This window comes from Chanos chanos, chromosome 6 (genome assembly GCF_902362185.1).
Source record: "Chanos chanos chromosome 6, fChaCha1.1, whole genome shotgun sequence".
Lineage (NCBI taxonomy): Eukaryota > Metazoa > Chordata > Actinopteri > Gonorynchiformes > Chanidae > Chanos > Chanos chanos.
The window spans coordinates 46,317,572-46,387,696 of NC_044500.1; the positions used below are offsets into that span (position 1 = coordinate 46,317,572).

The 70,125-nt window shown below is 40.1% G+C and overlaps 7 protein-coding genes across 7 annotated transcripts; 1 reads left to right on the forward strand and 6 right to left on the reverse strand.

The window, feature by feature from the left end:
• The first annotated feature begins 18,521 nt into the window (after positions 1-18,521).
• synprb (synaptoporin b) lies at positions 18,522-24,315 on the forward strand. Its single transcript, XM_030777808.1, has 5 exons — positions 18,522-18,545; positions 20,189-20,307; positions 22,399-22,597; positions 23,273-23,464; positions 23,989-24,315. Exons 1-5 carry the CDS (start codon positions 18,522-18,524, stop codon positions 24,313-24,315), a joined length of 861 nt encoding a protein of 286 aa, XP_030633668.1.
• A 7,882-nt stretch (positions 24,316-32,197) lies between these two features.
• LOC115813729 (green-sensitive opsin-3-like) lies at positions 32,198-34,447 on the reverse strand. The gene is made up of 5 exons (XM_030776321.1): positions 34,087-34,447; positions 33,641-33,809; positions 33,111-33,276; positions 32,564-32,803; positions 32,198-32,311 (listed from the first exon to the last, which is right to left on the reverse strand). The coding sequence occupies exons 1-5, from the start codon at positions 34,445-34,447 to the stop codon at positions 32,198-32,200; spliced, it is 1,050 nt and encodes a 349-aa protein (XP_030632181.1).
• A 2,772-nt stretch (positions 34,448-37,219) lies between these two features.
• LOC115814194 (green-sensitive opsin-3-like) lies at positions 37,220-39,073 on the reverse strand. Its single transcript, XM_030776934.1, has 5 exons — positions 38,713-39,073; positions 38,320-38,488; positions 37,906-38,071; positions 37,477-37,716; positions 37,220-37,333 (listed from the first exon to the last, which is right to left on the reverse strand). Exons 1-5 carry the CDS (start codon positions 39,071-39,073, stop codon positions 37,220-37,222), a joined length of 1,050 nt encoding a protein of 349 aa, XP_030632794.1.
• A 1,693-nt stretch (positions 39,074-40,766) lies between these two features.
• LOC115814195 (green-sensitive opsin-3) lies at positions 40,767-42,978 on the reverse strand. The gene is made up of 5 exons (XM_030776935.1): positions 42,618-42,978; positions 42,202-42,370; positions 41,882-42,047; positions 40,997-41,236; positions 40,767-40,880 (listed from the first exon to the last, which is right to left on the reverse strand). Exons 1-5 carry the CDS (start codon positions 42,976-42,978, stop codon positions 40,767-40,769), a joined length of 1,050 nt encoding a protein of 349 aa, XP_030632795.1.
• Positions 42,979-45,984: 3,006 nt separating this feature from the next.
• On the reverse strand, positions 45,985-48,407 carry LOC115814196 (green-sensitive opsin-1-like). Its single transcript, XM_030776937.1, has 5 exons — positions 48,044-48,407; positions 47,780-47,948; positions 46,637-46,802; positions 46,309-46,548; positions 45,985-46,098 (listed from the first exon to the last, which is right to left on the reverse strand). The coding sequence occupies exons 1-5, from the start codon at positions 48,402-48,404 to the stop codon at positions 45,985-45,987; spliced, it is 1,050 nt and encodes a 349-aa protein (XP_030632797.1). The 5' UTR covers positions 48,405-48,407.
• A 2,404-nt stretch (positions 48,408-50,811) lies between these two features.
• Positions 50,812-52,429, reverse strand: LOC115813696 (green-sensitive opsin-1). Its single transcript, XM_030776243.1, has 5 exons — positions 52,069-52,429; positions 51,790-51,958; positions 51,430-51,595; positions 51,102-51,341; positions 50,812-50,925 (listed from the first exon to the last, which is right to left on the reverse strand). The coding sequence occupies exons 1-5, from the start codon at positions 52,427-52,429 to the stop codon at positions 50,812-50,814; spliced, it is 1,050 nt and encodes a 349-aa protein (XP_030632103.1).
• Positions 52,430-54,057: 1,628 nt separating this feature from the next.
• On the reverse strand, positions 54,058-55,786 carry LOC115813692 (green-sensitive opsin-1-like). The gene is made up of 5 exons (XM_030776240.1): positions 55,426-55,786; positions 55,147-55,315; positions 54,663-54,828; positions 54,324-54,563; positions 54,058-54,171 (listed from the first exon to the last, which is right to left on the reverse strand). Exons 1-5 carry the CDS (start codon positions 55,784-55,786, stop codon positions 54,058-54,060), a joined length of 1,050 nt encoding a protein of 349 aa, XP_030632100.1.
• Positions 55,787-70,125: the final 14,339 nt, after the last annotated feature.

A 70,125-nucleotide genomic window follows, 5' to 3' on the forward strand; every position in this document is an offset into this window, starting at 1 on the left:
GCTTTTATGTTATATTTATTTGTTTGTTTGTCTTTTATCAGGGGAAACAGTGTCTTATAAATTGTTAAAATAAACGAAAGTTGTCTGAGGGTGTAATGTGTGTAAGAGGTCCAGTGGAGATTAAAAATGATGCTTTCGACATGAACTGAATTCATCTCAGGAATTAACAATTAAAAATTAATATAACCTTAGCCATTAAACAGATTGTATTAATAGCCAACCATACTCCGTGTCCGTCTCTATCAATGCCAGTCTGTCATTTCAAGTAGTGGGCCTTTCTGCCAGCGTCTGGTGGGTTTCTTCCCGTTCCTTGTGGTCGTAACGGCTTTTACGTCTTAACGTTAAAGAAGGTTATTCAACAAACGTCAATTTGTTAACATAGAGAAGTCTCCTCCTTTTGAAATGCAAATGTTCAGAATAATCAAATTTACCTGTGATTTATGCTAGCTTTGAGATTTTCCGTCATACTATAGGCTCACAAATTGCCTGACCAACCCACCGACTTCTATCGTCCCAAACACCCGTAATGTATAGGCAGGCATATGGAGGTTCGGCGTTTTCTCTGGTCAGAACACTTATTGATTACGCATTTTGTCTGATGGTCGGGGAAACAGTCAAATCAATGCTGTAGATTTGCTTTTGCATTTGATTCAATAGCACTACCTCCCATCCTCAACCACACCGTCCCCAGTCCCCACACTGCACATAGCTACTATTAATCATTGTATTCATCTCTTTACGCATTCGCATTTCTCTGGTTTAAGTCGCATGTAATCAGTACATATTTGCACCAGCGGTTACGTAAGATTCTCATCCTGATTTGATCTGGTTTGTTCAATTTGTACTTTTATCAGTTAAAAATAATTGCAGTGAATGGAATAACTGGTCTGTTCTTTCTGAAAAGTTGTAATTCTCAGTTGTACTAAGAATTACTTACAAAAGTTACAAGTGTTGGAAAGACTCCCAGCAAGAAAACGTTACTGCTTTAAGATTGGAGCTGGGGGCTGTTTTTGTGTGTGAGTGTGTTCAAGTTATTCAGGAGTGCAGGAGTGAGATTACAACCTCATAAAGTTTATTACTAAGGCTGTCATTGTAAACTAAATGGGTGTGTACTATCTTGAGATGTGAATCAATCTCTCAAGGGGTAGTAAATAAATAAACAAACAAATAAATAAATAAAGCCCAACACAAATCAGCTGCCATTACTTTGTAGCCACTTTGTAAGGGCAGGAGAAAGCACACAGAAAATGTAAAAATGAAATACTGAAAGTGTAAAATCGCCACAGTTTTTGGGTTGACTAACAGTAAGCTCAGCCTTGGAGCCGAAATATCAGGACAGGTCTGTCATACGTCTGTCAGAACCGGCGCGGTAAGACGTGCTTCATCAGTGCACAGCCTGTGAGGAGTCTCAGAGGTATCAGGGAAGCATTCGCTCCCGTGCCACAGTGTGTGTTAATAAACGATATTTGCCATCCGGATGCAGCTTTCAGAAGCTCATTCGTTCATTTTTTCTTTCCCCTCCACCTTGTTTCTTACCTCTGTTCGCCAGTGCTGTGGAGTCACTGTGGCTCCGGGCAGAGTGGAGGACTCCACACTTCATGCTATAAATAAGAGAAAGGCCGACGGCTTGGTTTTAGCTGGCAGATGTTCAGTAAAGAGGGAGGCTCGGTAGCATATTAGCATGTTCACACATTTATTTTCAATCTGGTTTAATTTAGACATAGTGCACTCTGAAGGTCTGAGATGGGAGACAGGAGATCACTGGAGGTTGAGTTCTTACACAGCTAAGTGTGAAATGCTTTAATAGAAAATAGCTATCAGGACAGAAAGAGAGAGAGAGGGAGAGAGAGAGAGACAAGAAAAGGAAGAAGAAGAAGAAGAAGGGGAGAGAGTGTTTGAAGGCCAAAGAGGAAAATTACTTCAGAGGAGGCCAGTTTTGAGGGAGGTCTAATTTTTGAGAATCTGTTTTCTCTCTCAGGAGAGATTCCCTTGTCTCTTTACACACACACAAACACACACACACACACACACACACACACACACACACACACACAGAGGTCTTACAAAGAATCATCTCATTTGTTCTTTTTCAGCAGACATTCAATCTCTCTTCTCGGTTCATTCACCCCATAGCTTCATTTCTCCCAACAGGCACAGGCACACACACACAAACACACACACAATCTGTGTAAAGAACCTATACATTCACTACCCCCCCCTACCTGTTCTGAGTATTCTCTCTGTCATTTACCTCTGAGTTGTCTTCTCTGTGTTGGCCTGTGTTTTTTTCCCCACGGTGTCTATCATGCCCTGAGCTCAAGCCTTTCTACTCACATCCCTCTCATCCTGTGGGAGACATTATGAAAGCCGACGGTGTGGACACTGTGCCACTTTCCCAGATGTTCTGGCCCCTCTGCGCTTTCTGTAATCAGCCTGAAGGTATCACCACCTCCCAAGACTTCATAGCCCTCTACCTGTCTGTCCCCCTGCAGAACAATCTCTTCCAATTGCTGCTGTAGGAAACCAGTCATTTTCCTTACCTGTTACATCAGGCGTTTTCTCGTGAAATCGTCCTAATTCAGCCGTGCTCTAAGGGGAAAAAAAAGTTCCAAACAGGCGCCAGCTCAGCTGTGATCAAAGGCATCCATCTGGAAGCACTACAAGATGTTTTCAGAAATTATGACACAATTTGACCACAGAAATATTTCAGAGTGACGCTTGCATTTAGAATTATGCTTTCTTGGTTTGTTTGCGTAGTTTCATTTCATGGTTTGTTTCCGAACCATTTTATCCAAGAAATCTTCCCTTTTTTAAAGCCTTATTTCTGTCTTATCTCTGTGTTTATTTATTCATTTATTTATTTTTTACGGTGATGAGAAAGTAGGTGATCTGTCTGTAGAATTTACTGTCGCAGCCACGTGATGCATGCGTTATTCTCAGCTCCTTAATGCCTGAAGTTCCTATCAATTTTCCTGACATTTTCATGGACGTTTTTGCTCTCTTAAACCCTGTCTCATTACGCTTTAGGATGTTTTATTGGTCTATAACAAAGCCCCAGTTTACCATCCTTATGCCTTTCTTACTCTTCATTGGCCCTGAATGTCGTCTGTTGCCACTTTCACTAACACTTCAGATTCTCTGTCAGCACCTCAGATCAGAGCAATCTGTCTGTTTGTCTGTCTGTCTGTCTGCCTGTTGGTTTGTTTATTATTTGTGTCTGTGTGTTTGTTTGTTTGTTTGTTTAATTTTCTGAGGTGAATTTAACAGAACGCAACGCCCGCCGTTGGTTTACAATCACCACTAGCTTCTCTCTTTTTTTTTTTTTTTTTTTTTTTTTTATGTGTGCAAAGGGGGATGTAAATCTCTGTTGTCCAGGATTAAAAGAAGTCTGTAGATGTGAGAACCTCTGCAGTATCATTTTCCCAGGCTCCTCCTTGCTTGTATTTCCACACGTTTCTTCTTCTTCTCTGAGTCCTCTCTCTTTTAGCCGCATCGCAACTCTCTCTGCACCTTAACCATTAATAATTGATTGACTTCTCCCTTCACTCCTGCTCTACTTCAGTCTCGATGTATGTTTCACTGATGTTATGCTTTAAGCAAGCAGGTGCTGAGGCTAACATTCATATTCCCTATCTCGGTGATTCATCGCATTGCCAGTTGAAACTCCAGTAACACGCTATATTTAAATACTATATACATATATATATGGTGCCAGTTAGCTAACATACCCTTAAGCTGTCTGCATGATCCTGTGTGAGATTCAGGGATGTGTGATAAGGCTAATATTTACACTGGCAGTGATTCTTATGTATGCTAATATTTGAATATATATGAGCTAGCAGCATATGAGCCAAAGCTAGCATAACATTTGGGCTAGTCTATAACTTAGCCAGTGTGCATTTATTAATTCAGTTGTATGCCAATGTGAACATATGTACTAGCTTTCTGACTATGAGCCCATGTCTGTGTGCTGTGCTTGTCTCATCCTGTTATATGCTGTGTTACATGCGTGAAACCTAATTGCATGTTGTTGTCTTGCCTGAAAGTCCCTAGACAAAAGAGAGTTTCCTCTGTAGATGTTAGCTGGAGGGAAAAAACCCCCAAAAAACAGTAGTTCAAACAAGTACACATGTGGTGGAAAATGGAGAAATTTTATGTCTTGTAAAATCATTGTTTTCACAAAGCTATTTCTAAGAGTGTGTACCTGTTTATTTGCGATTACTTGGAATGAACCGGGGGAGTTTCGTCAGCCATAATGACTACGTAAATAATTAAATCAAAGTTTGTTTGTTGTTTGGTTTTACTTTTTTCCATTGTTCTTTTTATTTTAAACAGTGGGTGAGTATGCTGGGCAGAGAAACACACAGGGCTTTGTTTTATCTGAAAATTCACTGTGCGAAGGTAATGGACTAGCATGTGGTGTGTACGTGTGAGACCTACTCTATGATACAGGCCAATTCTCTGCATTAAACATGACAGGACAACCCCCCCCCCCCCCCCCCCCCCCCCCCCCTCTCTCCGCATCTGTCAAGACAATGAAAAATTGGTCAGAGCAATGGAGGGTGTGTTTGTGTTGTGTTTACTGGCAGTGGTCTGCCATGCAAACATCAAATGCTGTTTGTGGTCTTTCTGCTGTGCTCGGGAATGCTTTCAGGGCTCAGAGTGTTTCTGAGAGAATGCGGCTCCACACGAGCTTGGCGTGTTTGTTCGAACCACATATGCTGAGCTGACTGATATTACTAAAGCAGGCTTTGGTGTGCTTAGCACACGCAAATCAAAGAGCTCAGCTTGGAAAGAAAAAAATAAATTATTACTTTTATTTTAAACATAAAACATTTAATTTATATATATATGTATATATGTGTGTGTGTATATATATATATATATATATATATATATATATATACACACACACACACACACACACACACACATATATACATACATACACACACACACACACACACATATGTGTGTGTGTGTGTGTGTGTGTACTACACATTTGTGAGCCCCCAAAGTCACGCCAGTCTTGTTGAGACACAGGGATAACATATTCCATACCAACTGCTCTCCTTCAGAGAGGAGAAAATAAGAATAAGCTATTCATAGTCTGCTTGACCTTGACCCTTCTCCTCCTCCTCTCTCTCTCTCTCTCCCTCTCTCTCTCTCTCTCACTCTCTCTCTAACTCTCTCTCCCTCTCTCTCTCTCTCTAACTCCCTCTCTCTCTCTCTCTCTCTCTCTCTCTAACTCCCTCTCTCTAACTCTCTCCCTCTCACCGTCTCTAATGCCCCAGTAATGACAGTTTTATAATTACTGCCTTTTCAAAGGAGACTTACAGTCCTATCTTCCAATTTCCCTCTCTATGGCGCTCTCTTGCAATCTTTCTCGCTCTCTCACTCCGTCTCACTCCGTCTCTCTGGCTGGCCTCCCGTTCCTTCCCTGTCCCTAGCTGAAGTAAAGATGAATGCTAATCACATGGTTGAGAGAGTTTAATATCTCTTTTTAAAACCTTTCCTCTTTTTACTCCTATCAATATTGACTGTTGAGCAGCAGAGGTGCATGCTGGGATAACTCGAAAGACACATGTTCGTTTTCGTTTTTCATTTAGAGTGAATGATATCCTGTCATTTCTCCTATGAAAACAAGTGTTAAATATGCTTTTGGCATACATCCTGTCTGGTCAAAATTTTAAAATGATTAATAATTGAACAAACTTTGTAGTGTATGTATGTGTGTTTATGTGTGCCTGCGTGCATTTGTGTTTGTGTGTGTGTGTGTGTGTGTGTCCATTATGTAATGCTAACATAAATTTCTCTTTCTGCCTGTTTTTTTTTTCCTTATGTAGTTCTCTTGCAAAACTTAGAAAACTTACATAGTGTACAGTTACTCCTTATCTCTCTCTCTCTCCCTCTCTCTCTCTCTCTCTCTCTGCTGACTTTGCTTCACAGAAGGTCATTACCAAATTTTGTTTTCACAGATTTTGCTATTTGTGTCCTTAATTCAGACATAGCAGATGTGTGCTCTCTACAAGCCTCTTAATGGTCCTCTTTCTGTCTGTGAGGGACTTAATTGAGCCGTCTGAAAAGAAAAGAAGGAAGAGGGAGAAAAAAAAAGAGAACAAAAGGAGAAGGAGGGAAAAAGAATCGCTCCTCTGGTAATCAATCACAAGCAACAACCTTCATTTGCATATTCATGGAGCCGGCCCATAATCCAACGCGGGCCCAGCTGTGGGATTTAGGGTTCTGTTCTCTTATGCACTGTGGAAAATGAGCGTCTGCAGTGCGTCAGGAGACGACTTTGCTCCGAGAGAGAGAGAGAGAGTGTTTATCAGCGACTCACATTAACCATTCCCTGCCCTGTCCCCGATACATACGCAGTCACATCATCTCTGCAGTCTTGAAGTCAGTGGTCTCTACCCTAGATAGTTTGTTCATAGAGAACAAGGGCACTAAACTCTGTCCTTTAAATACAATTCCATTCAGCGCTCTGGGTTTTTTTTTTCCCCCCCCTAACCACTGTAAGTTCATTAGTAAATGCTCCAGATTGGCTACAGGGTAATCACACCTGACTCTTAGGTAAAAGACAGATGGAAAATTGCTAGTATTCAATCCTGTGAGGACCGTGAGTTGCATCAAGCTGTGAGGTAGAACATTTCACAGCCGTGTGACGGTAAGCTCCGGGGGGAATGTCTGTGATATTGTTTGATTTGCTGCATATGTGAATATGAGTACTGGTTCTGCTGTAATTTCAGTATTTGGTTTCCCTTTAGACTCTCCTGTCATTTCCTATAGATTTTTTTTTTTTTACATATTATCACTTAATTTAATAATCAGCTATACTATTAACACCCACAGCGGTGCCAGCCAGAGGGGGATAGGCTCCCCCGTTTGAGTCCTGCTGCCCAGCCAAAGGGAGTTCATCTTCCTTACTGTTACCTTAGGCTCCTTTACTGGTCATCTCAGGCCCAGTGGTCTGCAGACGTGCTTTCTGATAGTGGCTGTAGTATGACATGCTCTACAAATGCAATTGAATACAACTGAAGAAAGAAAATAAGTATTTACAAGTTTTCTAATGTACTGATAGAGATTTGATTGCGTTTCTGTGAGAGACAGGTCCTGGGGGGGTGGGGGGGGGCTTAAATGAGTGATAAGTTCCTGTCCGTGGCTGGATTTTCTGCATTAGAAGCTGATTAACATGATTAAGGTGAGAGGAACCGTAAAACAGGTAGGATTTCCCTCATGATTGCAGCCAAGGTAATGAACATTTTACCAGCCTCCAGAGCAAAAGTGGCCGCCGTCTCTGGAAGCTGTTATTTCTCAAATATAATCCTTAACTTCATTTCACCCCGTTCTCTGATGACTCTCTCAGTCCGACCCGGCTTCTTTGTGAGTAAAGGATTAATTAAAAAAAAAAAAACAAGCAATTTTTGATTTCGTTCAGCGTATTTCTGTTGATGTAAAGGTTTTTGACAAACACAATGATGCATCTGGCTGTTGAGCTGGGGGGGGGGGGGGGGAGTGCTGGATTCCTTTGTAGTGTTGGTGAATAGGTTTTATTCTTTTCAGAGTCTGTCATCCTGTTTGCAGATTGGACAAATTTTCACGTGTTGAAATGTACTCTGCCCCTCAGCCCCGCCCTCTTACTCTGTCTTTCAGCTGTGTGACATCACTGAAGACAGCCTTTGGAGCAGGTGAGATTTGGCAGAGGAAATGAGTCGTGGGGTCATGGAGGGGTCACAGGAAGTGATCAGAGGGAGAAAGAGAGTGAGGGAGGAGAGGAAAATGAGAGCAAACACACAGTGCCAAGCAGCTCTCTGAAATATTAAAACATTCTGAGTGCTCTCTCTCTCTCTCTCTCTCTCTCTCTCTTTCTCTCTCAGGCATGAGATTGATGGAATAAGGCCAGTGCACAGTCGCTTGCTCTGCCAAAGTCATCTCCTCAACAAAAAGCTTGCAAAACCGCCATCTAACACTCCATATTAAAGCAGGTCCTGCTCCCAGCTGTGTGATCAGGTGTACGTTCTGATAAAGCTTTCAGAATCTGAAGGATCTGAAACAGCTCCACCAGGCCTATCAGACAGGTTCCAGCCCCGAAAACCACCAGGATAAACACAGCTAATTACATGCTTACATCTCATTCACAGGGCAGAACGCTGACACAGAGCATAGTCCACGGAATATCTCTCATCACTAGCTGTGTACGGATGCTGTAGGATCTTATACTCATAGCTCCTGCTTATAAAACTGAATCATTTCAGAGTGTGTGCATGCACACAGAGTGACATAACAATGTTTCTATGAATTTCTCCTGCACTCTTGCTGATCCCATTGGGAGACAGGGACGTGTCCTCACGCCCTTAAATCTTTTGAAGTTTGGGATCTGTTTTAAACGGCTTTTAGAGCGTGAGTGTGTCTTATTACTGAAGAGGGATGAGAGATGAAATGAAAAATCATTTAGTTTCACGCTTAGTAACATCTTTAGTTCTGTTCCTGTGTGGCACAAGGCGTCGTGTCTGGTTTCAGGATTGTTGTCATCTCTATATATAGAAGCACGCTTTGCCCTGAAACTCACTATCCTCATACAGTTACATCAGCACAGAGAGAACAGTGTGCAAGGCGCATTCCTCACCTTGCTGTTCTCACTCAGGAACATAACAGTGGAAGAAGACATTGTTCTCAAGTCTCTCAAGAGGGTAGGCTCTGAAAACAGGAGCTAGAGCTAGAGTTTGCATTGTGGACCTATGGATTCCATAGGCAGGTGTTGTTCCGTGGCATCCTTTATGACATCACCACGTTCCCTCTTTGTTTTAATCACCTAGGTTACTGCCCTACTGAACATTCTCTTCTCTCTCTCTCTCTCTCTCTCTCTCTCTTGGGTTTTCATAGAATCTTTTATGACATCACTGTCCTCTTACTTACCGCAGAGAAAGAAATGAGACCAGGAAAAGTAGACATTAATTATGTAGTGAACAGAAACAGCTTCTACCCACTTCAGCCTCAAGAAAAGCCCTCACACACACACACACACACACACACACACACACACACACACACACTGCCTGTCATAAAATCCCAACATCATCTCCTAAAGAGACCCAGTCCAGCTACACCAACCATACAACTACATATATAACCTGTGGAGACACAAGGCTGCCATACCAGCTGTGTGACTTCATACGTCTCCTCTCGAAACGCCGATGCCCCATGGCACTGTTCCAAAGCAAATGAACGGATCTTCTCATTTATTCCCAAAGCCCCTTTAGTCGCCTTGTGCAGGGTCGCCTTATAAAAATTTCTATTACACATTGCTGCAGGGCCTTTATCTTCAGAAGTCCACCTCCTCACTCTAATGAAAACCACTGATCACCTGCAAATCTCTCCTCAGCAAATGCAGGTAATATTTATGGCCAATTTAGTCTGGAGTCTTGAATCTTGAATCTTGTCGAGCGTTCCTTTGATCATTTATTGGTTGCGAGGGATTTTTCTTACCCTCTCCACATAAGCTGACTGATATACTTGGCTGAGTTGTGCTTTGGAAGATGTATTGGTTGTCTACTCTAATGAAAATGTGAGTCGGAGAAAAGAGAGAGAGAGCCAGAATGAAATTAGCTCAGAGTGGATTTTGGCATGTGTTATGGAGAGAGAGAGAGAGAGAGAAAGAAAGAGAGAGAGAGAGAGGCCTCTGAGTGGGCTGTGATTAGAATTGGAAGAGGAAAAGTGACCAGGAGACAGAGGGACCTGAAAACTGAACATAACAGATCAGTTAACAGAGGCAGCCAGAGACACGCAGTGTTTAATTATGAGCCTGGTAATACTACAGAGACAACTCGTCTAACTAGACTAACAGTCCAAACACTGTTAATGCACTCCCTAAACTATGTACATTAGCCAAAGATAACCTAGCAGCTTTCTGTCAAGCCTGTAAAAGCAAGGGAACAGATGAAAAAACCTCAATCTAGAATTTACATGCCTACTGGATAACCCTTGTGGAAGAGAGAAAGTCTCTGAAAAAGAGATCTCGACCACAACATATTTATGCTATGGGTTGCCTCACAATTTCAGTTCAGAGTTATCGGATTTCTGTATTTATTTGGGTTTTTTATTAAATATTTATGTATGTAAGGGATATGTTAGGGAGAGAAATAGGGATGAAGGAGACACCACCAAACTGCTAGTCTCTTTAACCCTGCATAAATACAGTCTCTTAGTGTGAGATGGTGTTTTGTAGTGTCATGGAGTGTCTTTTAGAGTTAGACAGTGTTTTGTAACATCACAGAGTGTATCTTAGGGTTAGACAGTGTTCTGTAGTGTTACATAGTGTATTTTACCGTTAGACAGTGTTTTGTAGTGTTACAGAGTGTATTTTAGTGTTAGACAGTGTTCTGTAGTTTTACAGAGTGTATTATGTGTTAGACTATGTGTGTTAGATTATGTGTTGTAGTGTTATTGAGTGTATTTTGAAGTCTATGAAAACTACAGTGTGAGTGTAAGAAATGTCCACAGACCCTCCCAGTTTGTCTCCCATAATAACGGATACGCTTTACTGTGCTTTTAACAGCCTCATTCGTTCTGCAGCCCAGTAGTCACGAGATTTACAGTTTTAAATCATCTACTCTGAGTGGTCTCAGAAAAGTATCACCCATCTCAGGCCACAGGTCAGACACCGGTGATGACAAGGGTTAGCACTCCCTCAGTGAGTGTGAGTACACCCACTGACTGACTGTATTACTGACTTAATGACTGTATTACAGATTGACTGTATTACTGACTTACTAACTGTATTACTGACTGAGTGTATTTCTGACTGACTGTATTATCGACTGACTGACTGCATTACTGACTGACTGACTGACTGCCTTACTGACTGACTGACTGACAGACTGGGTGTATTTCTGACTGACTGCATGTATGACTGTTTGACTTACTGCATTAATGACTGACTGACTGACTGACTGACTGACTGACTGCATTACTCACTGACTGACTGACTGACTGACTGGGTGTATGACTGTTTGACTTACTGTATTACTGACTGACTCGCTGCATTACTGACTGACTGACTGACGCACTGACTGTATTACTGACTGACTGACTGACGCACTGACTGTATTACTGACTGACTGGGTGTATTACTGACTGACTGACTGACTGGGTGTATTACTGACTGACTGGGTGTATTACTGACTGACTGACTGACTGACTGACTGACTTACTGACTGCATTACTCACTGACTGACTGACTGACTGACTTATTGTATTACTAACTTACTGCATTCCTTACTGATTGAGTTCATTATTGACTAATTGACTGACTGACTGACTGACTGACTGACTGACTGACTGACTGACTGACTGGCTGGCTGACTGACTGTATTACTGACTCACTCACTCACTGTCTGACTGACTGACTGATTGTATTATTGACTGACTGATTGGCTGTATTACTGACTAACTGACTCACTGATTGTATTACTGACTGACTGACTGTATTACTGACTGACTGACTGACTGTATTACTGACTGACTGACTGTATTACTGACTATTTTACTGACTGTTTTACTGACTGACTGACTGTATTACTGACTGAATGACTGACTCACTGACTGTATTACTGACTGACTGACTGACTGACTGACTGACTGACTGATTACTGACTGACTGTATTACTGACTGTTGTACTGACTGACTGACTGACTGACTGAATGAGTCACTGACTCATTGACTGACTAACTGACTGACTGACTGACTCACTGACTGACTAACTGACTGACTGACTGACTGATTACTGACTGACTGACTGACTGACTGACTGATTACTGACTGACTGACTAACTTACTGATTGATTACCTTTCTGACTGAATGAGTCACTGACTCACTGACTGACTAACTGACTGACTGACTGACTGACTGACTGACTGACTGACTGTATTACTGACTGTATTACTGACTGACTGACTGAATGACTGACTGAATGAGTCACTGACTCACTGACTGACTAACTGACTGACTGACTGACTGACTGACTGACTGACTGACTGACTGACTGTATTACTGACTGTATTACTGACTGACTGACTGACTGACTGTATTACTGACTGATTACTGACTGACTGACTGAATGACTGACTGAATGAGTCACTGACTCAGTGCATGCTGTGAGGCCTAGAAAGGGCTCCCACATGATGACGACCATTTTTATGCTTGTCGTTTTCCTTACACGAGAAAGAGAGAGAGAGAGAGCGTGTGAGAAAGGGAAAACCAAGCATCACGAAACCTCTGTTAACACTTTCAGAATTGTTTACAAGTCCTGTAAAAATCAGCATAGCTGAAAACCAGTCCTGCTGATTCCATATTAACCAACCACTGTGGTCTTTAACTGACGAAGGAGTGCACATACCTGCTCAGCTAATTATTGTCCTATGATAATGGTAAGAACTATCTGTACTTTGGCCCTCCAGGCCTAGATCTGAGCACCCGTTCTCTGCATAAAGTTTTATTTAACTTTGTTTGTTGAGCAAATACAGTTTAGTTTGTTTTTTTTCCTCTGTTGTATATTTATATTCATATGTTTTTATGTCTGTATATTCTCTGGTTGATGAATTAGTGGAGACTTTTTCCTCATTTTGGGTACCTCAACCGGTACTCCATATTCCTAGCACAACTGCGCCCCCTAGTGTAGAGTCACTGTAATATTACCTCTTGCCATAATCTCATTATAGGAGAATGGCAAAATTACATTATTCAGTCCATACTCAGTGGAATCATTTTTATGAAGTGGCTCTAAATTACAGAGAATACAGTTATATGGGGCTTTGCCATAGTCCTGAATTTTTTTTTTTTTTTTTTTTGCAGATCATAAATCTTTAATCTTTTGAAGAACAAAGTCTTTATTATCCATGAGCCACAGATAATAAAGTCTTAAAATTTTATCCTAAGGATCATAATGCAGTGTCGTAGTATGAATAGCTGGTGAGGCAGATAACATACAGAAAACACCACAGTATTGATCAAGACATACAAATGAGCACTCAGTAAAATACTGAGGAGGAAAAACCTACATACCGGGTTAAAGCTAATGGCTCAGATTAAACAAACATGACCTGAAAATGACTCAGACGATGTGCGTGAGATTCCTCAGAGGAAGAGTGCTGTTGTGGGGTTAGTTTTGGTCTTTAATAAACTTAATACAGACAGTTGTGTGTACCAAGGGGGGAACTGATCCTGGATCAGTCAGCCTACTGTTTCAGGCAAATCAGTCCTGAATTTTTAATTAATATTTTATGAAATATTTCATCGTCTATAAATTATTGATTGGAGTACGGTCTTGTGTTTGGGTTAAAGACATCCTATAAAATATCCAAACGCTTGGGCACACATGTGTTCTGTTTCCATAGTAACTGACGCCGCAAAAAAATCATCTTTTATATTGATGTTTGGAGGAAATAACAGGGTACAAAGAGACAGAGGAGGCTAAACAGACAGTGTTAAACTGCTAAGGCAGGCAGCTGTTCAGTGAACAATTTAGTTTCTTTTTTTGAAAGTTCAAAACACCATTGAAATTCCAACAGCTCTCTCCAAATTCCTCAAATGTGCACGAGGGACGTTTTGCTTGTCACCGTTTCCTCAGGCGTATTTCACTGGAACCTCAGGCTTTGCTCTCTACAGAACTGTTCTACGACGACAGTACCTACCATGAAAAGCACTGTTCACACAGAGATACACAGAGCTAAAAGAGCCAGAGCTAGTATCACAAGTATGGACTTCATATTTTCACAAGCCGGAGTTGAGCGAGTTCAGTGATGAGGGTGGAGAGGACAGGTGGAGAGAGTAACTTTGGCTTGGAGAAAACATCTCAGGGTTGAGTGTGTGTGTGTGTGTGTGTATGTGTGTGTGCGTGTGTGTGTGTGTGTGTGCGTGTGTGTGTATGTGTGTGTGTGTGTGTACATACACAGGTTTGGATTTTTACCCATAGGCAGCGCGCCTGCTGAACTTTTAAGCACTCTACTACTAACTTATAATTGTACTGGACTTATAATCGTACTGGACTTATAATTGCACTGGAATTTTTGGGTTACTTTATCATTATCATGGTCACTTTATCATTCATCATTGTACCCTTTCATCATACTGTTACTATTAATTGGGGATAAAGGAACAGAATGCCATTATGAACACTGTACTGCACTTTACCGTTATCATTTATCTTTTTTTTTTTTTTTGCATTATGCTGTTACTATTGATTACTTACTTACTCTTTTTTATTGTACTTTTTATTGTACTTTATTATTATTATATTAAATCTCTTAGTGTTTAATATTTATGCCTAGAGTGTTACTGCAGGAGGGAGTGGGGAGAAAGTGTTCCATTGTACTTGTTACATATGGCAATAAAGAATCTTGGATTATTGTTGGAAAGAATTGGGTTACAGTTATCTAAATGCAATGTCTGAAGCAGTCAAGAAGAGCTGTCTGTCCGCCAACCATTTCCACAATATGCACAGCCTTTCCACAGACTGTCTCGAAAGAAGTGACTTTGCTTAATTTTAATAATGACCTGCTTTGTTGATTATAATGAACAGGAATATGATGATTATCACATGTCCACATGGTGCAGGAGCTTTAACAGAGTGGTGGTACTTCATGATTTTCACCAGCAGATGGCAGCAGTGTATAATCATGGGGGGAAGAGTTGCGGTTTAACTGATTTATACATCAAACCAGCCTTCCCATACATCTGCGTGACTTCTATAGTCTACAGTTAAACACACACATTCAAACACACTCGCTCTGATTCAGTGCCAGTGTGTGTTTACATCTCTATGAACTGAATTGGCACTTAGCCTTCACTGAGTGGGTAAGTTTTTTTTTTTTTATGAAGTCACAGGTGTGCCACTGTTAGTGGACAAATGTATGTTTTTCATTTCCTCATACTGTATTGATCTGCGTTCTGTGACAAATATGTAAATTATGGTTTTCAGTCTTGTCAGCACTGTATCAAGAATATCCATCATCTTTACGCTTGCCCTTGCTGTTTTATGTTGATCAGATGTTGTCCTCTTATGCCTATCTGACATCAGTTTTGCTATCTCTCTGATAATGGTTAAGGTTAGGAATTGAGCTGCAGTGGCCGTTCCTGGATCAGTGTGAAGGGGTAAATTCTATTAGCATCTTCCCACTCATTCTCAGCTCAGAGAAGCATAATGAAGCTATGCAGTTTGATACATAATTCATTAAAATGTCCTTTCACATCAAGCCATTTTGACAGTATTTTTTTTTTATCCAAGGTTTCGACTGAACATTTTTTTCTACTTCTCAGTCCTGGGAATAGCATATACAGAGGCATGTACATATTTGATTATAAACACCGGAAAGTAACACGAAGTAAAAGCGAACACGAAGTCCCGATTCACGAATGCGAATTCTGGAACTACTGAGAGAACTATCTTTGCTCTCCGCTAGTATTAAGGAATATTTTAAGCATCTCATTTCAACCTCAGTACGTGCTAATTATAATTCACATGGTCGTTTGTTTTTAATCACAAAAGAAAATATGATTTATTATTAATACGTATCAAGGGATATTATCTGTGGTAAATGTGAGAATAAGTTCGTCGCAGAGGTCGTTGGAGCTAATTATCTCTGAAGAGAGCGAAGAAACAATCCTGTCTCCGCCTGGCATTTATGAATTAATGATTTGTAGTAATGAATAAATAAACTATCACATGGGAAACAAGCCATGATCAGCAATGTTTACTGTGTCTAAGCACACACACAATACGATTACGCAAATGTTGTTGTTTTTTCGTACATATAATAGCCCATTCATGAATTACACCGACATTCGAGTAATTGTGCCTGTGATCATGCCTCTGGTCTGTTCAGTGCAGTCGTTTTGGAGTGTCAGGGACATTAAGAGGGGCAGCCCACAGCGCCACTGAGATCAGAAGAGCGAGGCTCTGATGTACGTGGGCTTTGTTAACTGTCTCTGATGGACAATTACTTTCAAGTAACCTCAGCTGCAGTACTGTCCTGCAGCGTGCGTGTGTGCGTTTGTGTGTGAGTGTGTCTTATACTGGATTGAAGATTTTCTTTTCCGGGCATACAATATTCATTCATTTTAAATGTCCTTTCTCTGTAGCATCATCAAAAACTGGATCCTGTGTTATCATGTTTAAAGCAGTGCGTGTGTGTGTGTGTGTGTATCAGGGATGTGAAGAGAGCCTGGTATTTGTATTTATATCTGTATTTGCCGAGGCCGCAAAATTATTTGTATGTGTACTTGTATTTGTTGTCGAATAAAAGTGGAAAATAGGCATAACAATCCTGTTTTTGTTTTCATTACACTGCTAATTTTTGGATACTGAAGTGCTAATATAAGTGTTCTTCAGTAACATATTATAATAATTATGAACACTTAAATGTAATTTTGGTTTATGGTTTTCATAAACCCAGCAATAAACAGGTATAACCATAAACACCATTGAAAAGAAAATCATTTTAAAACTAACATTCAGTTCCTAATCCACACTTAAGCCAATAAACTAAACTCTAAACTAATAAATGCCTATGTGAACATTGTGAACCCCCCCCATTGGAGGATGCAATCATGTGACACACAAGTTGACTGAGCATTGAGCACAGCGTTAGGTGAACTAGCTGGTAACTACACTGCCAGAGCTAACGTAGACCAATCTCCTATGTGGAGCATTTTGTGAAGTTATAGGTTTCATAAATAACGAAATACTTCATCTTTTGGCACATCAGTACCATATTATCATAAGCATCAGGACTTTGAAAAGATTGTGCAAGAAACTGTGTCTATTCCGAAGTATTCCGAAAAATGAACCACACGGACGTGGTGGAAGTTGCCACGAGAAGAAAGTCATAATTTTACAAGAAAAAAGTCATAATATTGGAAGGACGAAGTCGTAATTTTACAAGAAAAAAGTCGTAATTTTGGGCTACAGGAAATATCAGAAGAGCAGCCTGCTGCCTGCGTTAAAACAAAGAACGTAGATCTTCTTCTGAAGTTATAGCCTGCTTTCGTATAGCTTTCACGAATAACGAAATACGTAATCTTTCGCACATCAGCACCACGTTGTGGCAGGCCACTCTTCTGCTCTTCTGAAATTACGACCTTACTCTCGGAACCTCAGAATTTTTTTTCTTCAATATGGCCCTAATACTCCGTTGTGATGAGGAACACCAGCTATTTGAAATATTTTCTTTTTCTTCCCGAAACCAAATCATTTAAAAAATATTTGTACGTAATAAATATTTGTAAAAACCCACTATTTGTGCCGTATTCGGATTCGGCTGCACACGTAGCGTGCATCTTCTCCCTGTGAGTCACTCCAACGTTGCATCTAACATTTGATCCATCGAGAGTCTTGTACAGGCTTTTCGGTCTCTCCTACAGGAAAGTGCTGTTTCTAGTGCAAACATCACAGCTTCATTAGAGAAGGTCACTAGGCCAGTCCATTCAGTCTGTCCTGTACCGACTGAGAGATCAAAACATGCTTGCACACACACAGACCTTTTTAACCATTTGTGGGCTCTTTTTAAATACTTGCAGCGACTAAGACAGGCACCAGCTGAACTCTGTCATTTCGTCAAGCGGCCTACGCAGTCTTGTCAAGGCACAGAGTTTTATGTTTCGCCGAAGGACCAACTGGTCACATGACCCAGCATCTTTTTATTTCAGGGTGATTCCAATGACAACCTGTATACTTGGTCATGTGGAGCAGATGAATCATATTATCTCACGGTTTTTGTCATTTGTAACAGAGTCTCTCTCAAATAAATATGCTCCGATTATTTTGAGAGTCTCTCATGAACTCCAGGCTAATGATCTTCTGGTGGAGAAACGACATGATTAAGACTTGAATTCAGTGAGAAAAGGGTAATTAGCATGTGTCTTATCAGACAGAACAATAGATGAGCACTGAGCTGCAGTGTTGATAATTACTTCAGCCTGTGGCATGTCATCCAGCTTTTGTTACCGCAACAGACGACTGATAATCATATCAACGTTACGCAATATGCAAATTTAAAATGGAAAAAAAAAAAAAAAATATATATATATATATATATATATATATATATATATATATATATATATATATGCATACTGTGATTATCGCTTGTGTTTGCGTGTGTGTGTTGATTTGATTTGATTGATTGATTGTGTGTGTGTGTGTGTGTGTGTGTGTGTGTGTGTGTGTGTGTGTGTGTGTGTGTGTGTGTAAATTCAGTGCATAGACTCTGGGTCCCAAACCCAAAAAACTCAGGTCACATCTGTGTGGAAAATATTTGTTGCAGCGAGGACACACACGAGTACATACACACACAGACACACACACACACACACAGACACACACACACACCGCCCTGTTCTTCTGAATAGAGGAGACCCCACGCAGTCCCCTCCTCTGTCAATGTGAGACAGTGCCTGGCTGCAGGAGGAGAGCTACCACATTCATGCAGAGGGACTGGAGCTGATGAGACACTCTCTTTATCAATGTGCATGGTCATATTTGCTCCGGTAAGACTCTTCTTCCTCACTACTGACTGTTTATCAAACTTTGCTTTCATTCACTGAAGGGCAATATGGTCATATAGTGGTTACTGGTGTTGTTATTGTCATAGGGAGTAATTGTCATTTGGATGTAATGCCATGGTGATAGGACATTTGGGTGTGATGCCGAGGTGTTCATACATGTAGTTATTTAGTTATTTAGACTCAAGTCTTAGCAAGATTAGGATGTATTTTCTTTTCTTTTCCGTAAGTTAAAGAAATCTCTGTGAATGTGTGTTTATATGTGCATGTTTGTGTGTGTGCGTGTGTGTGCGTGTGTGTGTGTGTGTGCGTCTGTGTCTGTGTGCACGCGCATATGTGTGTGTGAGTATGTGTGTGTGTGTGTGTGTGTGTGTGTGTGTATGCGCGCGTGCGTGTGTGTGTGTGCGCGCGTACATGTGTGTGTGTCTGTGTCTGTGTGCATGCGCATATGTGTGTGTGTGTGTGTGCGTGCATGTGTGTGTGTCTGTGTGCATGCGCATATGTGCGTGTGTGTGTGTGTGTCTGTGCACGTATGCCTTTGTGTGTGCGTTTTTATGTCCGTACCTTTGTGTGTGCATGTGTGTGTGTGTGACAGAATGTGTGTAATTATCAGCTTTAGTCACTGTGAGGGGTCTTGGCAACAGTTCTCCGTTTGCAATATGTCTCTGAATTATTCATCTAGTCTTACAGAAATGCAGTAACAATCAATACCTATCTATAAGCATAACTATACACACATTATGAATATGCTGTGTGTGTGTGTGTGTGTGTGGGGGGGGGGGGGGGGGGGGGGGGGGGGGGGCATCTGTGTGTGTGTGCATGGGATTTATAAATATGTGTATGTATACACACACACACACACACACACATATATATATATGCGCATACATCCATACATCCATATATGTAAATGAATATATATACATTTATGTGTGTGTGTGTGTGTGTGTGTGGTGTGCTTTCCTGTATCATGGAAACCTCCTGGGTAACCTGTGCATAATTCAATCATCAGCAGACTGACGGAAAACTCCTCCTCTTCCTCTTCGTCCTGCCTGTTGAGCTGAATATGTCCAACATATAGAGCTGATATTCAACACCTGTCCACAATGAGATATGACAGGATTTGGGGCGAGAGGGTAATAAATTATGGATATATTCCTCTCTGTTTGGGCTGGCGATTTTTATGTGGAGACATTGAGGAGTGAGGGCAGGAACAGACTCTATTCTCTATATTAAAATGACCAACCCCTGATGACCTGGGCTGATTTTCACTTTCAAATATTCTCTTTGAGTGCTTTCTTACCCCAGGGAGGGATATCCTGGCTTCACTGTAGATGCCATTAGGGAATGTCTGAGCACCTGACAAATTACTGTGCTATCACTGTGTGTGAATGTGATTGTTGGGGCGGGGGGGGGGGGGGGGGCTACGCCATGCAAACCCACAGGGAACTACATCTTTGAGTTATTCAGAAAACGCAGTTGGGTAATGAACGAATGTAAGAGGGACGACACTCTATACGACAGCTGTTGAGGATCTTTGACTGCAGCCGTCGTGTCATCTGACTGATGATCCGAAGGTGATTTAACTCCGTGACGTCTTTTTCCGTTTTTTTGTGTCCTGTGCCCAGCTCTTTGCCGTTTTTGCGTTCTCGACATGTGGAGGCTACACTGGTCAGATGACGGTTAGAGTGGACTGCATGGACCAGACCCAAAGTAACATCACCCTCAGCTTCGGCTATCCATTCAAGTGAGTGAAACGTTACCCACAGTTCCCTCAGACCTGCACGAGAACGCATCTGAACGATGTCAGTGATCGGACTCCGTCCCCATAAGTTGCTGTTCTTTTCCTTTGTCCCTGCCTGAAAAGGTTACTAAAGGTTACCTGCAAAGGTTACTAAAATTCTAATGTTCTAAACTAAAGTTCTGATGTTCTAAACTAAAGTTCTAAACATGCGAGCAATACAATAAGAGTGGCTAAGAGGGTAATAAAAAGGTGACAAAGAGAGAAAGGAGTGAAAACTATTGGGAACAGGGCCAGTCTTTCACAGAGACCAGTGATTCTCAACTCCATCTGACACATCTCATTCCACTGATCAATTGTTCATCAAGCTCTTGATTAGCTCAGTTAACTGTGATAATGAAGAGTTAAGACAAAGATGCGTGGGAGAGCGGACCCCCGGGACCCCCGGGAGTTGAGAATCGCTGACACGGACCACGTATTTGTCCCCGGCTGTATGGATTCGGTCTGACCGTCGGCTGAGGTGAACGCTACAAAATGCCACCTGTCGGATTCATTTCGCATTAAGCCCATTTTGTGAAAGAGCATCACATATTTGTCCTGCCTTTCATGCATTTCAGTGGTGACAATGACACACAGAGAGGCCGTACAAAAATTAAAAAAAAAAAAAGACCCTCCCTGAATGTCAGGAAGAGATTCTAGCTTAATCCCCTGCTCAGTCAGAATGAGGACACCAGTGTAACTTTAATCGGCGGTGAGCTTTTAATCAGAGCCTGCCGCGAACCGCGGAGAAAAAAAAAAACACAGAAAGAAATAATGATCAGTGATAATGTTTGACTTTTATATCCGGAAATTTCGGCCTGAGTCGTCTCTGGGTAACAGCCTCGGTCTGTTTCCGACCGTCGTGCACCAGGCGCGTTAAGATCCAGCGAAAGACATCGCGCAGCCGCAGTGAGGTTCAGAGCGACAAATGCACTTTGATCCGTCCCTGAATGGTCAGGTGCTCATGTGAAAAGTGAAAAGTCAACATACCCCCCCACCCCACCCCCCGTGCCCTTTTTTTTTTTCCTATCAGGGCAACATGTGTATGTTCCATCAAAACCAATTCTCTTTTGGAAAAATTACCCCTCAATCAGACCACTTCAGCGAAGTCAGATCAGACAACACTGCTTTCATCTGTGAGGACACGAGATGTCTGGCCGAGTGGTTTGACAAAGAGATTCTACGCGATTGGTTTATGCTTTCAAAAAAATTTGACATTCGGCCCTCAGCAGGTCTCTGTTGTCTATCACAGTGTGTGTCGGGTCTGATTAGATACATAAATGATATATAAAAATGGTTAGAATGGGAGGCGTTCTGGTAAAAATTTGAAGGGTCTAAGTTAGAAAAAAAGAAAACTTTTGTTCTTTCATTGGTACACCTGTTTCACAGAGCTGGCTCCTGAGGGAGAGAGAAAAAAATGAATGTAATCAGATGAAAGAGGCCAGTCAGTCGCCTTGCTCCTGTTTTTATAAGGAAGATTTCTGTTGTCAGTCAGTCTGCTCAGACAAAGCCAATCTTTTATTCATGCAACACCAAAGCTCTCAAGAGTTGTTCAAACTGGGGAAAGCTAGGCGATGCTATTCATTAGAAAAGAAAAGAAAAGAAAAGAAAAGAAAAGAAAAGAAAAGAAAAGAAAAGAAAAGAAAAGAAAAGAAGGTGAGAGGGCAAAGTCAGATCCTTTTCTTATTTAAAGCCGCAGTTTAACCTAATGTCTCCTCAGAGACAGTAGACAAAGACAACCACACTCCCTGTATCCTAGTTAAGAGACCAAAGTACACAAAAGTGTAATGAAATTACACACACACACACACACACACACACACAAAAAAAAAAATGTAATGAAATTACACACACACACAAAAAAAATGCAATGAAACGAGTTAAAGTTTGAAGGCATTAAAAAAAAAAAAAACTCCTCTGTTTTCTTTTCAGAGATATGTATGCAGTTACATTCTTTTGTTTGAGTTCGATTGTTTGTTGTCTTGGTAGAAAAGCGTTTTTCTCCCGCTCCGTCAGACGTGCTGTGTGATGATGTTTGTCCGCGGCGTTGTCTCTCAGACTGCAGCAGGTTCATTACAATGCGCCCCTGTGTGAAGGGAAGAGGAGGGAAACTCTGTTCCTGGAGGGAGACTTCTCTTCCTCCGCCCAGTTCTTCGTCACCGTGGCTGTCCTGGCCTTCCTCTACTCCCTGATGGCTACGGTAGTCTACATCTTCTACCAGAATAAATACAGGGAGAAAAATAAAGGCCCGGTGGTGGTGAGTTTGTGGATCTGTGTGTGTGTGTGTGTGTGTGTGTGTGCGCATGAGTGTGTGTGTGTGTGTGTGTGTGTGCGCGTGCGTGTGTGGTGTGTGGGTGTGGGTGTGTGTGTGTGTACGCGTGCGTGCGTGTGTGTGTGTTGGACGGGGGTGTTAAGGTCTGTTACGTCACTGATTAAGGACAAGGAGATTTGGAAACAGTCAAAGTTTGAGGAGAGAAAGAAAAAAAGTCCAATTAAAACGAAAGCAGCTGCACAGGGATCTTCAAAATGAATAATTCAGCTTCTTTGAAAAAAAGAGAGAGAGAAAGAAAGACAGAAAGAAAGAAAAGAGAAAGTAGAAACAGCCATGTCTCCCCTATCCTTCTGTAAAGAGACACATAGACTTGAACGTAATATATCTGTGTGTGTGCGTGTGTGTAGTCTGTATGTGTGTAGTGTGTATGTATCTGTGTGTAGTGTGTGTAAGTCATTGTCAAAAAAGTTCACACACGAACATTACACAGCTGACCACAAAGTCACTGCTTGCTTCAGCCATATTTATTCTCATAGTTTCTTCCTTACCCAGAATCCTAGGTGTCCGTCCAGTTCTTGATCTCAATCCTCCTTCACCCTCCACACCACTAACTCTGTGCTCCTCCCTTCCCTCTCTTTCTCTCCTCCATCGAACCGACAGGACTTCTTGGTGACGGTCTTGTTCTCGTTCATGTGGTTTGTGAGTTCAGTGGCCTGGGCCAAAGCCCTGTCTGGAATAAAGACTGCCACTGACCTCAATAACATCCAGCTGCTCATGTCCGCCTGCCGAGACAAAGACAACACGTGTGAGGCCGTAGACAGACCCATCTGGACCAACCTGAACACGTCCGTGGTGAGAGAACTCAAAAAAAACAGGACGAGACAGAAATCTCTGGTTTTGTAAATCACCTGTTGCTCTCTCTCTCTCTCTCTCTCTCTCTCTCTCCCTCATTGATCCATTGATCTTTACATGACTGTTATGCTGTTGTGCTATAGGTTGTGGTGGTATTTTGAATGAAACTGTATCCCTAGTTAAGCTGTATATCACAGAAAATCAGTATAGCCATCAAATTTATCTTGCAGCTTTCTGTGTTCATTTCATACTTGCTGAAACCTACTGTTGCGAGAATCGTCTTATTTGAAATGATCCTCTAAGTCTCTCTCGGGGCAATTTCATCTCCTGAAACTAAATGTTTGAATAAAAATGAATATTAAACAGTTACTGAATTAAAATACAGATGAAGACATAGAGAATGGATTTCTGTTCTCAGTAATTACCACTGCCGTGTTGCCGCGCCAACGTAAGTGGCCTAAATATAAATGAAGACGCGGCCACACCTGCCCTCTTCTCTAATAACTCCCTTCCTCCGTTTCCAGGCTTTTGGGTTTCTTAATTTCTCCCTTTGGGCTGGTAATATCTGGTTTGCCTATAAAGAGACGGGGCTGCATAAGACCGGGCAGCGTTACCCGTCCAGAACTCCCTCTGAGAAGCGGAACCGAAGCTTCAGTCAGAGACAGTACAGCCAAAGCAGCTTTGACCAGTCCGGAAGCTCGTTTGGACAGCAGCTCTACAGCCAGGGGAGCTTTGATCTGTCAGGAAGCGGTTTCACCCTCCCACAGACCAGCCTGGGACAGCCTTCCCTCTTCAGACAGGCCGGAAGCCCCACGTCCAGAGGCCCACTCATCCTGGTCAATGAGATGTGAACGGCGTTGGAACTGGGAGTCAGTGTGTGCGCTAAAGCGGGTGAATGTGAGAGAGAGAGAGAGAGAGAGAGAGAGAGAGAGAAAGAGAAAGAGAGAGAGCAAGAGCGCGAGAGAATGAGGAAAGAAATGACAAAAATGAGATTTTGTATCTGAGGGTGAGAGAGACAGAGAGAGGGAGAGAATGAGAGAGAGAGATAGGTTGATGGGTACAAGTATTCAGTACAATGAGAAAAGAGAGAGAGATGGTGTGTGTGTGTGTGTGTGTGTGTGTGTGTGAGGTGTGCGTGTGTGTATGAGGTGTGTGTGTGTGTGTGTGTGAGTGTGGGTGAGGTGTATGTGTGTGTATGAGGTGTATGTGTGAGGTGTGCGTGTGTGTGTGAGGTGTGCGTGTGTGAGGTGCATGTGATTAAAAGGGAGCGAGGAGGTGAGAGACAGAAAGAGGGAGCAGCAGAGGGTCATTAATATATTTGTGTTTGTCTGTTTGAGAAAGACAGCAAGAAAGAGAGATAGAGAGAGAGAGAGAGAGAGAGAGAGAGAGAGATAGATAGGAGTGAACGATTAATATTTTCAGCTGTAATTTTGAGAGAGACAGAGAGGGAGACAGAGAGACAGAGACAGAGGGTAGGGGAAAGAGGCTGACAGCACTGGGAAAAGTGGTTTTGGGGAGAGTGAACAGCCAAATGATTACTATTCAGGACAGTCATGTCCTGAATAGTAAAAAAAAAAAAAAAAAAAGTGAAAGGAGTGATAGAGCGAGTTAGTGGGAAAGTCGGGGGAGGAAAAAGTTATGTCTGCGGTACTAGCGTCACCGCCGAGCAAGATGGGGTCAAAGGTCACAGGCAGTTTTTTTTCTTCTGTAAGAAAGGAGTTTTTCGAGACTAAACTTTTCCATTTTAGAGACTTCATAACCCTGAATTTCCCACTCTGCCTTGGCGGACGGTCTTTGACTTGCTTTTGGGTGACCTCTGATCTCTGCCCGTGTTCTTTCAGTCGGCCTACTCTTTCTTTTTTTTTTTTCTTTTTTTTGTTCCGTGTTCTTCTTTTTATCCTTGGCTCTCCATGTCCGTAACCCGTTTCTCACCCTGGCTCTTACCAGTCGTGTAGGAGAAGAAAACAGATATTGTGTAAGCTAGCCTTTTGATGGTTGCCTGTTTTGATATTTCTTTGTAGTTGGGGTTTTTGTGTGTGTGTGTGTGTTCAGTGTTATTTTCACACATGCCATAAGATCTTCATCTCTGAAGCATCTTATCTTTTTGCCGTCTGACAGTAGCTGTCGTGTTTACATGAAATAATTTTATGATGAGTTTTTTCGCTGTGGGAATTCAGCGAGGTTTTTCTTTTTTTTTTTTTTTGTACATGTATAATATTTATGGATATGATCATTTATTTGGAGTTCAGCAACACCACTTAAAAATAATGTAAAAAAAAAGAAAAAAAAACACCCTTAATAAAATTGCGTAAGTGTGACCATTAACGTGTGGTGGTCCGCATATCTTGCCCAATGCATGACACACAGAGATCCTGGAGTCTGTGTCTGTGTACACTAGTGGTGTATTTTATTGTAACATGTGCAGTGATTTGCTTCAGTGTCCTACTCTGTACAACAGGCGTGTGTTTTATCAAACAGGAATAAAGATGTAAGCATCTCACCTCAAGCGACTGGTGTGGATATACTTGAACAGTGGGGGTGTATAGCAGCCATTCATTCATCAGGTTCTCTCGTCCATAAGCCTGGCTGAACTCATAAGTCTTTCTGCCAACCAGTACAGGTCTCTGACTGTTTGAGGAGTGTACACAACTGTTTAACATCTCAAAATTGGCATGTGATAACGATGGTTCATAATCATTGGGCTGGAACTAAAAAACTGGCACAAATTTTGTCTTTGGAATTTACATTACATTTAACATTTGGGTTTTTTATTGTTGTTGATGTTGTTGTTTATGTCATTAGATCTTAGAACTATCGTGTTGCCAGAGTATTGGAATGCGTGACATCATAGTCTGGTACAGACTTAATTCTAGAATACAGTCAAAATAATGCGTGGGACCACTGGAGGGAATTCCAGTTCTGTGATTCACATAATCAGGGTCTAGTTCTTTTATGGCATCTGAACTTCACCCAGGCTCATGTTGAACCATAAGCACAGGACATTTTGCTCACTGGGTGATTTTTTTTTCTTTTTTAGCTTTTCCGTTTTAGAAAGGTCATATATTAAAATAACTCCCCTCCAGATGATCCACCTCCAGTAGCATTCAGACTAACTCTCCTCCATAACACTTTCCTGCAATATGATTGGATAAAAACAGTCTCTGTGGTGAAATGTGACCCTTATGGAGGATTAGCCAAATACTATTTTAATGGACATAATGGAGGGTGTGACCCTTTAACCTCGGCATAATTCAGCTCTCAGAGATATGAAACTGCTAATGAAGTGGAGCAGCAAAGTCAAAACAGTGTTCCAGTTATGGTTGGATCAACTAAACTTGTCAAAAGCCATTACCTCCCTTAACCAGCAAGTGTACTTTAAAACATCCCTGCCTCTTGACTTGGCCAAAATTAACCTCTTGGATCAGCAAAGACAGAAGTGGCAAAAGATGGTCGTTAGCCTCCGTGTCTCGTTAACAAGGGGGCGGGATGGAGCAATTAAGCCCTCTCTGTCTGTAAGAGATGTGTCCTGTCCACATGGTAACAAGCAATCTTTGGCAGACCTACTGCAGAGAGGGTAACTACCTGCAGGTGGCATGACTACATTACTAACCATGGCAGTGATAGGACTAAATTGCAGCATTAGGTGCACCCCCCCACCCCACCCCTCCTCCCCCCCACCCTACATTTTGATCCCTCGTTATTAGCCTGCTAGAGGGAAATTACAGCTTACGACAAAGAACTCACCACAGCTGCATGTAGGGTACAATTATATGCTAAGTTTTGAAAGTCAGAGAGAGTGTGGGAGTGTAAGAGAGAGAGAGCGACAGAGGCAAAGTGGGAGGAGAGAGAGAGAGAGAGAGAGAGAGAGAGAGGATCTTAAAGATAGTAGGGGAGTGGGAGAGAAAATAAGAAACAAAACGAGGACCAGCGGGAATGAATAGAAACTCTGACGAAAAACCGAGAACAGGGCACTCACAGATCTCCCTCATGATGACACTTTTTGTATAATTTAGGAAAAACATTATGAAATCAGTTAAAACAAGCTCTGCAGGGGAGCTCATCATCGTGGAATTCATTCAGAGCGTCTTCAGATTCCTCAACTCCCGTCGCCCTCTCTTTAGTCTGTCTGCTGTTCCCCTGTTGGGATGGACAGAATCGACTCAGTCATGTGGCTGCGCTTCTCTCAACGTGTAACATTGTGAAGACTTTCATTTTTAAATCCCAAAACATGGTTTCGCAAGAATATCCCTCTGTGTTACAGAGCAAAAAAAAAAAAAAAAAAAAATGGACGTTTAATGTATTCCAATTCTCAGTACATTAAACATAATCACTATGTCTGGTATTTTAAAATTCATACTAAAGCCTAAAATTATGCTATGTCCGTTTTGATTCTTGTTTTAATTTATTTATTAATTTTACTTGTATCAGAGGAGGCAACTGAGCCTTAATAATCAGCAAACTATTAAAAAGTATCCTCATATACACATATCTACTATTATTTTCCCATAACGTAAGGTTTTATTTCCTTCTTCTATCCGGTGCACTTGTTTACACATGGCTAGTTCTACAGCATGGGGTTCGATCGGCCTTTTTCCACGAAACAATTTAAGTGTCCAAGATTCCCCTCCCGTTACTTTGAAAACTGTCCGTGTGAAAAGAAAGAAAGACAGAAAGAAAGAACTGTTGTGTTCGAATGCTCTTGGTAAGGGTTCCATAGCTTTTCATCAGATTCCCAACGGGTCCGTGACCCAGAAAAGTTTAAGAGCTCCTGCTCTACCCTTCTTTTTTTTTCCTTTAAATGAGAGAGTGTTCCAAAGTTCTTTCATTCATCACCTGCAGGAGCTGTAAAGCTCATTAACAGGATGTTAAAAACCCCACAGCAAGAGGTTGGCTTTTATTACTCGATTTGACAGTCAATTCCACGGCAACAGATTCAGCATTCTCTCTGAGCGACCAGACAAGGGCCAGGAGAGTGATGCTGTTCAGCAGGTCCTCTCCGGGGAAACCTTTATTGAGAGAGAAGCTAATTACGGGCCGACACGAACAGATGACACTTTAGCGAGGCAGTGCATATTAGCCCGGTCCAAGCGTAAGCATGATGGAGATTATTCTGACCCCAGGCCCGTCCATCTCCCCCTCCCTCTCTCGCTCTCTCCCTCCCTCTCCCTCTCTCCCTCCCTCCCTCCCTCCTCTACTCTAGGCTCTTCATTCTGTTCATCCATCTGTTCTGAGTAGCCTTTATTGAACCTGAAAATCTGCAGCTTTCTGTCATTACTAAAAACAGAGTCTTTTAAGCCAGTGATACCACACAGCTTAAACATTTTTCTTGCAGGGAGCAAAGGTACAAATTGCCAATTAAGCTGAGAAACATTGCTCTTCCATCTGTCGCACCTCTTCAGAATTTCCTCTGGAATTCCGTTGGTCATGTAAAATCCCTAATTATTGACAAAATAAGATAAAAAAGGAATGATCTAAGCAGATGTATGACTTCCCTGGTTTCTAATAGGAGTGTCCAAGTAAATCAAGTTCAGGTAAGTTAGGTAAGTCAAGTTCAGACGTTTGGCAGATCAAGAGACAAATCTTTTTAAACTAATTTCCTGTTTGTGTGCTTTATTGTACAAGTTAAGCTATGTGATTACCTTCACACACACACACACACACACAGAGAGAGAGAGGGTTCAGGAGTTCATGTTATATCCTCACAGGAATGAAGTTACATTATATGTATATCAAAACAGGTATTTTGAATTATTGCATGATGTACAAGTAGAATGTTATTTTAAACATATAAACAAGTCTTTCTTGGTTAGACTATTGACAGAGCCAAACAGATCTGATATGGTGAAACAAACTCATCACTGTGTATCCATAATAAGGGCCTAATGAAGGGCCCGTGTGCCCGTTTTGTGGGGTTTTTTTTTTCTCAACCGTGCAGTCCACACAGATTCTCAGCTGTGTTTCAGTCATCATCCTCTGCGGCAGATGCTCGGGTATCAGTGACTGGGACAGCCCTCTAAAACCACCCCGGCCAGATCAAACACTTAGTGCCTGATCTATCCCCCAAATCTCTTGTCTCTTTCAAATAAAGCAAAAACCGAGCGAAACAGGGGAGAGAGGAGCCTTGGAGAGAATGTCCTGAAATCCCATCCGCCACTCTACCACCGGCCATCTCCTGCGCCAGTGTTGTGGTATTGAAGATAAACTGCATTAGAGACTGGACGGAGACTCTTTCTGCTGCTTTTCCAATCATAAATGACCTCACAGACCCAGGTAACCGCATAGACCCAGGTCACTCTTGCAACTGAACGACCATCCAAATCCAGTGAGTTTTCGTCAGTGTCAAGCTTCCGACCTGGTCTTTTTCAGGTCACCTGCACAAGTACAACTCTACAAATCAGATTATGGCATGCTTTTGAGCCCTAGTGTGTTCTGTAGTGTACAGAGTGAATCTGTAGTGTACATGCATGTGGATCTGCATGAAGACACCAGAACAGAGCTGAACTCCAGACTCCTAACTCTAACCCTGCAGACATCTTCTATACATTTCAGATCGCCTCTGTGTCAGAATGAATAGATTTTGACAAGTAAATTCAATGTAAATTTAAAATCGATCAAAAAATTTGGCAACTACTGAGAAGTGTGTGATAATTAAGTAAAAACGAATGAATGAATGAAAACACGTTAGGTCACAATTTTTCAAAATTTCAGTCTCTCTGGTTGTAGGTTAAGGTTTGTGATGTAGTAAGGTTAAAGGTTAAATTATGGGGTCAGATTCGACTCTGTATGCTCGCTGTATGCTGTATCCAATGTATGCTCTTCTCCAGTTCTGTGCTGCACTTAGATGAGTAGAATTAGTCTGAAGGCATTCAGTGCTGTTTGCCCTGAATTCTGGCCAATGGGAACAGACATTCCGTACTTGACTGTGAGGTAAGTCTTTACACACACAACTTTTCAGCATATTTAAGAACAGAATATTGCAATAAGTTGTTATGTATGAGTATATAAAAGTTGAAATTGCTGTCTTACGCGCATATACATACACCAACATAGATAAAAATATGAATATAAAGATAAAGCAGTGGTGTCGTTAGGCATGGGCGTCCGAAGCTACAGCCCCGAATGTTTTGTGAATAGCCCTGGATCTTTTTTTTTTTTTTTATAAGAATAATAAAAAAAATAGCCCCAGATTTATTCATCTGTCATTCCGATCATGCATTAAAGCCCTCAAAAATAACATGATATCGTTGATCAAAAACACAAGTATGTTTTGGGTCCTCTGTGTGTCATTCAAGCAGCAGATCGACTTCACTCTACTTGGAACGTGCATACTTTGTGTGAGCACGAGAGAAAGAAAAAAGAGAGAGAGAGAGAGAGAGAGAGAGAGCACACACCGGTTACAGGACTTGTCATCGTTGGCATCTGGTGTTGGCTAGCTAGCTAGCTAATTCACTAAGGCAAGACCTGAAGGCTATGGATATAATAGATATGGATTAGGCTAAGCCGCCAATGTTTCAAGATCCTTTATCCTCTGAGATAAAGGCTAACTGATCTGTCATTTACTGAGATATATTGTCAACAGTGTTTACACAATAGGCTGAAACCGACTGTAAACTTCTTCTGAGCGGTTTTGCCGTTGCTGTTGCTGATATTGGTGTTTGTTTGGGATTGATCTCTGTCTTTTGTTTGTGTTCTTGGTGTTTGTTCATTTGAGTGGTTGTCTGTTTGGGATTGATCTCTGTCTTTTGTTTGTTTTCTTGGTGTTTGTTCGTTTGAGTGGTTGTCTGTTTGGGATTGATCTCTGTCTTTTGTTTGTTTTCTTGGTGTTTGTTCGTTTTAGTGGTTGTCTGTTTAGGATTGATCTCTGTCTTTTGTTTGTTTTCTTGGTGTTTGTTCGTTTGAGTGGTTGTCTGATTGGGATTGATCTCTGTCTTTTGTTTGTTTTCTTGGTGTTTGTTCGTTTGAGTGGTTGTCTGTTTGGGATTGATCTCCGTCTTTTGTTTGTTTTCTTCCCTCCTCCTCCGACTTCCTCTTGTGAACGTGATTCTATTACGGAACATCAAAACAAACGTAATCATCCAGTTCCTAATGTCTCCATATATAACAGATCCATATTAAAATCATCTATGTCATGTTTTTTTTTGTTGTTGTTTTTGTTTTCAGGTGTTATAAATTGTGTGAGAGAAATACGCTAGCTCTTGTTTAAAGCAGCAGAAGTCGTCATTCCAAAGACCAACAGGTAAAGTGGCAGAAACCATTTCCCTCCGTATGTTTGGTGTAGTGTCATGCTCCTTAGGCTCCACACATTGGATTAGACGGCTGGATTGTGAGAGGGTGGCGGGATTTGTGTTTAATCTTAATTGGATTAGAGACGCATGAAGTGTTAGCGTTTCTCATGGGTTCCTTAGTCGTCCTGTCGGGTGCATGGGAGGTCATATGAACAGAAATATTTCACATGTTGCCTTTTTTTTTAAATGCATTTATTTATGAAGCACTAGTCTGTACAGAATGATAATGCAACATGGAAACAAAATATTCATCTGTCATGTCTGTACATACAAACAGAGTGTGAAACATCCAGTAAAACAAAGAAAGCCATTTCAAATCAGTTCAGAAAAATAAGCAGTTCAGCATGAATGGTCATCAAGATAAACGCAGACAAAAGACCTTTGTCGAGTTTTAAGCAGTGTAAACGGGTACAGTTTCGAGCAAAAATGTTTCAAAGGTTGAACTGCTCTATGCTGGAGACACTGAAGACACCTCTGTTTTGCTGGTGGAGACAGTAGAGGACTCTTCATCACCAAGAGGGTTCTTACCACAGAACAGAGTGGTCAGCATGCAGTTACGGAACTGGAATGAGACAGAGAGAGAGAGAGAGAGAGAGAGAGAGAGAGAGAAAGAGAGAGAGAGAAGAGTGATAAAGAGAGAAGTTAGTGATGAGAAAGACAATTCCCCACTTCACACAAATAATAAATGTCCTTACATTTTAGATTTCAACAGTTTACATATTTTCATATCTGAATGGGCAAAAAGCTAAGCTAACAGCTTCACAACACTATGAAGCAAGAACATCTAAATGCCCAAGATGACAAGATGATTCACCTGTTTGTTGAGGAGAACATAGATGATGGGGTTGAATATGGACGAGCTCTTGGAGAAAAAGGCAGGAAGAGCCATGAACTGGGCAGAGAAAGCAGCTCCCTTATTGAAGAAGATCCAGGCGGCAACACTAGCATATGGAGTCCAGGCTACAAGGAAACCCAGAACCATCAGGATGACCATTCGGGTCACTTCCTTCTCAGCCTTCTGGGTGGATGCAGACTCCTGCTGGGAGGCTGCAGCCTGAGAAATAAAAGGAAAGCAGTCAAAGGATTGTTAAGAAATAGATCTTTTAGGGACTTTTATGATACATGTGCGCTGTGCGTATGTTTTGGTCACCAATGCCAAGTAAAGAATTTGTAATTTTTGGAAATTATTGGAAGATAAAAACATTTCATTTGTCAAATTGAAGAAGATGTCCATCCTAATTCAGCAACTCCTCCTCACTGATTTGAATACTTAAGGACGAAATACGTTGAACTCAGCTTGGCTGTCTAATAAGCATGCCACACACACACAGTATTGTTCCAAATGAGTCAGCGTTCCTCACCGCTTTGACTGTGCACACTAGCCGCCCATATGTGAAGAAGATGATGGTGACCGGTACGAAGAAATGACAAACAAACATGTAGATGACGTAGGACTCGTTGTTGTAGGCAGGGTTCAGAGTGTAATAGTCAGGTCCACAGGAACACTGCATGCCCTCAGGGATGTACCTGCGTAGACAACACAGTCATGGATCATGGGTTTATTCGAAAAACAAGAGAAAAAGAATTACGCTCTCTATAGTAATGCATGAGTTTTTAACGAAACTATTAGTCAATTAGATCAGATAAACAGGTGATTAGATCATTAAATCGTTAAATCATCTTCCAGCTTCAGCATGGTGTTTTCAAATCTTAGTTTTTTAAACATTTTTAAGTTTAGCTCTTTTATGTTTAGCTCTTTTATGTGACCTTTGTCTAGCTCTTCAGAAAACAACGTTCTGTAACAGAACTTGTTACCAAATATTAGAAATTGCCAGTTTCAATTAAGGGAATAACAAAAAAACCCACTAAGGAACACCAGGAAATGACTTACCTGGACCAGCCAACCAATGGTGGCACGGCACAGCTCAATGCCATGACCCAGGTAAAGGCAATGCCTCCCAGAGCATGACTCGAAGAGAATTTAAAGCTTCCCATTGGCTTACAAACCACTATGTATCTCTCAATGGCCAGAACCACCAATGACCAGAGAGCAACCTGACCTGCAATAGGACAAGTCATCAGACACCAAATCAGTTCAGACAAAGGCAAGAGATTGCTACATTGCTTCATAAAAAATTATTCATAACAGACATTATTGTTACAAAATATTTTTTGGGACACTTACTATTGTTCCTTGATTTTTTGTAACAACTCTGAAATTTGATTAGTTTAATGTGCATTCAAAAGTGCATAGTCTAATGGCACACTCGTTTATTTATGTAATAGTTTATATGCTCTTCATTCATCTCAGAAATATTGGTGAAGACAGTATCTCACCTCCAAGTGTTGCCATGAATCCCTCTACAGCGCAGCCGGTGGGTCCAAAGATGAAGTAGCCGTTAACAGCTGAAGTGATCGTGATGGTGAATCCAAAACAGACCATGATCATGCCAGCCACAGCCAGGTTGACCAAAATAAAGTTCAGAGGCTGTCTAAGCTTTTTGTGCTGCGCCGTGACCAACAGGGTCAGACCGTTGATGGGAAAACCGAGACAGATGAGTAAAAACATGTAAAAAGCCAGCACTTTGAACTGCCACGGATCTGCTAAGTAGTACTGAGGGTATTCGAAAGGGCTCCTCACGAGCCCCGTCCGATTAGACATGGGGATGTAGAAGTTGTTTCCCTCTGTGCCGTTCATCTTTTCTTAGCTGGATGACAACAGAGGTGTGTATGGAGGTGTTTCGTTTGTTTCCTTGCGACGTTTGCCAACCCTGCGTGCTAAACAAAGTGAGTGAGGTTTTATACCCTTTTTATAAGCATCGCATTGGATTAGAGTGTGAGATTTAAGAGAGGTGACAGTCAAAATAGGTGGTAATTAAATAATCCACACTTCGGATATTAAGTCACTTGAGGGCTGTATCACCGGGGATTACCATCTAGACTCGCAGGTGGAAGCCAGAAAACGGATCCTGTTTCGAGGCTTGAATCTTTACATGTGCTTCTTGATCGTTCATCTTGAGGATGTTTCCCATGTTCTCAGTTGCTTCATATCAAACGTTAGAGGAGCTAACAGAGTTAACAGAGTGTATTTTAATTAGAAAAAGTCGTTAAGAGCGTTTAACCTTCAAGTAAAATGGTATTAATTAACTCAAAGAACCACAGTGACGAGAAAGGGTTTTTTTTGTTGTTGTTGTTCAGTTTCCCAACCAATATAAATTCTCTTATCAGCATAGTATCATTGTTTCACAAGAATTTTGACAAACCATCTCTTTCAACCACTGATGTCATTGTTCAGACACTGCAGAAGATTTTGCTTAATATGACAGTCTCCATGATTTAGTGAACCTCTTGGATAAATGCGGAATTTAAGTGTAAGAGCATGAAACACAGAGAGACTTGTATTTAAAAAAAAAAAAATGCATTAGGAAGCTAAAAATATTTACATGTGAGCCTGTCACCAACATTTTTGAAATTAAAAATATTGTTAAAGTACTAAAATGTCGGTGTCAATTTTGAATGGAGCAAAGTAACCCTTGATTCCAACCCCATTTTACTTGGATGTTCCATTAACTGGAAGCCCCCTTGTGGTGCTGATCTCTAGCAGCTCTTCTCAAGCTATGATGTGGCAGTCCGTGACAGGAAACTGCCAGTCCGCAAAACCCTCCACTGCACCAGTCAAATTATGCTCGGTGCTTCTGTCACTCGCCAGGTGTAAATAATAGCATTTTAAGCAGGTTCTCACAGGCAGGAATGCTTAACATTTTAAAATGTGAAATAAAATGTTACTATTTTCACCTGGTGAGTGATAGAAGCACTCATTATTTAACTGGCACAGTGGCAGGGCTCTGCAGACCGGCAGTTACTATCGTTACTATTTTCAAAGCAAGAGGTTCAGTCAAGTCGGCGGGGACATGGAAGTTTCCTCACCCACCCCGGTGCCGGTCCGCAGCCCAGAGTTTGAGAAACGATGTTCTACCCTTAGTGCAGTTCATAAAGACAAAGTGATGCCACTACCATAAAAAAGAACAACAGACTATTGACGTTTCAAAAAACTGCTTCGCATCAATGCATCTGAGTTTATCTGTTTTAAGATGAATTTCCTGGCAACTGAATTTATGATTAATATCTGCATAGGACACATAAAACAAAATTCTCTGTGAGTGAGTCAAAAATTTCTTTCTCTTAAGATATTTATCAGTTCAGAAATTTCTTCTCCAGATGATCAGTAACTGTAATTGTTGCTGTTGTCGTTATTGTAGTTGTTTTGTTTTGTTTTTTTCAAACAGACATAATGATCATGAATTGTGTCTAGCAGAAAATGAATCTGAACATTTGAAATTGGTTTATGTGATTTATTGTCTAGATTCAAGCTCTAGTATCTTATCAGTTGCAGTAAATGGTTTCTACTTGAGGGGACAAGGACAATGAAAATTACTACGTGTCACTGGCCAAGTCTATTATTACATCAGCAACACTGAGAATCTTTTCATACTATCCCTTCACATTAATGACAATAATGAGCTTCCAGTGGTTCCATTGTCAGGTGCTTTTCTTCATTTGCTAAATGTATAACATTTCCTCATAAAATAGGATAGGATAGGAGTTTGTCAGATAGATAGTAGTATAACCATTATAATAGCTGAACCACTCACTAACTTTCAGTATTGTAACATATATGTGCTTCAGTTTTGTGTTGGCACAACACCGCCTGAGTGGGACCGTAATGGTTATTGTTATTATTTGTTTAACATATCAGCGTGTTGTGTTGGACAAAAGCAATACCCCAGTGACTTTACTCTGTTGTCTTGCACAAAAGAAATTTACGTTTCAGAACACATGAAATGTCTTTTTTTTTGGAATGCATAAGTTTATTAAAGTTTATTAACATACTTTCACAATTTTTTTGTATTATACATATATGTACAGCAAAGGATGAAGGAACAACCTAGTTAAAAAAAACAAACAAAAAAAAACAAAAAACAAAGTCAGAATATTTGTGAAAGTTAACATGTGAAATTCTTTGTACAAGATGATCAAAAGGGTTGTCATAAATTCACCAGCAGGGAGAGATCATGGAGTTGATGCACTGCCTGTCCACAAAGAGCAACCAAGCGCACTGGGCCTTAATTGAACAAGCACCTTGTTAACTGGCTTAACCAGATCTTCATCTTGTGTCACAGCTCCTGTGTGAAACTACCCTTCACTAATACTACTGTAAGCCTCTGATCACTTGATCTCATTAGTTCCAGTAATTGTGTCTGTACCCAGAGACTGCCATGGCCTTGTACACTAAGGAAATCCCTGGAAATGTATGAGGGCAAACTACACAACACAGGTGAAACTGATTGGTAAAAGGTAGACAAATTTTGAAAGTACAACCTGAGAAACCCTAGATATTTAGCATTCATAAAAAGCCAGGTGAGAACGAGCCGGGGTGAGACAGGAGTGATATGATAGGATGTCAGCGTCACTATGCCGGGGAAACTGAGGACACTTCTGTTTTGCTGGTGGACACAGTAGACGACTCCTCTTCGCCAAGAGGGTTCTTACCACAGAACAGCGTGGTCAGCATGCAGTTACGGAACTGGAGAGAGATATATAGAGAGAGAGAGATCTCTAACAGTAACTATCCATTGTAAAGTGACATTTGAAATTAGAGTTACACAATCTGATAACATAGTACTGTGTAAAAACGAAACAGGTAGCTCAATTTATTGCTTGACTCACCTGTTTGTTGAGGAGAACATAGATGATGGGGTTGAATATGGACGAGCTCTTGGAGAAAAAGGCAGGAACAGCCATGAACTGGGCAGAGAAAGCAGCTCCCTTATTGAGAAAGATCCAGGCGGCAACACTAGCGTATGGAGTCCAGGCCACAAGGAAACCCAGAACCATCAGGATGACCATCCGTGTCACTTCCTTCTCAGCCTTCTGGGTGGATGCAGAGTCCTGCTGCGTAGCTGCAGCCTAAGGAGAGAAAAAAGAGAAAGATGCAGAAATGGTGATAGGGGAAAAAAAGAATGACGAAACCAAGAAAGAGAGTAAATTTTGTGGCTACAGATAATGCCCGTTATGTTTGTACAATTTTCTATGTACCTCGTTGATTTTGAAACATTTTTTTGTTTTTGCGATAGAATATTTTTGAAAGTTTCTCACCGCTTTGACTGTGCACACCAGCCGTCCATAAGTGAAGAAGATGATAGTGACCGGTATAACGAAATGACAAACAAACATGTAAATGACATAGGATTCATTGTTGAAATCAGGGTTAAGGGTGTAGTAATCAGGTCCACAGGAACACTGCATTCCCTCTGGAATATACCTGATTGGAGGAGGAAAAAAAGACATCTAGAGATGAGTACAGACAAACTTATAACTAACAGCATCAATATCCATGATCAGACAGAGGTACATATACTTCTAAATGACAGCAAGACTATGCTTCATGGTATGTCTGAATAAAGGCTGGAGGGTCCTTAGCAAGATTCACAGATAGATCTTTCTCAACACTATTGTCTTGCTGATAGTAGAGCAATACAAAATATTATAACAATACAAAAAGATACTGACCTGGACCAGCCCACCAGTGGAGGGGCGGCACAGCTCAATGCCATGACCCAGGTAAAGGCAATGCCTGCCAGCGCATGACTGGAGGAGAATTTAAAGCTTCCCATTGGCTTACAGACCACTATGTATCTCTCAATGGCCAGAACCACCAATGACCAGAGAGCAACCTGACCTGCAATAGAAGGGAAAGTGAATTTTGTGCGAGAGCAGGTTCAACGGAAATGATTACTGATAACAGTTAAACCTACAAATAGCTTCTTTTGAAGACTAGTCTGTTCACAAGGAGTTACAATATACATCAACCTTACACACTTTAAAACAGTATTTAATGTATCAGACAAAGTAGCTTGTTAAAGAGTCAGTTTCTTGGTTTGGTTAAAGTCACTAATTTCTGACCTCCAAGTGTTGCCATGAATCCCTCTACAGCGCAGCCGGTTGGTCCAAAGATGAAGTAGCCGTTAACAGCTGAAGTGATCGTGATGGTGAATCCAAAACAGACCATGATCATGCCAGCCACAGCCAGGTTGACCAAAATAAAGTTCAGAGGCTGTCTAAGCTTTTTGTGCTGCGCCGTGACCAACAGGGTCAGACCGTTGATGGGAAAACCGAGACAGATGAGTAAAAACATGTAAAAAGCCAGCGCTTTGAACTGCCACGGATCTGCTAAGTAGTACTGAGGGTATTCGAAAGGGCTCCTCACGAGCCCCGTCCGATTAGACATGGGGATGTAGAAGTTGTTTCCCTCTGTGCCGTTCATGTTTGTTTGGCTTGTGCAGGTGCAAGGAGAGATGCTAAAACCACCGAAGAAGCTGTTTCTGTTGGAGGCGTTTTATGCCCCTCCTGTGTCTTGGCGTGCCAAGGTGGTGTTTTTATACAGCTCCAACAGATTAATGGAAGTCAGCCAAATGTAAACAGGATGGAGAGAGAAGAAGACGTCCTTTCATTTTCTAAGCCGAGAGAAGTAGAAGTGACAGATTAAAGTCCAGTCATTAACCTGTGATTTGGGAGCTGTGTGAGAGAGCAGCCCAGCCATAACTACGTTGTGGAATTGTGGAATTCTTTTATATCTACATGGAGGAGTCAGTGGGCACACTTTATGAGTTAAGTATACCTCATGCAAATGTAGTTTTGCCATGTGCTCTCACATCAAATAATCACCCCTGTTGTGAAAAGTTATGTGTAATCTAGCAGTTTATGACATACCACTTTTTAAAAAGTATTACTGCTGTCAAATTTTTGAATATGTAGTTGATAAGAACTCTTATCATGAGGTGAGCCATATCCAGCAATGGCACTTATACATTTTTAGGGAGTCAAACACTGAAAGGTCTCAAGCACCCTGTTATGACTTATGGGACTGCTTTGGCCCACTCTTTTTCTGTGATCATATGCCTACTTCAGCTGAACTGATGTTTTTTCCTTCAAATGTCCCTAGAAAACTAACTAACTAACTAACTAAACTAACTAACTAGCGGACTGACTGAATGACTGACTATCTAACTACTAAACAAACAAACAAATAAATAAATAATGGATTATTACTTACCTCAACCAGTTTTATTCACGTCTTTTTTCATGTCTGCTCATCTACAGCTGTTTCAAGAATTACAAGTATTTTGTCGCTGACAAATGTTCTTTTTTTTTTTTTTTTTTTTACTCCAAACCAAACCGATGTAATCTAATATTAAGTTAACAGGAAAAAAGCTGCATCATTAGTAAGCCAAGCAAAGGGACTGATACTTTCTGTGAGCCAAAGATATGAAGATATTTAGTGCATTGGTTACAAAATGTTTGTGTAAACCTTTATGCAGCTAAAAATAATATTGTGAAGAACAGACAAACACAACAACAACAACAACAACAACAGCCATTGCTGATGCCAGTATTTATTTCACTAATATTATAATGCTTTCTTTTTGTTTGTTTTTTCTTAGAAAATATACATATATACATACACATGAGTGATAACAAGATAAGGCCAACAAAACAATTGTCAGCCACCCAGTGCAATAGCAATAAAAGAGAATGGAGAATGTTAGAGACATATAAGAGATAGATTTGCATGAAAGCTTTTGACATGTCCGTGAGCTAAAAATTTCGTTGCAGCCTAATCAAGCGGATTAGGTCATTAGAAACAGTCCAAATTCTAGTCAGCACTCAGAAGTTCATTTCCTATGATTTTTTTTTTTATATAGTTTTTTTCTCATGCATTTAACAACAGGACCAATACTATTTTTGGTAGTATGCCAGTATCCTTTGGCAAACTGAAATAGCCAAAGAACTATAATGGCTTCAGAATTTGTTCTGGATAATAATCTGTAACTCTGACTGGGAAATGCCCCAACATCCATTGAGCCACAGAAAAAAGAAAAAAAAACCAGTTCACATATTTTGAGGGCTAAAAATGACAAGGTAGCAAGAGGACTTGATGTATAGAGTGAATTTGGGCTCTATGCTGGAGACACTGAAGACACCTCTGTTTTGCTGGTGGAGACAGTAGAGGACTCCTCATCACCAAGAGGGTTCTTACCACAGAACAGAGTGGTCAACATGCAGTTACGGAACTGGAACGGATTGGAAATGGTGAGATTAGGACATGAAATTATATTCCATTGATAGAATTTGCAGGTTTTCAGGACTTTAATAACAGTAAAGCAAAATGTTTGCCTGTGATGCGTACCTGTTTGTTGAGGAGAACATAGATGATGGGATTGAATAAGGCGGAACTCTTGGAGAAAAAGGCAGGAACAGCCATGAACTGGGCAGTAAAAGCAGCTCCCTTATTGAAGAAGATCCAGGCGGCAACACTAGCGTATGGAGTCCAGGCCACAAGGAAACCCAGAACCATCAGGATGACCATTCGGGTCACTTCTTTCTCAGCCTTCTGGGTGGATGCAGACTCCTGCTGAGAAGCTGCTGCCTGTTGGTTGGGTTGAGAAAGAGAACTGAGCAAGAGAATCTTACAAATACCACATTACAATCCCCTGGACCAGCGGGAGAAAAATTTGTGGGCAGGGGGAGTGAATAAAGAGCGCTCTCCCCTCCCTCAACACCCACGGTTGAAGTGCCCTTAAGCAAGGTACTTAACCCCCAACTGCTCCCCTGGCACGGTCCCACAGATGTGCACTGCTCCTGCTCTTAGTGTGTGTGTACTCACTGATCCCAATGTGTGTGTGCACACTGATCCTAGTGTGTGTGTCTATAGGATTGGGTTAAATGCAGAAGTTGAATTTCACTGCTCACTGTTCCTAGTGTGCATGTGACCAATAAAGAACTTGATATAAGGTATGTTATAACAATCAGTTCACTGCTTATCTAGTTAAATATTCATGCAAAATTTAACAATGAATGTTATATTGATGATGATGATGATGACTGTTTTTAGTGAAGATATTTACTTCACTAAATACTGTTAAGTAACCGTATTTGAAAACTCTGCCATTGTTCTCAATGAGAGTGCTACAGTAGTTCATGTTTTTCTGACATTGAAATAACTACTAAATGGGGCAAGGCACAGGAAGCAGTGAAGTAGGAAACTGAAAGACCCCAGTCAAAGTTCTCATACCGCTTTGACTGTGCACACAAGTCGACCATAAGTGAAGAAAATCGTTGTAACTGGAAAGCAGAAGTGGCAGCAGAACATGTACATGACATAGGACTCGTTGTTGTAGGCAGGGTTCAGAGTGTAATAGTCAGGTCCACAGGAACACTGCATGCCCTCAGGGATGTACCTGTGAAGAACATTGATGATATTATTCCGTCCTACATTACAAGCCAAATCCAGACCTTAAGGCAGTAATTAGGAGCTGAAGAAACGAATCCTTCTATTTGCAACTAATCATTTATATTCTCCCCGCCAATGTCAAAGATAGTCATCAGGTTTACCTGGACCAACCAAACAATGGGGGAACGGCACAACTGCAAGCCATGATCCACGTGAAGCCGATGCCAGCCATGGCATGGTTGGCCCCGAATTTGAAGCTGCCCATTGGCTTGCAAACAACGATGTATCTCTCAATGGCCAGTACTACCAGGGACCACAGGGAGACCTGACCTGTTGTTTTGTAGTAGAAGAGAGAGCTGGATTCAGACACCTGTTTTGATCTAAACTTAAGACCCAACTAACTGAACAGTTGTTTTTGTTTTTGTTTTTTTTCCAAATTCACCTGAGAAGGGTTCACCAGGATTGACAAATGAACTTGATTCACAAATGAAATGCTTGAAATTTGATTCAATAATTATGCATTCTTGAAATGGAACTCTGATTCGAGGTAAATACATTAGAAGATGTACAGTCTTACCTCCAAGTGTAGCCATGAAACCTTCAATAGCACACGCTGTTGGGCCCAATGCGAAGTAGCCATTGATGGCAGTGTAGAAAGTGACAGTAAATCCAAAGCAGACCATGATCATGCCAGCCACAGCCAGGTTGACCAAAATGAAGTTGAGAGGCTGTCTCAGTTTTTTGTGCTGGGCTGTTACCACCAGCGTGAGACCGTTGATAGGTAGCCCAAAGCAGATAAGGAAGAACATGTAGATGGCTAGCAGTTTGAACTGCCATGGTTCTGCCAAATAGTACTGAGGGTATTCAAAAGGACTCCTCACTAGCCCGGTCCGGTTGGACATGGGGATGTAGAAGTTGGTTCCTTCAGTGCCGTTCATCTTTGCCTGTTGAAAATGTCAACCAAACAGGGAAGAAGGTTTAAGAGTTGAGACTGTCTGCTCGCCCTTTTTCCACCTTAGACACTACGGCAATGGTTATATATCCCGCTAAGCGGTCTAACAAGGGATAATTCCCAGCGTGTAAGGTTGGGGAGCGTCAGCAAAGGGATTTGAATGAAGTGACAGGAGATAATTAGTCTAGTCCTAAAGACCCAGATGATCCATGAGTTGGATGTTATGGCTTTTGAAGGATTTATATTGGAATCGGTATCGTTAATGATCGTAAGATGAGGCAAAGACTTTGCGGTGCTCTCAGGTCTCTGAATTGTGAATCACAACCAGGGTGGATCAGTCCTAATGGAGGGCCCTTACTTTGATATGTTGTCACAATACCAAATCTTCTCTCAAACTTTTTACTGCTAAATCGAACAAACAAATAACAACAAAAGCAACAAGGCACTAAAGTATATTATATATTCAAGGTTCTTTTGAAGAAGCAGCCGGTGGAACAGTAAAAAAAATTAGTCTGAGCTTTGAGTAAAAATGCCTTTGTATTTTGGCTTAATGAATATCTTTACTTTGATGAGGTTGTAAACTTTGAGCACCGGTAAGTATTTGTTATAAATAGTCTAATTTAAAGCAAGTACTGCGGGTAAATACTGTGCATGATAGAAGAGTTTTGCTTTGTTTTTAATGGTTGGATTTAATGAATACAGACCTTTCAAATCGTCACACAGATCACTTACTAAGCGACATCATTACGTTTTCATTATGATCTTAAAGGCCATGATTTGTGTGGGTATTCTTTGATTTGTACAAAAAGATGTGATTGTGAGGAATTCAACAACACCCATTTCAGCGCAAGTACAAAACATCACTTTAGTCAGCTTCACAGGAAAGGTAACTTAAACTGGCAGAACTGTTGCATCAAAAGACAAGTAAGACTTTCCATAAAAAACACTTTATTTGAAAAGTTATAAAGAACATCCAAGAGAGTCCTGAGAAGTGTTTTTCAAGGACATTAATGATGAGTTTCTCTTTTTAACGTTAATGGTGGTCTCAGAAATATTGACAATATCTCTCTCTATTTAAATTAACTGTTCTCACAGAAAGAAATTATCATCAGAGAGACATTGGAGAAGATTAAAGATGCAAGTTATTATATACAATTTCCTTTTTTTGTGGTATTGCAGTGTAATGAGTAAGTGGAGAAAGTTTACAGGACTGTTCAAACCTGTGTTTTGGTTTGTTTTTGTCTTTTGTCTTTTTTTTTTTTTTGCCTTTGCACTTACAGCTCTCTGACCAACATGCCTGATATCCACTAGAAAAAGTCAAGTTTCACAACAAAGAAAAAGAAAAAAAAGCAGAGCTAAGCCTCTGAAGTTTAAGCACAGCAGATTAGTTTTCAGAGCAACAGAAAACACAAATGATCTTGGCCGGGTGTCAGCCACAAGACCACAGTTAAGATGTAGTCTAATTATCTCGGATTTCCTCCAGGATCATGTGCCCTGTCCTGTTAACTCACTCCTATTAATACAAGCAATTTTTGGCAAAGAAACAACATGCTTTTGAGCAAGATTAGGAACAAGCTTTCTTAAAATCAAAGATTAAGTAGGTAAATGAAATCATTTGAGAATGATATTACTGCAACTCAGAAATATAAATGGTAGATTTTGAGCACTACAGATAAGCCTTAAATTATTCAAGGACAAAAGACCACAGAACTTCTAATATTATGTATAACATTCGCTCAGCTCCAAGCAATTACATATTTAAAACATACATTTTTTTTTACTCTGCAAATAAACCTTTTCAGCAACTAATATTTAGAGGAGGGGTTCATTAAAATAATGACTGTACTGAAACACAAAGCAGTCTTACATCAAGAGCTGGAACCTGAGTTCAGATAAGTGAGCTCACCAAGTGTTTATTGATAAGGTGTACTTATCAAGTAAATGTTTCAAGTTGTTCATGATATAGGTTCCAGAGGGGAAGCAGACTTTACTTAGAAGAGATCTACATGCTACACGTGTGTTGTATTTCTGTCCTAATTACAGAATTAAATGTGTGAGAGGGAATGTGGAGTTAGAATGGAACTGAATATATCTTTCCCTAGATTTGTCATCCCTAATATTGTGCACTAAGTGTTTATCTTTTCTTTAGTTTTGCTTTACACTCATCTTCTGCCTATTACTGAATATTATTTAGATACAGAATGATCATCATAGTTAGAAAGAAAGAAAGAAAGAAACAGGAGACACACAAGAAATATTTTGATGCATGCATTTTAATGACCTATTTTTTAATTTTTATAGCATTTATAGCATTTATAAAGTATTTACAGGAAGAAACGCTAACAAAAATTGTTAGCCATACAATCAGCAAACAAACAAAACAATTAAATAAAAAATAAACTCTTGACGTCCATCATTTGAAAAGACATAGTTGAAGAGAACAGTTTGCTACATCCAGATTAAGGTTTTACCACTCTGTGCAGATACACTTTGCACCGTTAAGTGACCTTGTTGTAATAAGTTGGAAAGAGGCTTATGCTTTAGATTTAGTGGTACACTCTGTCCTTCTGTTTTCAGTAAAACAGCCAATAGGTGGAGGAGCAGTTCATTTCACACTTGTGGAGAACATTACTCTCTCTAGAGTCCTCCCAATATTAGTCAAATGTCCTCATACGATGATCTATCTTGTGATCTACCTCATGACAAGAAAACTACTCATTTCAAATTGGGACAAAGCTGTATGAAAACAGAAACATAAAGGAGGACTTAGAAGACCTAGAAGTGCAGACTGAACCAAATTTTATATGGGTGGTGTGATTCTCACTGAAAACAGGCGAAAATCTGTAAAACGCAGTATTCCACAAGATTAACCACTTAAACTGATTACGTGATGCAGATTAAGCTGTAACCCAGACATAGGAACAGATATATGGATCCATACTTGTATTGCTGATTTAAAAGTGTCAGAAAAGGATTGGCAAATGAAATATATCTATGCTGGAGACACTGAGGACACCTCTGTTTTGCTGGTGGAGACAGTAGAGGACTCTTCATCGCCAAGAGGGTTCTTACCACAGAACAGAGTGGTCAGCATGCAGTTACGGAACTGGAGAGATAAAAACACAGTCAGGACTCAAAAAAGGAAGCAAAGACATAGTAAATAATGTACCCTCAAAAAGGTACTGAGCGCATACTCAAAACACGCATTCTTACAATTGTTTTTGCTTGTCATTTACATATCTAACAGTAATCAAAAAATGGGCTAAGAAGAACCAAGACTATAGAAATGTACATCTAGGACTCCAGTGTGTCCTACCTGTTTGTTGAGGAGAACATAGATGATGGGATTGAATAAGGCGGAACTCTTGGAGAAAAAGGCAGGAACAGCCATTGCTTGGGCAGAGAAAGCAGCCCCCCTGTTGAAGAAGATCCAAGCAGCAAAGCTAGCATAGGGAACCCAAGCCAGCAAGAAACCCACAACCATTAGGATGACCATTCGGGTCACTTCTTTCTCAGCCTTCTGGGTGGATGCAGAATCCTGCTGAGAAGCTGCTGCCTGTTGGTTGGGTTGAGAAAGAGAACTGAGCAAGAGAATCTTACAAATACCACATTACAATAAGCAGATTATCAGAACGTGTTCTTACCGCCTTGACTGTGCAAACAAGATTTCCATAAGTGAAGAAGATAGTGGTCACAGGAATGCAGAAATGACAGCTGAACATGTACAGGACGTATGATTCATTGTTGAATGCAGGGTTCAAGGTGTAGTAATCCGGGCCACACGAGGTCTGCATTCCCTCTGGAATATACCTTTGAGAGTAAACAGTTCAAAAAGGTTAATCAGTTAAACTGCCAAGCAGTACGAGGAAGAAGAAGAGGAGGAAGAAGAAGAGAAAGAAGAAGAAGAAGAAGAAGAAGAAGAGGAAGAAACCCAGCTGCTTCTCAAGACAAAATAGAGGAGAATAACAAATATAAAATTATAAAGAAAACAATTAGACAAAAGAAGCAGATGGAGTAAATAAATAAATCGTGACAAAATGTGAATCCAAAAAAATTAAAATAAAGAAACAGAAGTGATTAAAATAAGGATTGAGTTGAAGTCAACAAATAGATAAATTAATTCATTAATCAAATGCAAAATAATGTAATCTTGAACTGCTCTTAAAACCTAGTGGCTGATGAATATGCAACATTCCCTGTCTTAGGCACAAAATATCCGAAGGCTGCTAAAGGACAGTTTTTGTATTTTACTCTTAGAATATTGAGTAAAGCTTGCTCCAGAAAACCTTAAGTTATAGTTTAATGTATATTCTGTCAGGCTATGTCAGAAATATATACAGATGATTGACCATTAAAAGCTTTAAGAGCAATTAAAGGAATTTGGAAGTCCCATCATTAAGTCCCACCAGTCCCAAAGGAAACAAGTAGCCAATATAAAGATGTCAAAACACAGGTCTTAGGTACTCTTACTGTCAGATTCTATTCACACTGCAACGACAAGGATTTGCAGAAGTCCCATGATGATGGTCGTTGTTTCATGGTATCTTTTGTTTCTATCCTCCTGTCTGTCTGTCTGTCTGTTTGTTTGTTTGTTTGTTTGTTTGTTTGTTTGTTTGCTTTTGTTTTTATCTGGATTATCCCACAGCCAGAAAAGTCAGAAAGAGTATTAATTTAGAGCGTTAATCTTGAGAAACAGAAGAACAAAAGATTCTGCTCATCAGGTGAATCTGGGACTAAACCTATTTCATCTCACCCCACCCTAAAAGATTTGCCCTCAAAAAAATTACCTGGACCAGCCAACAAGGGGAGGCGCTGCACAGCTCAGTGCCATGATCCATGTGAAAGCAATTCCTGCAATAGCATGATTGGCACCAAATTTGAAGCTGCCCATTGGCTTGCAGACCACGATGTACCTTTCCACAGCCAGGACCACAAGTGACCACAGGGAGACCTGACCTTTTCAAGAGAAAGAGAGAGGGGAAGATGAAAAAGATTTGACAAAGTAGACCAACCTGTGACAAACTGTCTGTTGATGCATTCATGGGACTCACCTCCAAGTGTTGCAAAGAAGCCTTCAATGGCACAGCCCATTGGCCCCAAAGCAAAGTAGCCACAAAGGGAACAGTAGAATGAACAACTGAATCCAAAGATGACCATAATCAACCCGGCAAAAGCCAAGTTAACCAAAATGAAGTTGAGTGGTTGCCGAAGTTTTTTGTGCTGAGCTGTGACCACCAATGTCAGACCATTGATGGGAAACCCAAAGCAAATTAGCAAAAACATGTAGAAAGCAAGTGCCTTGAATTTCCATGGCTCTGCTAAGTAGTACTGAGTGTACTCAAACGGGCTCCTTACAAGCCCTGTCCGGTTGGACATAGGAATGTAAAAGTTGTTGCCTTCAGTACCATTCATCTTCACTCGGTTAAGCGCAAACCCAAGAGACGAGAGGAAATACTCAGCTACTGCTAAAGTTCACCAAGTGACTCCCTATGCAAGTCCATTCTGCCGCCTGACATTCACATGCTTATATAGTCTTCCAATGAGATTCCCCCAGCTTCAGATTGGGTGTGATCACTCTAGTAAGGAGCTTTACCTTGGTTCAATCTTCATAACAGTTACGAGGCTGACCCCCAAGGTTGACGTACAGAGCACAGACTTGATATGATATCTATCTTCCTTCCCTAATAGGGATTTAATCTTAGCTTTCTGACAGTGCCAAGCGGCAGGTTAAGTATGTGGCTTGTCTGTAATCTGAACCATGCCATGACATTGCCCCCCTGTTCTAAGACAACTCACTGCTCACTCCCACACCACAAGTGCTTTCCTTCCCTCATCCTCTCTCTGTAACTAATGTTTGGTGGGAACAACCCACCCACAATAGAAATGAACACTTGCTGTAATAGAATCGTTCAAATAGACTTTTTTTCACCAATTTATAGAAGACTTTAGCGTTCTTGGCATTTATTTTTATGAATGTCATGAAGTGAATAAGCAAAATCTTCATGACCTCGAGCATGACCTTTTATGTGCTTATGTAGAGAGCCAAGATTAAAGTAAAGAACGAGATGAGTCTAAGTGTCTGAATTAGGGGAAATATGTCAGAATCTGAGTTCATAACTAGTAAAGACACATCTACATTGGCTGTTACCTGAACTATTATACCTATCTTCACTGAATGAAAATAAGGTTTAAGATTTGTTGACTTTTTTTAACTCTAAACTAATTCAGAGATAAGAGGTTGTCATATAATCTCCAGTCATGGAAATATGTAATGGCAAAATGAATGTCATGGGGGAAAAAAGGTTTTAAAACCTTTAAAATAAATAGTTATTCAAAGTATGTTCACAGCATGTTGCACCTTCAAATCAATAAGATATGTCAGAAGCTGCCTACTCTTTGACAGCTACAGGATTTAAAGTATAAAAAGCTGTGACATTTTTCATGAACTGGCTATTTGTATACAGCATTATCATTTAATTGCAAGATAATTACCATAGAAGGACTATGCATTTAGTCAGTTTGGATGTGAACAATGGTTTGGCCACAAAGTCATTTTTACCTACCTTTCAACTGAGTGACTATTAATAAACTATTCCATGATTTTGCAGAATCCCAAAAAGTAGTACCTCTTGTGTAATGTGCTTTTGATCTTGATGTTTAACTGCCTAATTTACTTATCCCTTAAAAGTGAGGGTGTGTGTTGGCTTTCTTTTTTAGCTGATACGTCACAGAATCTTTTCATCTAAGGACTTACCACAAATCACTTGACTGATCAGTTTCTCAGTAAAGATAACATTACCATTACCCACAACAGGCAAAACCAAACTACAAGCTCATAAAATCTGAGTCAGACAATGTCGAAACATTATCCTAGTTATCTAGTTACTGATAAAAAAAAAAACATTCAGAACATGATTAAAAGAACAAAATCACCAACTTAAAAAATCTGAGTCATATAATGTTAAAAAAATTAACTAGTTATGTAATTATTGATCAAAACTCTCAGAATGCAATTAAGAGAATATAGTAACCAGAAGATAACAATAATCCAAATTGTTTTTTGAATGCATGCATTTATTAGAATGTTTCTATATATTGTAGTTATTTATAAAATATTTACAATGAATGATAATATGATCGGATCAACAAAATAAGTGCTGATTTCATATTAACATAAAAATAAATCCGTCCAACAAAACATTTTTCAACAACAAAACTATGGTTATGAGATACGAATCATCTTGACTGTTGATTTCATTTGTCAGAAGCATCAGCACCGAATCCATCAAGTCCTTGCAGTCTGCTGTCTTTACAGAAAAAAAGAAAACCTTGCTTTTTGACCAAACAGAAATCCAGGAGAGTAGACCGTATTAACCTCATTTCCTCTTTCAAAGGTATGACTTGATGTGGAAGAAGAATGTTAGGATAAGCCAGTGGTGCATACAAGTTTCATAACAAGAGAATTATCAATTTGCATTCACTTGAAAATGTAGGATATAAACAATTTTGAAGTTATGCATATACAGTTATTGAAAAAGAATGTGATATGCACTCAGAACAAATCTGTTTATGAAAGACTGCCTTAACGTCACTTGAAAAAAGGTTTGACCCAGATCTGGAAAAAATTAATTCAGTTTCATTTGTACTAATGTTTGTGAAAATACACAGACACAATACAGAACAAATCTGTGAAATGTAACAGAAGAATTTCAGATTATTCAGGCTTTTCACGCATGAGTTTCCATATTTAAACAGCAGATTAATGGAAGAACAGCAGTCAGTACGAATTAGCTGGGTATAGTCAGATAAGGAGATTAGTTTATGCTGGAGACACTGAGGACACCTCTGTTTTGCTGGTGGAGACAGTAGAGGACTCTTCATCACCAAGAGGGTTCTTACCACAGAACAGAGTGGTCAGCATGCAGTTACGGAACTGGAAAATAGAAAACAACAGCCATTTAGCAAAAAAAAGAAAAATGTTCTAAATTCCATGCAAAAAATAAAAAACATAGAATAAGCTTCATAACAGTGAATGTAAGAGGTACAGTTACTGTTAAAGAGTGTGGCAAACATTACTGGTTGTTGAGTAAGGACATTTTAATTACTCACCTGTTTGTTGAGGAGTACATAGATAACAGGATTGAATAAGGCAGAAGTCTTGGAGAAAAAGGCAGGGATTGCCAAAGCCTGAGCAGAGAAGGCAGCGCCCCTGTTGAAGAAGATCCAAGCAGCAAAGCTAGCATAGGGAACCCAAGCCAGCAAGAAACCCAAAACCATCAGGATGACCATTCGGGTCACTTCTTTCTCAGCCTTCTGGGTGGATGCGGAATCCTGCTGAGAAGCTGCTGCCTGTTGGTTGGGTTGAGAAAGAGAACTGAGCAAGAGAATCTTACAAATACCACATTACAATAAGCAGATTATCAGAACGTTTTCTTACCGCCTTGACTGTGCAAACAAGATTTCCATAAGTGAAGAAGATAGTGGTCACAGGAATGCAGAAATGACAGCTGAACATGTACATGACGTATGACTCATTGTTGAATGTAGGGTTCAAGGTGTAGTAATCCGGGCCACACGAGGTCTGAAGACCCTCTGGAATATACCTGTGACCAAAAAAAAAAATCCAGAAATGTAAACATGAAAGAGATGTGTATTAGACTGAGGAAATGAAAGATTAAAAGGTTCTTGTCATCTGTTAAACCAAAGACTCAAATCAGCTCATTGCAATGCATAATCCACCACTAATCTACAGAGCCAATTCTGCCCCACCCCAAAAGAGACAACCTGGAATGTTTACCTGGACCAACCAACGAGGGGAGGTGCTGCACAGCTCAGTGCCATGATCCATGTGAAAGCAATTCCTGCAATAGCGTGATTGGCACCAAATTTGAAGCTGCCCATTGGCTTGCAGACCACGATGTACCTTTCCACAGCCAGCACCACAAGTGACCACAGAGACACCTGACCTATTGAAAGAGAGAAAAAGTCAGATCCTTATGACTTGTCGCAATAAACCCTATCCAAACCAGGTTGTACTGGTTACAGTTCTTTAAGCTGTGTCCAAAAAGGGTCTCACCTCCAAGTGTTGCAAAGAAGCCCTCCATCACACAACCCAATGGGCCTAAGCTCATGTAGCCACAAAGGGAACAGTAGAATGAAACAGTGAATCCAAAAATGACCATGATCGTTCCGGCAAAAGCCAAGTTGACCAGAATGTAGTTGAGCGGTTGTCTAAGTTTTTTGTGCTGAGCTGTGACCACCAATGTCAGACCATTGATGGGTAACCCAAAGCAAATTAGCAAAAACATGTAGAAAGCAAGTGCCTTGAATTTCCATGGCTCTGCTAAGTAGTACTGAGTGTACTCAAATGGATTCCTCACTAGTCCTGTCCTGTTGGACATAGGAACATAAAAGTTGTTGCCTTCAGTGCCATTCATCTTCACTCAGTTAAGCGCAAAGCCAAGAGACGAGAGGAAATACTCAGCTACTGCTAAAGTCCACCAAGAGTCCCTTCACACAAGTCCATCCTACAGTCTGGCATGCACATGCTTATATAGTCTTCCAAGAAGATTCCCAAAGGTTCAAACGGGGTGTAGCCTCACTATTAAGGAGCTTTGCCTAAGATCAAACTTCATAACAGCTAAAGGGGTCATCCCAAGGTTGACCTGCAGGGACTTGATTCGTTATGATATCTGTCTTATCCTATAGGGATTTATTCAGGGCTTTCTGACGGTGCTAAGAGGCAGATTAGGTTTGAGACTGGTCTATAATCTGAGGGGTGGCATTTCCCTGCCCACTATTCTCATAAGACTCTATGCTCAGTTGTTAACACATCAGTGTTTGTAATATTCAACCACTCACACAGAATTTGTTCATTTAGTTCCCGGAGGCCTTTTCTATCACAGCAGTCGTTCTGATGTATGTCATGAAGTGTAAGTACATTTGTAAAGCAGATTTAAATTTTGAAAACATGAGTGAAGCAGCTGTTTTTGTATTATCAATAATCCAGATTTAACCCACCAAGTGATGAAGTATTGATATTGTCTTACTTGAACTGCTTGTTATCTTGTTAGCTGAAATTAAAAAAATTGTTAAAACGAAGAAAGGACTAAAAAACATAAATGTCTGACTAGTTATAAGGTAATCACAGGGTAAGTAGCTTTCATGGACTATTATTCTAGCATAGAACTCCACAAATTATTTAAATGAGTAATAAGACTACAGGAGAATCATAAGAGATGTTTACATCTTGGGGGGGAAAAGCATCTGGTAATTGTTCAAGAAAGCTCTCAGAATTTGTTGGATGTGCAAAAGAACCTGAGAACACACTATATAAATAAACAATAATTAACACACAATACAATAACCCCTTTTTGAATGCATGCACTTTTTTTAATTGGGCTGTTTTTTTGTTTGTTTGTTTGTTTGTTTTTTTGTTTTGTTTTGTATGTATTTATAGAATATTTACAATAGTATAGAGGTTAATTAAACCAGGAAAATAAGATTATGGCTTACTACATAAAACAATTGAAACATTAAAACAATACAGCAGGACAATTTAGTAAAGTGTCACAATCCTACATTTTGAATCTGTTGAACACCAAGCATCAACTGCTTAATGTACTTTACTGGAAGCATTTGACTCCTCCTAGTATCCCCCCATTTGAACCTGTTATGACTTTAAACTAATTAGGGCATGAGTAGGACATGCAAAGTGACAGGTAAAAAAATATAATCCCTGGCAATGTTGTATTGTAAAAAAAAAAAAGAAAGAAAGACAGAAAGAAAAGAAAGGAACAAAACAAAATAAAAGAGTTTCTTGAACGTTTCTGTCCAATGTGCGTTCTGTCAGACTACCATGTATCAAAAATTAGTGAATACAAACACCCAGGATGCCTTGATGGATTGTGCTTGATAAGCAGTACAAAATTTGCTTGAGAAAACAAAGAAACAAAAAAAAATAGTCGTATTCCAGAATTGGTCAGATGATGCACATATCATTTTTTGAGCCAATTCACTCATCACTGAAAGCAAACAAGACCAGGGAGGCATTTCCATTAATTCTCTATGCTGGAGACACTGAAGAAACCTCTGTTTTGCTGGTGGAGACAGTAGAGGACTCCTCATCACCAAGAGGGTTCTTACCACAGAACAGAGTGGTCAGCATACAGTTACGGAACTGGAGAGAGAGCAAAATTAACAACTTGAAGCATAGAGTAATCCCAAAAACTGCATGGCTTTAACCACATGCTAAAGAATAATATAGGTTTTCAATATGATATATATGTTCATTAAGTAGTTAAGAATTTACAGTGATAAAGGAATACCTACCTGTTTGTTTAGGAGCACATAGATAACAGGATTGAATAAGGCAGAAGTCTTGGAGAAAAAGGCAGGGATTGCCAAAGCCTGAGCAGAGAAGGCAGCGCCCCTGTTGAAGAAGATCCAAGCAGCAAAGCTAGCATAGGGAACCCAAGCCAGCAAGAAACCCAAAACCATCAGGATGACCATTCGGGTCACTTCTTTCTCAGCCTTCTGGGTGGATGCAGAATCCTGCTGAGAAGCTGCCGCCTGATGATTGAACGGATTAAGGGATGCACATTAGTGTATTATTATGACTACACAAAAAGAATATGGTTTATATTTTTCCAAGCTAGCAAAATGTCTTACCGCCTTGACTGTGCATACAAGTCGCCCATAAGTGAAGAAGATGGTTGTGACAGGTACACAAAAATGGCAAGAGAACAAGTACATGACGTAGGATTCATTGCTGTATTCAGGGTTGAGGGTGTAGTAATCTGGGCCGCATGAAGTTTGAAGACCCTCTGGAATATACCTGCGAGAATTAAAGGAAATTATGTGATCAAGAGAAAAGTACCTAAGTTTGCCTCCTACTTTATAAATCACAGAACTGTGGAATTGCTATGCAAAATAAAGAACTATTTAATAATGTTTAACATCGATGGGTAAATGGTGTGGATCTTTTATGTACTGTTAGCGCATTTCACGGAATTACTAGTGGCACCCTTCAATCCACCTAACTCTGAAATAAAGGATCATACATTCAGTAGCCATGCTCTAGAACAAGATATCATTTGGTTACTGACCAAAGATTCATTTGTCTAACCTACATGATCTGCTGTAGCAGGTTTACCTGGACCAGCCAACAAGGGGAGGCACTGCACAGCTCAATGCCATGATCCATGTGAAAGCAATTCCTGCAACAGCGTGATTGGCACCAAATTTGAAGCTGCCCATTGGCTTGCAGACCACGATGTACCTTTCCACAGCCAGCACCACAAGTGACCACAGAGACACCTGACCTATTGAAAGAGAGAAAAAGTCAGATCCTTATGACTTGTCGCAATAAACCCTATCCAAACCAGGTTCAACTGGTTACGGTTCTTTAAGCTGTGTCCAAAAAGGGTCTCACCTCCAATAGTTGAAAAGAAGCCCTCCATCACACAACCCACTGGGCCTAAGATCAGGTAGCCACAAAAGGAACAGTAGAATGCAACAGTGAATCCAAAAATGACCATGATCGTTCCAGAAAAAGCCAAGTTGACCAGAATGTAGTTGAGCGGTTGTCTAAGTTTTTTGTGCTGAGCTGTGACCACCAATGTCAGACCATTGATGGGTAACCCAAAGCAAATTAGCAAAAACATGTAGAAAGCAAGTGCCTTGAATTTCCATGGCTCTGCCAAGTAGTACTGAGTGTACTCAAACGGGCTCCTTACAAGCCCTGTCCGGTTGGACATAGGAACGTAGAAGTTGTTGCCTTCAGTGCCATTCATCTTCACTTATGTTCAAAGAAATGACACACGATCAGAAAGAAATCACACGAACTCACCAAGAAGCTACCCTGTCAAGTATGTGTGTGCAGTCGCATATGGCTGCTTATATACCTCCCTAAGAATACCATTATTTTGAGGAGTTAATGTCAACAGTTTTATCTGAGATTATGGTTAACACTCCTGAGCTAACGATTAACACTGTAACTTTGATATGATATCCATCTATCCGCATCGGTTGGATCTAAGCCTTCAGCTAAGTAGGATTTTTATCCCAAGACGGATATCAGGCCCATGTGACCTTTATACTAACCCTTAACACAAAACTGGCTTCCTTGAAAATACACAAGATCTACAATCGCATGGCATCTAAAATTTCCATGAACAAAAATTCAGTTTTAGCATTTAAAGGTAGGATCATTTTATGGTTCTTTCATATTTCTACAGTTACCTCCCCTCTGTTGCTGTGTTCTAAGCTGTAGATGTATAAATATGTTTTGGCAATGTGTGGTACAAGAAAAAATGGTATGGGAAAGAGATACAGATAAGATTCTACAAAATTTTACATGGGGTATTAAACAGCTTTCTCCAACCTTATAAATGTCCCCAGAATAAGAACATAATTAGTATTTAGTTCGGTGTTTTGAAGTTACCACATCCTGCCAAACCTAAACTGTATCAGTAATCTTTTGAAATTCCAGTCTTTCTGGTTCACTGTTTTTTTGGGGTTTGTTTTTTTTAGGTGTCTCCCTGCTCTAACAAACCTATTTCAGCTAATCAACAGCTTGACAATAAGCTGATAAATTAAATCAGTTTGTTTGTGCAAAGAGAGACTTGTGTCATTTTCAAGGGACTTCATATTCCTCTCTTTAGTTGAAGTTCTCCATCTTGCCAGACTGGTTAATGTTGTTTGGTTGTCTTGGAGGATTCTGTAAGGACAGGGAGCACCTTTAATTGAACAATGTGCTGAGGGCCTCAATTCCATTAAGCAATAACAAGTTAATTTTCTGACTGGACTATATCCTTTTAGTTGGACAGTTGATAACCACACTTAAGCAAGAAAGAATAAATGGATTAGTTACTGTACACTGTATCTGTGAAAGCTCTCTGTGTTTCACAAAAAACAGCCGGTCCCATTAGGTAAATAATTTGCATTGATGGGCAGTCATGGTGCAACTGGTGAAGCTTAATTCTAGAATATGAATTGATTCAAGAGTCATGATAACAAATTTTTTCTTGGCGAGTTAGCTGGTGGAAATTAAAAAAATTAACAGTTTGAAATCTTTGACATGGTAGTGTTCAATTAACACGTAGAGCCATGTAATGAAGCCAAATGAAGAAATTCATGCAGGGCGAATACTGATAACTCTTAGTTCTTAAGGTGTGTGTAAATTCATGTTTTCATGTGTGGAAAAAACACTGCACAATGATGATGGACCATTCCAAGCCTGAATTTCCCAGCAGAGAACTCCTATTAAAAAACTGCAGGCTATGGATCTTCTGGAAACCAAGACACAGTTCCTAACTTCTCAGGGGTGTTGACCTTGCATCCAGTTGTTCAATTCACAGTTTACTGTAGCTGTGTTATAAAGCTAATAAGTGAAGCTAGTTAATATAATGTAGATTGTACTAATTAATCAGGGACCATTACAAGGCATTTTTCATTGACTTGTAACATAGTTAAACATATTTAAAGGAAGTGAAGGGCTTATAAACATCTTAATCAACGCTTTCTAATTAAACAACTGACATTGTATGTTACACTGGCTTGATTGTTCTTACTGGCATTTCAATGTATTCCAAAACCGTTTTTACAGCAAACAGACGCTGTATTCTGTTCTGATAAAACATTAAAGCTTCTCTCTGTTCAGGCTGTCCTTCTTGAATTGAAACAATAATACATTTTTTTTGTACCTGTTTAATTTTTCTTGTCCTCTCAGCACCGTTAATCTCTGAATAACAGCATCTATCTCACTGTTTCATAGAGAACAAAAAGCCTGCAGCAAATGTATTTTCCTGTTTTCAGTATCCTCAATTGTATTTTTATTGCTCTATATATTCACTACAGCATGTGTTGAGCCTTCCAACTCTCTGCCAATGCAGAAAACAACAACCCCCACCCCCAACAGCTAGACATGTAATAGGTTTAAATGTCTCCCTCGTTAAGTCTCTGCGACCAGGAGAGCTTGCCGGCTTGTTTGTTAGGTACCACTGAGCAAGCCCTTTCAACGAAGTAGGTGGTTACGGTCCTGATGTGGCCAACGGCGATACTGTCATTACATCTGTTATTACATTGTAAAAAAAAAAAAATTCTCAGTCTACACTGTGAAATAATAATAATAAAAAAAGAAACAATATTTTTGTCTTGTTTATTTGTTTTGAAAAAAATGTATGTGATATTGCTGAGGTCAGGGATGTTGAATTGTGTATCACAGAATGTGGATTTTGCTGTGTATGTGCAAGCCTGGTACCAAAGCAACAACTTGACTGACAAGTCAGTCAGGCCATTGCTTTCTTCTCCATTCTGGCCTTCAGGCTTCCTGAGGCTTTAATCCAGCTCAACCCCACAAGCTGGTCTGTGTTCAGATGTACTTCACATCATGGCTGCTTGAATGCATTTCTCACAACAGAATTTCAGATATCTTTTGGGTAATGCACCAAGAATTATTTAAAAAAAAAAATTAAAGCATATGTTACAAAATCAAATTGTTTCATCGATGCCTTGCTGTTCAGTGAACAGTGGCTCTAATAAAAAAGAAAAAGATTTCCTTCAGCACTGTGTATCAGTAACGACTAAGGATGAATAAAATTAAATAAAATTGACAATAAATCATTAAATAAAACACTAAATGCAATGATCAGTAAATTTGCAGCTTGGATTTTTATTATATGTCTTTAAGACGTCAAATATCAGTACAACATCACAGCTTGTATCAGCACAACAGTAAAGGAGGACAAAGTATTGCATTCATATGTCACATAGGCAAAGGTGTACAAACAAAGGACGGAACATTGTTTGCTGTACGAGGACATTCACAATGGTGAATGAGAGCTTTTCATGAGTAAGTGTTCTCTCAGGATTGACCTTTTTTTATTATAGCTGCCTTTCATTTCATTTGCAACATTCTGAAATATGCTTAGCAGTTTATTTAGTGAAACATGAGGACCGAGCCACTATTGAATGATATATTCAGTGAATGATATGATATATTCAAGATCAATTTATTTTGAATGAATACAGAATTGTAAGATGAAACTTCATTCATTCAGCATAATCAGGGGTCTGGGACTCCCCCTACAATCATCAGCTTCGACCATACCGTTAGCACAAATTCGGCAAGTAACTGATTGTAACACATGGTCAGAACATTAGTAAGAAAATTACTACAATGTTGTTATTATAGATTGATATGGATTTGAGAAAAGGTGCCCATCATTTGGATTCTGTTGAAAAATACCAATGGATGGCTTTACCTTTATAGAAACAAACATTATTGTTCTACATGTCTTTAATATGTGAGCATAACTTCTAATTTACTGTGATGTAAAGTAACATAATTTCTTCTCATACATACATGCTAAAATGTGTCCACTGATAACTGATGTAATATTAAAGTGAAACTCACAGTTCACATTTTCCCGCTGCTGCTTGCTACCTCCCTTTAATGCACTTATCTGATGTGTTTGGGCAGCTCGCAGGTCGCCTGGCAAACTTGGCAAACTTGGAGGACAGTCTAATTGTCCCATTAAGTTAAACATTATCTTGTCAGTTGTTTAACTTGTATTTATCTTGTTATCTTGATTTTCTCTTGCTGTTTCATTCACTCTGATGGACTACTTACTCAGTTACGCTCTGTGGCATTGTCAGAACTCATTGTCATGCTGGGAAAAACAATAAAAAGCTGTGTATTAAAGGCTTCTATTTCTTCCTCTTGTCCTAATCCCGAGGGGGGTGGGGTGGTGGAAAGGTTTCTGTAAGGGGAGGTTTGAACACTCTCTCTACAATGGGATTCAGTTCATTCATTTGGAAAAAGTGTCCAGAGAAAGCATATTTTAAAGTTTTTCTCATCACTTTATGGGTATCCAGACAACAATATCTAATTAATACTAAACGAATTGACATGACATGGAGTAGATTTGATATGGAGTAGATTTGAACGACTCAATAACATGCATTTGGAGAGCACTGTAAGAACCTCATATTGCTAAGCGGAGTCCCTATAAATGCAGACAAAAGACATGAAATTACTTGAATTTAGTATATTTCTTTTATGGCTAACTCATGTCGGTCTTGCCATCAATTATGCAGCTTTACTATGCTAATTTGTCAGCCCTGGTCGAGTGATGAGCAGATAGGACGCGCTCGCCAGATTCTACATCAGAATTGCAGTCCGTGGAGCAATGGTCCTTTGGAGAGGCATAATCAGACCCTCACTGAAGTACTGATGAAAGTGAAGAAAGACAATGGCTGTGAATGGAGCACAGCTCTTGACTGGGCACTGATGGCAAAGGAATCATTGCACAAACTGAATGAATCTCTTAGAATGGTCATGGCAGTTATGTCAGTTGAAATGGCAGCTGAACTCCATGGATATTAAAGCAGCCCTTTTATAAGATAAAGAGTCAACCCGGGATGTCTATGTCCGTCCCCCACCAGAAGCTCAGTGCAAAGGAACAGAATGGAAGCTGAAGAAGTGTGTTTATGACTTAGCAGATGCCTCTCTGTACTGGTACAACAGAGTGAGAGACACTATGCACACATTTAGGGGGTTGTGTGACAAGAGTCGAACCGGCAGTGCTGTACTGGCTCGACGATGTTTGCAAAGTGACAGGAGTCCTTGCATGTCATGTCGATGATTTTCACTGGAGTGGGTCACAAACAGTCATCCCTTGTCTGAAAGCCAGTTTTCAGGTTGGTCGTGAAGAACACAACAGCTTTAGCTACATTGGAATGGAGTTTCACTCTTCAGAGGGTGAGATACAGCTGCCACAGGGTACCTACATAAAGAACCTGCAACCCATTCCCATGGATCCTGTGAGAGAGCTGCAGCAAGAGGCTCCTCTGACAGACAGTGAGATGGACATACTGAAGTCTAAGATTGGTCAAATCCTGTGGGTGGCAAGGCAGAGCAGACCTGAGATAATATGTGACACATCCATCCTGCTACCATTCAACATGCTATTGTTCAAACTCTACACTATGCAAATAAACCAATCAGAAAACTGAAATCAGAAAAAGTACCTTTAAAATTTCAGCACTTGGGAAAAGACAGCTCCCTGAAACTGGGAGTGTTCGGTGATACCTCAATGGGAAAGTTTCTGGATCAAGGTGCTCAAGGTAGACACCTCATCATACAGATGGGAGAGAGGGGAAGATTCTCACCTATATGCTGTCAATCAAAGAGAATCAGAAGAGCTGTCCACAGCACCTTAGCCACAGAGACTTTAGCACATGCCGATGGCATTGACAGTGCAGTTTTCTTGGCTACTCTATACTCTGAGCTTACCGCCGGTGAGGGCTCATATAAAGGTTTACCCATTGTTTGTGTCACAGACAATCACTCACTTATGGATACCATCAAGTCCACCAAATCTGTCACAGAGAAGAGAATCCGCCTCAAAATCAGCAGCATCAAGGAGCTCCTCCACTCTGGAACAATTCAGCAGATTCTGTGGTCTGCTACCAAGGACCAGCTCGCTGATTCTCTGACAAAGAAGGGGGCTTCTGCACTAGTTCTCCTGAAGACTCTCAGGTGTATGGCATCTTAAGGACTAAACAAGCAGACTAAAGATTGAACATAGCTCAGTACCAAGACCTCAAAAATAATTTTTAGTTTAATGCCTAAGCTTGTTTGCTAATGTGTTCATAAACAAAATGTTCATTTTTCTCACTTTCTCTCCTTTAAAGTAAAAGGGCAGTTTGTGAAGTTAGATATTCAGTATTGGGCATGTTGAAGAGAGAAGCTCTCCGGGTAAAATTGTATTCCACATTATCCCTTTACTGTTTGCTCTAATCATGGAGCCACCTGCAGAAGCTATTCCATCACATTCTGAAGTACTTGACTACAATACAGAGTATACTACAAAGAAGATTTCTTTGTATGCAGATGACATGTTGTTGTATGTAATCCAACCACAGGATACAATCCCATTAATACTGAATGTAATTAACATATTTGGTACCTTCTCCAGATACAAAATTAACTGAGGTTTAAGTGAGTTGATGCCAGTTCAAATGAAAGATCATGAATGGCTTAAGCAACTCCCCTTTAGAATAACATTGGAGAAATTCACTCATATGATCACTAAGAATTATAGAAACTATAATTCACTATTTGAAGCTAACTCCACTGCTCTAATTAAGAAACTCCAAAACAATATTCAATATTGGGGGACACTTCCAGTTTCTTTTTTGGGTGAAGTAAATGCAATTAGGATGATTTTTTTCTTCCACAGTTGCTTTATCTTTTTGAAAATATACTTATGTACCTCACCAAATTCTTTTTTAAAGTGTTCCATTCTATTATTCTTTCATTTGTGTGGAATTATAAATCTCAGAGAATGAAAAGGGGACGGTCTTTGCACGTATAACACTCATGGAGGGCTCACACTGCCTAATTTTGTACTACATCGCTGGGCGGCTGGTGTCCGCTCCATTACCTTCTGGTTGGACGACACTCTGGTGCTCTCTGGCTGGTTGGAGATGGAGCAGAGGAGAATATTAGATTACTTTAATCCAGGGGCAAAGTTACATAAAACATTTCCAGAGGCCTCACCTCTATGTGAAAAGTGTGACTCCGCAGAAGCCAATTTCCTTCATATTTATGCCCTTACGTCCCAAAATACAAGAGTATTGGACTGAAATATTTAGGTTTCTCTCAAAAAATATCTGGTGTCCAGATGGAATCAGAGCCAATTTGAATCATTTTGGGAGTATCTGAGGATCTAAGGAGACTTCGGGTGGCAGAGCAACGTCCTCTAGCATATGGTCTTATTACTGAAAAAAAAAAAAAAAATCCTTATCTTACTATTTTGGAAAAAGAAAAAGGTGCCCTCAGTAAAACTTTGGCTGACAGAATTAACTGACACTCTTCGCTTGGAGAGAATTAGATTCATTCTGAAAGACAAACTTAAGGATTTTGAGGAAGTTTGGCAATTTCTAGTCTCTCATCTTGAAGGGGAAAACCATTGAAATAGGCTATGCAAGTAAGAATTCACTCCTGGGGAAGGAAATAAAGTAGGGTGGTAGGGGATTTTGGGGTGTCTGGTTGATAAGAAGGGAGGGTAGAGGGGTTTGGGGGGAAAGGGGGCATGTTCTTAAATTGTATTTTACTTTCTATTTTTTATTTGATTTATTTTAATGTGTTGTGTTTTGGTTTGTTAGTTTGTCCGATGTCTGTGTTTGTTGATTATATGCATTAGGCGATTTGTTATTTTTTAACAAGGGGGATGACCCAATAGCCAGCAGGGGAGATGGCCCAGTGGTCCCTGACACCACTCTACAGAGTATATAGGGGGGATGGCAGGTTAACAAGGGGGGTGCATTTCGGTCATTTTCCTAACAAGAGGGATGGCATCCCCCCTCATCCCCCTACAAATCGCCTACTGGTTATATGTATGATTATATTCAAAAGAAGCATGTGGATTTTATTCAGTTTCACCTCTGGAATAAGATGCTTCACGATAAATATATCTAAAACATAATTTGTAAGCCCTGCACTGTGTCCTACATCTTATCCATCTCTGCACTCGACTTCCTTTGGCAGGTTTGCCTTGGAAACCAAATACAGAGCATAACATGGTTTAGCTCTTCATTTGGCCCAAATGAAGTCTGCTCTGGCATAATGGATACAAGCAGTGCAGTTTAAACTGAGTTTGTCACCGTCGTGCCAAGTCAAACTGATGCTCTACTCCCAGGCTGAGACAGCTAAACCACTAGAACCAAGTTTAAATGTCATTAAGTCTCTGCAAATGGAAGAGCTTGTTAACCTCTTAGCTTTATTTATTTGCTTTTAACCGTACAGCTGTCAGTTTTCAAAACAGACGGCGCAATCAAGGTTTGCGATTTTTCGTCTTCCTATGTAGCCGTCGGGTTTTATATTTTCAGACTCATTATTTTGAGAGATGTGCTGCGATACGATGCTAATGTCACACAAAGTCATGCAAGGTCATATTTTTAAACATGTCTGATCATAAGTCAGATGACAATGAGCCGTAAGAAGAGAAGAAGTAAAGGAGGGAGATACGAAGTCGACCCCCTTCCCTGTGGGAAAACTCACGGAATTCTGACACTTGGCTACTGTTTGGGAGTCAGTGGAGTGAAAGTAATTATGTTGCTGTGCTTAGGACCTTGCCTTGGCTAATAGTGCCTTTAATCTCACTCAACCAATTAACCACCTCTACACGGCACCGCAATTTACACCAGCCAATACATGCAACTCTCTATTTAATGAAACACCTGCTCTTCAAAACTCCCTGCACCAGAAAATTCTTCTTTTGAGAACTTTTCCTGGAGAAAGAAGAAAAAGTGTGATTTAGTTAGCGATCCCTGACAGGCAAATATTTATAAGATGTTAGAAATGCTCAGATGACGCTCGGTCACTGTGTATAATATCCTTCTGTCGCAAAATAGAATTCTGTTAATGCACTTACCTAAGTAGTACGGTTTAAACTTCACCCGTGTGGCTTTCTAATTGTCCTTTCAATTAATTTATTTTAATTAAACTATTTTCTAATAAAGCTAATTGTCCTCCGTATCCAAATCACTCTTTAACATACTTCAAGGTTTATGCTATTGTACAGACTCTTTGTAAAAAAAAAAAAAAAAAAAAGTCAACTTTTTTTCACCAAACGGTGACAAGAAGGCCTTGAGCTATTTTTGGAAGACAAACTTCAATGTCTTTCACTTTACCTCAAACGATAAAGGCCCAACTGAGGCTATGACCCAAACCATGCTGTCACCCAAGTGATTGTCACCCTATATCACATATTGTCATGCACTGTAGATCATTTGGTTTAGTCTGTCTCGTGTCATAACTGAGTCTTACCTGGTGAGGCGTGAGCATTTAGGACTTACTGAATAACTGGAATTGGATTTGAAGTACTTCAGGACAGGCGGTGGAGGAAGGATGTTATAGCGTTTTCATTCCCAGTGCCTGTACATGAAAGATTTATTTTTGGAGTCGTTCAGTTATGTCCCTGGCAGTTTGTAGTCTAGCTCTCACTTCTTTAACAAGCTTTTAGACAGTGACTAGCTGCTCCTCTCAAAGACGCCTTTCAGGTGTGATTACTCACTCCCTCTGGGCAAAAACCAAGGATATTTCCAGGAAGCGTTTGGCAAGTCTGCATATCGCACTTAAATCTCGTTGGCCTCTCTGTCTTGTTTCAGTACACCATATGGTTAACTTAAAATGCTTAACCAAAAGATAGGTACAATTTCTTTTACACTAACTCAATAACAAGATATCTAAATAATAGAATGCACTCAAATCTTGTTGGCCTCTCTGTCTTGTTCCTGTGCACCACACGGTTAACTTAAAATGCTTAATCTGCAAAGGACAGATTCAATTTCTTTTACACTAACTCAGTAACGAGATCCCTGAAAAAAAAAAACGGCTGGTCTGTCAGCTGGTCCCATGAACAAATACTTTTTGGAGGTTTTTGCTTGTGAAGTCACTGAAAATTTTACATAAGAGGCATATGATTCTTAACCTCTCAACTTTTGCTGTATAGCATTCACAGCTACACTTATAACTGCAGCACTTACTTATCAGGACTGCCTGTTGTCTCTTGTCAGCTTGGCTATGCATATGTTGCTTGTATTCATTATGTAAGTAATTTCGGATAAAAGCACCTACCAAATAAGTTAATGTAAATGTAAGTGTGAGTAACTGAAAAACACCTTTTTCCCTCACTGTCACCTCAGTGAAAAATACAAATTTGTTTCAGTTTCTCTGCAATAGATTTTCCCATAAGCTTTTTGTAACATAGGAATTCATTCAGTCTCCTTACTGTCTAAGGAAATGTCACTATCAGAAAATGATCCATGTAGACACATGAACTCTTTTCTTGTTTCTGTTTCAGTTTGTTGCCAGATTTTACTTAAGGCCTAAATTCTTCCATGATACCACCATGTAGTTTCATCCCAAGACCTAAAGGGATTAAACTCCATTCAAAAAAGTTAGAATGATTCAGTTTCTTATCCGTTGTCCTGATCTATATATATTTGCTATCATTTGAGTATAGTGCTAAATTACTTCATGTCTCATTGTTTAAGCTTGGAGTTCAGAAAACAGTGATGAAAATGGAATTTTTGTGTTCAAGTTCATTCAGGATGTCCAAAATGTTTATAGAAGGGGAGACCAAATGAGCGTAAAACCAGGAATTGTTCCACTGTTTCCGCTATAATAGATTGTATGTGGATGTTGGATGCTACTCGTAATTGTCCAGCTTCAGTGTACAGTTGTAGCGAAATTTACACTCTTCATGGAGAGTGTCAGCTGACATGAAGAAACATTGTTTATATTCTAAAAGATCTTAAAGATGTTTAACAAAGTCCTTCAACACAAGAAGAGCTCAAACACGAAAGTGAAACAACAACAACAAAAAAAAAGAGGATCTGTCTAGTTATACTATACTGCCTCCAAAACCGTACCTGACAAAGCACAAAAAACCACACTCTCAAACAGGGAGATATTTGCGAGGTAAGGAAGTGGAAGTAATCTTGTTGAATGATTAGACCTTGACCTGACAACCTAAACTTGTATGGTCCAGAGTCCAATTACAATGGACATCTTGTTGCGGTGCCATGTCACAGACATTCTCTTGCTAATTAGGAAAAGTCCATTACTGAATTATGCGGCTAGCCAAGATGGCCGTCAAATGGATCAGCTTTGAATTATTACCCACACTGACATAAGGTGTCCTTTTTTTTTTTTTACCTACAATACAGTTCTAAAAACTACAACAGTCGTCGACTTGTCTTGTAGTTCCACAGCATCAATGAACTATTTAGTTTACCCACCGTTTGCTTTATTTTGGGGCTCCTTGACAGAAGTGAAAAATATATATTTGTACCTGTTCTATAAGTAACACCTGTTCTGTAATATCTGTGTTTTATCTGTTCATCAGATCATGTGATTTCTTTGAAACTCTGTGAGATTTGTCACACAGTTTAGGAAGTGTTCATAGCAGTGAGGGTCCCTGACCTTACGTGTCATGGGTTCAAGTGTGGTACAGTTCATTATACCATTAGCATAAGGTGAGAACAAGTGCATAACCCCAAAAGACACTCCGGACGGTTTCCCCGAATTTTGTCACTACTGCACGAGACTACCAGGAAAGGCCTGATCTTTTAAACAGGAAAGCCCATTACCAATTTTAAACAATTATAGAAAAAACCCATTACCAATTCAAACAATTATCTTACAAAGGCTGACATGTTGACCTAAACATTGACAGTGTTGTACTTTCAAAGGAGAGATTTAAATGGACATAGGTCTTCATTTAATGAAGTCAGCAAATTGTGTGCTTTTTTTTTTTTTTTTTTTGTATGCTTGCATACATGCATGCATGCATTCAATGTGCACTGTCAGTGTCAGCGTACATGAAGAAACACTGTTTATATTCTGAGGCTGTTTAATGTTAATTAACATATGGAAATATGAAGGCAGAAATGTAAAATGCCTCAAAATAATCACCATATATAAAAGGAGCTGACTTTTTAAGCTGACTGAAACCCAAAATATAGAAGTAGGTTATTTGAGCGAGTGCTTTCGCTGCTAAAGCATACATGATTTACTGTAATACATAGGAAATGATGCTACAATTAAGTGTGTTCTATTTTTATTTGGATTTATTTATTTGTTTTTTTTGTTTTTTTGTTTGTTTACTCGTTTTCTGTCTTTCAGATTTTATAATCCAAACTGAAATAAAAGTCTTGCTGCAATTTGTTGATATATTTAGGGGTTTGTCTAAATAAAGACATACAAAGACATATATGAATGTATTCGACAAAGATACTCTGAATTATGCATTTTGTGTGAACAGTAGCACTCTTTGTACCTGTTACTATCACATTCTATCAGCATGTATCGTAACCACACAAACCATATTCTAAATTAAATATATTCTAAATTAACATTTATACAAACTGTCAATTTCCCTTAAAAAATAATTTAGGTAAGTTAAAGTTTATAAGGTAAAGTCTTAATCAGACATATTGGCCGGAGGTAGCACTGAAGGTAAAAAAAAAAAAAAAACAGGAAGAAACCTGTGCCATCTGTCAGATTAACTTCCTTCAAGTAAGTATGTCAACACCCTCAAGTAGGATTTCCAGCCACAAGTAGCTTGTGATTATCTCATTAGAGGCACAAATAGGCACTGACAAGCTGCTAAAGCTTGGCAGTTAGCATGCCTTAATACCCCAATCCTGCTTGATTGGATTCACACCTTCTACGCAAAACCAAAGCCACGTCCAGGTTGGCTGGTCTCAGCCAAGTCCTGGGTGCGCTCAAGACATCTGTTCCTTTGGATTCAAGCTAATGTCCTCCAAAAGAACCTACCGCTTCCCCCCCTTCCTCTGTTTCACGCTGCTCCCACACGCAGCCAAGAGGTCCTGATGCACTCTCTGAACCAGGGTTCTAACAGCGGCAAACGAATAGAAACTAGTTCTGTTCAGTGGTGCTATACAGACAGAACTGCAAAGGAAAGAGTCTAAAAATTTCTTTCATTATGGAATGTAATTTATAACTGCTCCTTAAAGAGGCTTTTTTTTTTTTTCTTTTAACAGTGTCTGAAAATCTACCAAACCAAACGAACTAAACAACATTGCCCATAAATGGGTCTTATCGACATGACTAACATTGCGTCTACAAATCAAAAATGCAACTTAATCGAATAGAATATCAGTAGATGTTTTCCACTGACAAAAACGCTGCATACTCACAGGAGGTCCATGAATTCTACAGTGCTAGCAGGAAGGACTGTATTTCATGTCAGACAAAATAAATCAGTTAGAAAGAAAAAAAAAATATAGAAATCCTCCAATTTAGCCCCCCCCCTTTCCCTCTCCTCCCCAGGCTAACAGAGTAAGGCCAAGTCAACCGGGGTTGTTCTTCAGCTCGTCCTGTGATCTGGGGTCTGGGGTCCTGTGTTAGTCCTGGGGGGGATCTTCACAGGCCAAGTTGCAGGGTGAACTCTACATTCCAGGCGCTCTGAGGGGGTCAAACCTAACCACGGTGGAGCAGTGGCTACCGTAACTCTCCTCAGCTCCTTTTTTCCTGTGCTCCAAGGAGGCGAAACTCCTTTCTTTTAAACTTGCGGGTTTTCCTGCGGCCCTTTTAAATTTGCGAATAACACCATTTTCCAATTAACTAGTATGATTTGATTTATTTCGTTGACTAATCCCAGCCCCTTCGGTTAAACAGAGTGTCCGCTCCAAAACTCTTCAGAGGCTTAGGTGCAATTAGAGGTGATAACTTCACCTAGTACAAATGAATTCAGGAGTCAATACAAACGCATCACTACAAAGCCTGTTTCGTGACAAACAACAGTTTCTGCAGACTAGTCCTGCTTTCCATCCACTGAGAGTCTCACACACACACACACACACACACACACACACACACAAAACAAGTTAACCTGAAAATAAAAAATGACTGCAAGGTGTGACACAAGGTCATGTATTACTGCATTTGTCTGCTCCAATGTCTCTGTCTCTCTCTCTCTCTCTCTCTTTTTATTTTGTCAGTATTGCATTTGTACACTGCATTGCCTTCTAATACGACCCCTGACAGTTAGACTAATAGCCTGAATCATACTTCCAGATATTTGTGAGAGAAGAAAAAATTACAAATAAATTAAATAATGTTGTGGACAGTTCAGGTCTGTGTTGGTATTTAGTCTGTATGAGGTGACTGCTGAGCACAAGCTTGGTCACACATAAATTAATCTTTTGAGGTTTACAACTATTAGGATTGTATTCATTCCAAGTTAAATGGTAAACACGTTGTTATATTTGAAAGGTGTTCATGATGAAACTGCCTCTGAAATGAAAGCAATGACGAGACCAACATAAGTTCCATTTCCAGGGACTGAGATGAAAAAAAAAAAAAAACAACGTTTGTGCTAAGGGGTTATCACTCTTCCAGGATTTGTAGAAATGATAGTATTCCAACTCTGAATCAGAGAAAGTTACAGTCGTGACATGGCATTATGAGTAACAGGTTTTCAAAGGGACTTTGAAATGCATTTTAAGCAGATGATCCCTCTCAAAATGGACAGGTTTCCTGACGCAGTTTCAATGTTTATTGCAGACACCATAAAAACTCAATACAGAACAG

Coding starts and splice junctions, on each gene's coding strand:
- synprb (XM_030777808.1), top strand. CDS start 18,522: ATGTGCATGGTCATATTTGCTCCG. Junction 18,546..20,188: donor GCATGGTCATATTTGCTCCG/GTAAGACTCTTC, acceptor TCCTGTGCCCAG/CTCTTTGCCGTTTTTGCGTT. Junction 20,308..22,398: donor AGCTTCGGCTATCCATTCAA/GTGAGTGAAACG, acceptor GTTGTCTCTCAG/ACTGCAGCAGGTTCATTACA.
- LOC115813729 (XM_030776321.1), bottom strand. CDS start 34,447: ATGAACGGCACAGAGGGAAACAACTTCTACATCCCCATGTCTAATCGG. Junction 33,810..34,086: donor ATTCATGGCAACACTTGGAG/GTGAGATACTGT, acceptor GTCCTATTGCAG/GTCAGGTTGCTCTCTGGTCA. Junction 32,312..32,563: donor ATGTTCTCCTCAACAAACAG/GTGAATCATCTT, acceptor GTCTCATTCCAG/TTCCGTAACTGCATGCTGAC.
- LOC115814194 (XM_030776934.1), bottom strand. CDS start 39,073: ATGAACGGCACAGAGGGAAACAACTTCTACATCCCCATGTCTAATCGG. Junction 38,072..38,319: donor CCACTGGTGGGCTGGTCCAG/GTCAGTATCTTT, acceptor TCCTCCAATCAG/GTATATTCCAGAGGGAATGC. Junction 37,717..37,905: donor TGGTGTGCACAGTCAAAGCG/GTGAGAAACTTT, acceptor TTCTCTCCTTAG/GCTGCAGCTACGCAGCAGGA.
- LOC115814195 (XM_030776935.1), bottom strand. CDS start 42,978: ATGAACGGCACTGAAGGAACCAACTTCTACATCCCCATGTCCAACCGG. Junction 42,371..42,617: donor TTTCATGGCTACACTTGGAG/GTAAGACTGTAC, acceptor ACAAAACAACAG/GTCAGGTCTCCCTGTGGTCC. Junction 42,048..42,201: donor CCATTGTTTGGTTGGTCCAG/GTAAACCTGATG, acceptor TGTTCTTCACAG/GTACATCCCTGAGGGCATGC.
- LOC115814196 (XM_030776937.1), bottom strand. CDS start 48,404: ATGAATGGTACTGAAGGCAACAACTTTTACATTCCTATGTCCAACCGG. Junction 46,549..46,636: donor TTGTTTGCACAGTCAAGGCG/GTAAGAACACGT, acceptor CCCAACCAACAG/GCAGCAGCTTCTCAGCAGGA. Junction 46,099..46,308: donor ATGTTCTCCTCAACAAACAG/GTAGGACACACT, acceptor TTATCTCTCCAG/TTCCGTAACTGCATGCTGAC.
- LOC115813696 (XM_030776243.1), bottom strand. CDS start 52,429: ATGAATGGCACTGAAGGCAACAACTTTTATGTTCCTATGTCCAACAGG. Junction 51,959..52,068: donor CTTCTTTGCAACACTTGGAG/GTGAGACCCTTT, acceptor CTCTTTCAATAG/GTCAGGTGTCTCTGTGGTCA. Junction 51,596..51,789: donor CCCCTCGTTGGTTGGTCCAG/GTAAACATTCCA, acceptor TTTTGGTCACAG/GTATATTCCAGAGGGTCTTC.
- LOC115813692 (XM_030776240.1), bottom strand. CDS start 55,786: ATGAATGGCACTGAAGGCAACAACTTCTACGTTCCTATGTCCAACCGG. Junction 54,564..54,662: donor TTGTATGCACAGTCAAGGCG/GTAAGACATTTT, acceptor TTCAATCATCAG/GCGGCAGCTTCTCAGCAGGA. Junction 54,172..54,323: donor ATGTGCTCCTAAACAAACAG/GTAGGTATTCCT, acceptor CTCTCTCTCCAG/TTCCGTAACTGTATGCTGAC.